The 58,900-nt window shown below is 38.9% G+C and overlaps 1 protein-coding gene and 1 long non-coding RNA gene across 2 annotated transcripts; one reads left to right on the top strand and one right to left on the bottom strand.

Annotated features, from left to right (window-relative positions):
• Positions 1-16,314: 16,314 nt before the first annotated feature.
• On the bottom strand, positions 16,315-58,174 carry LOC136048928 (uncharacterized). The gene is made up of 4 exons (XR_010622243.1): positions 58,146-58,174; positions 22,322-22,392; positions 18,265-18,321; positions 16,315-16,377 (listed from the first exon to the last, which is right to left on the bottom strand). It is a non-coding gene; the product is annotated as an uncharacterized LOC136048928 (long non-coding RNA).
• IL21 (interleukin 21) lies at positions 16,853-23,077 on the top strand. The gene is made up of 5 exons (XM_065736852.1): positions 16,853-17,028; positions 17,148-17,183; positions 20,842-20,979; positions 21,425-21,505; positions 21,610-23,077. The coding sequence occupies exons 1-5, from the start codon at positions 16,894-16,896 to the stop codon at positions 21,649-21,651; spliced, it is 432 nt and encodes a 143-aa protein (XP_065592924.1). The 5' UTR covers positions 16,853-16,893; the 3' UTR covers positions 21,652-23,077.
• Positions 58,175-58,900: the final 726 nt, after the last annotated feature.

The raw sequence follows: 58,900 nt of genomic DNA on the forward strand, positions 1-58,900 counted from the left end.
CTATACGCCCTCACAATTTTCCATTTACATGGAATTCCACCAGTTTAATCAAAATGAAACATAAGGTACTGTTATGGTCCTTGAACCTTCAGATTTCCTTGCTGATAACCCACATACTATCCGTTAACCCATTGCATCATTCAGAAGAATAAACAACTTGGGCTCATTATACAGGAAGTTGAACAAAAAGGAAATAGAAAATATTAGCTTTCAAATATATATTTTGGCCTTTGCACAGTTTATACTAACGTATTTTTATAGACCAAGGCTATTCTTCAGAACAACCTGCTAACTTTACTAAAGACAGAAAAAGCATTTCCTGTTTTTGCTTTGCCAGTTTGAGCCTTTTCAAGTAAACTATTTTGTTACACTAATTCCACCCCTGAAGGATGGATCTAGTCATTGATAAAGGCTGTAACAGTCAAGAGTTTCTTTTTATTCTGGCATAAAAAGATACTGAAAATCACTGAGACTACACAAACATGAGTCTGCATTTTTCTAAGCATCCTCCTCCTGGTTTAGTAATATTACCACACGTATGTCAATATGTCCTCTTTTCATAGACTCACAGGGAAGTTAATTGCTTTAACACTGCTGAGTTAATTGTGAAAGCACTGTATCAGCTTACAAGGCTGAAATAAACTGAATACGAATTGGCTTTGCAGGAAATAGGAAAGCATACTGGTATCATAAAGTACATGAAGGGCAACTGTCTTCACCCATAGCTTCTTTCTTTTGAGTCTTTAAGGTTTGGGATGCTTTCGTCTCCTATATCTGATATCAGCTTTTGGTGGGTGGGAGTGTCTGCATTTCACAGATGGCATGGGCTCCACGGAAGAGGGACAGCCATATCATGAAGGCTGGCAGGACGAACCTTGTGGTCTTCTGAACATTAGCTCTCATGGAGAAGTGGCCTAAGAGATATTCCATAATTTATAACGTCATGTTCCCTGATGAAATCCACAGTATTTTGTCTTCCAGGATTGCTTAGAACTGGCTGGCTCCTCCTTGCAGGAATTACCACTTGTAGGGGATGAAAGAGATCATCGGGTCCAACCCCTTGCAAGAGCAGGTTCCCCACAATATGACTCAGAGTAAAGTGTCCAGGCAGGAATATCTCCAGAATATCTCTAAATATCTCTAAATATCTCCAGAGCTAAAGGAGACTCTACAACCTCTCTGGGCAGCCTCTTCCAGTGCACTGTCACCCCCATAGTAAAGAATTACTTTTTCATCCTCATATGGAGCTTCTTGTATTCTAGTTGTCGTCCCTTGTCCCATTGCTGGGCATCATGAAAAAGAACCTGGCCCTGAGCTCTTGACTCCTGCCCATTAGGTTCTTATAAGCATTGATATGATCCCCCCTCAACCTCTTCTCCAGGCTGAACAGACCCAGGTTACTCAGCCTTTCCTCATAAAAGAGATGCTCTAGGACCCTCATCATATTTGTGTCTCTCCATTGGGCTCTCTGTAGGAGACCCCCATCTTTGAATCAAGGAGCCCAGAACTGGACACAATACTCCAGATGTGACTTCACCAGAGTAGAGAGGAGAGGCAAACCTCCCTCAGATCTATTTGCTAGGGAAGGGGCAAGATTGCCTTTACTTCCTTTCCCCCCCCCCCCCCCCCCCTTTCATTCACTTAGTAAGCATTGTCTTCTGACATGAGCTATTTGCTTTTGTTCCTCCTGCATCCAGCTGCAGGAGGGAGTGAATCTCTTCATGGGTGTTTAGCTGGTGGCTGGGGTCTTCTCATAGAAAGAGCTTGGCTCTCTGAAAGAGGCTGGAGGCAATTGTGCACATTCTGGGTGTCTGCCAAACCCACAGAACCACGCTTCATACAACTCTGTAGTGCTGCTGTAAGAATCATAGATGGCTTAGGTTGGAAAGGATCTTAAAGGTCATCCAGTTCCAACAACCAGATCAGGCTGCCCAGGGCCCCATCCAACCTGGCCTTGGATGGAATATAGTGGCACTGTTCCCTTGTTATGGTCAGTAATGAAAAAAAAACCCATTCTAGATAGAAACTTTAACAGCACCAGCCAAAGTGCAATTCTATCCAGATCACCCAGTCATCATTCAAGCACCTTTTTTCTGGGCAACAGTCCACTGAGAAGGATGCAACACATTATTTGCTCCCCAGTTTATTGCAAGGCTGCTTGTGTACTTGACACTGATTTTTGCTTACACTATTGCAATAAAAAAATTTAACCCATAGATTTATACTGAAATTCTTCTAGAGTTTACCCATCGGGATAAGACTAATTCTGGGGGCATATGGTGGATGTAGGAGAATTCCTTGACTTAAAGCAGAGAGCTACAAAAGCACTGAGTCAGTAAAGCAGCTGCAGAGGTGTAGAGCAGAAACACAACATTGCCTGGGTGTGTAGGCAGGCTGAGAGCTGTGCTGTACCACACACAGCCCAGATCTTGCTGGGTAAAGGTCTTCTGCATGCATTCACTCATGCCTGTGCATACTGATGCATTTGATTTTGATCAGTAGATTTTCTTGAGTCTCAGTGAACCTCACTTTCTCAAAAGGCAAAATCCACTAAGTGCTAGGAATTTTTTTTTCTCTGCTTTCTTTCTGTAAAACATGAGCAATAAGCCCTTGTACTAAGTACATCTTCTCACCTTTTCTCTTAAGTTTTCCTTAGCTCTAGGATATTTGCTGTTCTTGTCTGATGCTTAGAGGAAGCACTGGCACCTGCTAATAAGACAATGACACATACTTAACAACATCCTGCTCACCACAACACTGGAGATTAGATACCTGTTTTTGAGTTGCTGTAGCATTCTGCCACTTCACTGCAATCATGGTGTAAGTCTGCTACAGAAAGATCTGAGAGACAGCAAGAAAATGAAGCAGGAGCTGAACTCGTGTAGGAAGATTTCATTACTTTCTGTCTCTCACCAGAAACATCTACATAATTGTCTTCTGGAGATGCTAACTGTATTTACATTGCTGACACTATCCACAAGTCCACTAGAGAGCAGCTATGCCTCACATTTTCTGAGCTTTTTTTTTAATTAGTTTCTCTGACATTTATTGCACTTAACACAAATGACTAATCAGACCTGAAAAGCTTTCTCAGTACTAGACTGAAGAACAACACAGGGGTGGACCCAGTGCTCTGATTCAAACCAGTGTAACCTCTCTCTTACCTCTGATCTGGCCTTATTCATGCCAAATAGCAGTATCAATTTTACAAAAATCCAGTACCTGAAGTGGGCCTGCAGGAAAGCTGGAGAGGAACTTTTTATGAGGGCATGTAGTGATAGGACAAGGGGAAATGGTTTTAAACTGGAAGAGAGTAGATTTAGACTAGGTATCAGGAGGAAATTCTTTACTGTGAGGGTGGTGAGACACTGGATCAGGTTGCCCAGTGAGGTTGTGAATGCCCCTCAATGGAAGCATTCAAGGCCAGGCTGGCTGAGGCTTTGAGCGAACTGGTCCAGAGGGAGGTGTCTCTGCCTATAGCAGGGGCTTGGAACTAGATGTCCTTAAAGGTCCCTTCCAACCCAAACTATTCTATGAAATCTTCATTCATATTCTGGTTTGGGACGTTTCATTTAAACTGAAGAAAGAGGGACACGGTTTAGAGAGAACTACTGGTAATTGGTGGACAGTTGGACTGGATGATCCTGTAGATCTTTTCCAACCTTGATGCTTCCATGATTCTATGAAATGCAGAGCTTGGTTTAGAGGCTTTCCCACAAGCAAACCTTGAGTAACCCATGTTGTGAACTCCACTGAATACCTTCAAGAAGGGCAGGAGCAGATTTTTTTTAAGGAGTCCATAGCAAGAATCAGTCATAGTACTCATTGTGCTTCCAGTGCCTTGCTTGGTCTTCCCAGTCAACGGATAAAACAGGAATTGAAAAACAGATAAAGTTCTTATATGTCATGTCCCATAAGCGCAGCCAAGTCTGTGCAGGTCCATAGAACTAGTATGGCATAGCAGTCCATATCAACCAGTATAAAGCCATCTTCTACTTAACTTATGGAAGGTGTTAAACAATACCAAAGAATATTTTACATAAATAAAAAGGTACAAAGATTTTACTGTATAAAATATTGGCTTCTCCTGATTATTATCTTAATGTTTGAAAGTAAAAAGTTAAATTGTCCCTTTTGTAAACATCAATCAACAGGTTAAATATAAAGGCGCCCTCCAAATTCCAGAAGTCATACTATTTAACTTTGTAGAGGAAAAAAAGGAAACAACAACAAAGGAAATGACTGCTTGTCTCAATAGCTGGTAAATCAGATTCTTCAGCCTGCTCTGTTAAGGAACAAAGGAACTGACTCAGGCCCTGTAAGAAGCAGAAAAGCATTACCGAGGTAGAACATCAGCCTTTCTCCAGTCCCCAGACTAAAGCCGGATATACACTTGCTAGGTTTTCCCTAAGCCACATAAGCCTTTTACAAATTTTCCACAGGTTTTCCAGGTTTTTCCAAAAGAATGACTGGCAAAGGTTGCACTCATTGCCTAAAATAAGATGAGGGTGTGAAATTTTCATTTGCTGGAAGACATATGCAGTGGCACAAAACACACTGCAGTTACTGAGATGACAAAGCAAAGGAAACTCACTTAATATTCTGCATGAGGCCATTAAAAAAAAATATTTCCCAGCTCTTAACAACTCTTACAAAGAAAACAAATCTTCAGACTGAAATACTGTAAGCAGAAAACTGAAATGCTGATGTGGAAGTGTCAGCATGAAATATTTTGATATTTCAAGTTATTAGTTTTGACAGAAATTGGACAAAATTGATACTTTCAAATAGGAATTGATGAAGAGGAAAAAGGCAAAAAATGTTTAGTTCGATTCTTAAAGGCACTGAACTACATCTAGCAAGTGAAGTAAATAGTGGCTTTTATCTCAGGAAAAAACTCAGCGCGACCAACACAGAAATGTGGAAGGCAGAGACAAGAGAACAAGAGGAAAAGCTACAGTGTCCATTGCTTTCTTCAACATGCAGCATTTTTTATGGCACCTTCCAAAACAGAGTAATGTTCATCTCTTCCTGCAGATCCTCCACAACAGCAATCTGAAAGAAAATCAGCCTCCTTTGATCTCCCCATATTGTTTTGGAAATTGCATATTCATCTCCTTTGTTCCTTCAGGCCGTTTCTGACAAAAGCATTCTAACAAAAGCTGTTTTCCAGTTCTCATCTTCAGTGTTTCCACTTCCCTTCATGTTGTCACCCTTTGCACAGCAACATCAAATATAATTATTTGGCAGACTCTAGAGTCCAATCGGCATCTTCTTCCTGTATGGTGCATGCCATGGACACACAGCTACAGAAGATCAAGGTGGTAAGGCTAAAAGAACTGCTGTCCATGCACTCTTTGACCAGTCCAAAGGGCAAGTAAAATGCAAGCTTTCTACTCATTTCATCTCCTAACATTTTCTTTTGCTTGTGGTTGTGCTACAAGTACCTACACAGTTGCCAGAAATGGTTCTGCTGATGGCAATAGTGGGTGAAGTTCTGAGATGAAGGTCAAGGCTGGATAGGTCATATCCACCCTACCAGGGCATGCCATATTTTTGCCTGGGTGAGTGACCAAACTCTTTCCCTGAAAGGCACACACAAAGCTAGTGAATGGCTGGTAATGGAAAGAAGGTCCTTTTGAACTGGGCCCTCAACACTGGGAGATTAAGCTGGTTGAATGGGAGATGTAAGCTGCTGCTTCTGCTCCATGTCACCACAGCCCTGAGAGGGTAGGGGTGCCTGGTGCTAGTGTGCAGTAATTGTGCATCACTGCCTATCTTCAGCCAGCAACGGGGACATCAGATGGGAGGAAGGCAGTCCCAAAAAGACAAGCATAAATATAGTGGCTTAGAAACCACTTAAAAATGCTGCCAACAAGGCTTCTGAAGAACTGTAGTTACAGAGCAAAGGAGAAAAAACAAGGAACAGATAGTTTTTCACAGGGTTCAGTAACAGTACAGGTGTGTAATCTCTGTGATAACTATCAGAAGATGTGGACTGAAAATTCTGATATACAGAGAGAAAAACAAAACCTCAAGATATTGCTTACAAGTATATTTTAGACGCTCAAAAAGACAGTACTTTCTTGGTTATCTACATTTTCCATGCTTGCAATGATTATGGAGGGAAAAAAAGGTTATTTTCAAAAGCCTCCATTGATTTCGACTAGCACCCACAGTGGATCCTCATTTTTCCCTCAGCTTCCCATGGTCAGTTCAGGGAAAGCAGCACAAAGAACCTGGTGTCAAGTGGTAAGTCTGCAACAAGCACATAAATAACAGGCAGTAAAAATGTCATTGTCCAGAAAACTAACTTAAGATAGCAATTTTACCATTTTCTTATACACTAACTTGCAGTTTCAGTTGTAATGATTATCAACTTGTGGGACAAAACATCTTCATTTTCCAGTCAATCGTACAACAACAGAGTAACACTTCTTTTTTTCCTTTTTTAAAAGAAACAAGTCTCCTGTCAGTACCAATGAGGCAGTAGGAAGGAACTAAAGTCAATGGTTTTCTGTTTAAGTTTTTACATGGAAATGAAATTATTGAAAATTATAAACATGAAACTTGCCAGTCCTCCCTCAATAGTAGGCAATGACACTTTCAACCTTTGCTCACAAAGAAGTATTATATAAACTTTGACAGAAGCTTTCACAGATTTTTGTACTCCCACAAATGCACTGAGTAGTTGCGTTTCACCCAAGGTCATTTTATTTACACTGGGAGTTGCAACTAGATTATCTTACAAGTCCCTTCCAACCAAGCCATTCTATGATGCTATGACCCTGTATTTTAGCAAGAAACGTTGTTTCATACCTCAAATGTTCTTTTTCTTCTCCTTTGTATTCTATTCAAAGGTCTTTGATCATTTTTAGTACTTACCATGTTTAACCACCAGGAGTGGCGCACAGGCTTCAGGGAATTTACTTCTTGGAGGCAGTACTTCCTGTTGGTAGTCACTGCAGTTCTGCAGCTTGTGAAAGAAAAGAATATAAGTAGTCATTATTAGTGGTTCAGATATCTATTATTGCCACAGCTCATCTTTCTGGGGATTTACATGATCATAGGCACTAACCAGAGCAGAAGGCAGAAGTGCAAATGAGGAAGATAAGAGTCCATGGTGGGTCCCGGGTCCAGTTTGGCAATGCAAGTGCAGACGTGTTTCTTCTGAAGATACACAGCATGGACAAGACAAGAAATTTACTTCCTCCTCCTTCTAGTTTGTGCATACCTGCTATGATGTTGGTCCTTTGCACCAACATTAGCATACTTCACTCGTCACGGAACTGGATTATTTCACCGAACTTAGCAAAAAACTAAAGAAAAGGAAAGAAAAAAATGCATTAACTGACCAAGTGATGGCTTAAACTGTTTTGCCTGTTTGTTGTTGATTTCAACTGTTTCAGCTGCACACACGTCTTCCATTTACCCTGCATGTAACCTTACCAGTTTGCAGACCATCTGAAAGACAACAGATACCACATTTTTTTCTAAACTACCTTACCTTGTGTTGCTTCTATTTTTTATTTTTTGGTAATCTCATATTCTCACTTGGGAGATTTTTATTTCATAATACCTACGTGACTTCTCACAGTCCATTTCTCCCTTTGTTTCATCACTTGAGAAACACTTTTATATACTTTCTTCCCACCTGCAACTCCAAGTATTTAATTTTAATTTCCTTCTTAGAACTTAATCAAAATCAAGCATATTTTGATTATTCTCCATTTAAGGTCAAAACAGGTTCACAGTACATCTTAAAACATTTCCATTGTTGTTTCCACTGAATGCAGGGAAAATATAATGTTGACTTCATTAAAAAAAAAAAGAATAAAATCACACCAGAGATGATTTTCATAAATTAGATGTACAGATTTCACCGTTTAGAAACAAGGATGTCAAATGTGTCCAGCTTATGCAACCTCCTACACAGAACCACAAGGTTTCAATGATAAGTTAGTGAAACCACAGCATTCAGCTTTTTGTCCAAGACTACCAAACGAGAGCTGCTGCTTCAGTGCAATGACTGATCACACAGTAGTTTTTCCAGGGTTTGCTAAAGGTGCTGACCTGTGAAAAGAAATGAAACTCATTATGCAAAGCAACTGTGCCATGCACCTTTTAAAATGTGTATGACTGCACATACAAAAGATGTATCTGTGGATGAAGGTGTACACATCCACATCTGTTACATGCATCTGGTTGCATATGAAGGCAGACTAAACGATTTCTGAAAAAATTTACCGAGTAAAGCTTTTTGTTTTTCAGAGATACTGCATTTACGTTTTATCTGTTAAGAACAGTATTAGGCAGCCACCTCTGAGCATTCCCTGATCTGCTGTAAACAATGAAATAGTACATTTACTGAAGTATCAAGTCATAACAAAGTGCATTATATTCAAAGACTATGGGAAACGGGACAGTTAGTATCTCTAAGGTAATTCTATAATGGTATAGTTGCAATCACATCAGAGACATTATTGATATAACTGCCTGGGAAAACAAAATAAACAAAACAAACAAACAAACCTCAACAAAACAGTGCCATAATTATATCTGAAAGTTTTAAATGTAGACCAAACTGCTGAGTTAAGACTTTACTCAATTCTCTTCCTTAAAGTGATTGTGTCAGAAACTGTATTTCAGTCACAGTGAAAGGGCTTAATTCTATTTGCACTTGTAACCTATTACTGCTCCTGGCATGCTGTTGCTCAGTGATACCCAGTGGCCCCCTCAGCCCTGTGTGCTAGGAGGTACTTATTGCATAGGCGATCCATGGTTTTGATGTGCAGCAGAGCCAGCAGGAGTTTCTGACTTCTAGCAATGCATTGCTGGTTGTAAATCTGTCAGTTGTGCTATGGAGAAAGCAGAGTTGGTAATGAAGTGATTCTAATAAAAATGAAGTAAAACAAACAAGCAAACTCTCAAGCTGTTTGCAAGAAGGATTTTAAACTTGGATCATTTCACTGATACCAGCAGCTGTAACAGAGCTCCTGAAAGACCAATACATTGTGATGCAGAGACACAAGAGAATGGTGGTGACATGGAGTAGTAAGTTCTTTAAATTCTTCACTGCAGAAGAAGACACTTGCATTACTGCAACCTGAGGTTTGCAGAGGTGGCTCCTGCCTCAGCCTGCCCACTGGTTACACAGCTTGACAATAGAGCCTCTTCTCTGCTGCAGGAGCTGAAGCACGTGCATTTGATGGCTGGTACAGCGGTTTGCAGCATTCACTGTAGTAGCGCACAATAGAAGCTGAGGAGCTGGTCTGCAAGCAGATATGTGGAGTCACTTCAAGGGGAGGCAGACCACATCCTCCTGTGTATTCTCACACTGCTCCACTGCCTTCACCATTTCTCACTGTGCCACAGAAGTGTCCCAGCATGGTATGGCATGACACAGTTCCTTGACCTGGGAAACAAAAGCCACGGTAGGAGAACAACATCAGTGACTTTACTGATCTTTAAACCAGAAGTATCATTAAATAATTCTAATAAAAACTGTGTATGGACACACAGACATTTAGACAATCTAAAGACTGCAATATTTTGGTAATACACGAGAATCAGAAAGCTGAACAATTTTAAAATAAAAGTTGTATTCGGTCATTTGCTTCTACCAAGACATGGTACCAAGTAAAACATAATAAAAAGCGAAAAAACATGTTTGATTTGAAAGATAAATTGATTTAGAAGGTGTTTGTAAGGAAGGTAAAATCAGTGCATATTTGCTGGAGAGAGGAAAGAGAGGCCCTGTCCAACATCTGCATACATCTCATCTGACTTTTCTTTCTGAACATTTTGAATGAACAAGACATTTATGTTTGGGTTTCAGTACCACCACATCACGGTTTCTCACACCACAGGCCATACTGTCCCCTAATGGAATTATTCCATAACATGTTACATGTAGAGAATTCTCCTGTGGTAGAAAGACTGCATACCCATTGGCTGTGTTCCTTAGGAAGATCTGAAGAGCCACAGTGAAATGCCACCATAAAGCAGAGCTGCAGGAAACTTCAATGCTGCAACACAGAAAAGCAGCACTGACTTTTCTTGCTTATAGCCCTCACATCCCTGTACACTTTCAGCTGAAGAACTACTTTTTGTCCTCAAATTGCTGTCTTGGTATCCTGACAGCTGCTGCCTTGTCTTCTGAAGGTGGCTGTCCTTTAGTAGTGGGGAAAGATGCGCTGTAAATGAAAATAAAGATACCCTACAAAAGCTGGAACACAGCACAAGCACAGAAAAAGCTCTGAGCTCTTATCGTGACCAAGATTGAACTGATAATGACTTATGCAGGAGAGCACAGCTAAGACATGAAAGAGATGAGATGAAGTGGATGCCTGCAATGGCAGAAGACTAGATTCAGTGACCTAGCAAGGCTCCTTCCATCCTACATGCAGAGAAAGGTGCTATCCAGGAAGCGGGTGGCTGCTCCAACATTAAAAAAAAGACTTGAAGGGATATGGCCTCAGAAGAACAGTTCTGAGTATCTTGTGCTGTGCATGGCTGGTCCAGCTTTGTCTCAGGCTCTGGGTGCCTCAATACAGGTATTTTCTCAAAACAGTTTGTTATTATTTGTTGATGAGGCTGCAAATGCACCAACCACATTTCATGCATAACAAACATCTTTGGGATGACTGAGGAGCAAGATGTGCCTAGTATTTAACAAATATACATTTACTGCTCATGTCAAATTATTCTGCTTTGCAGTCATAGCCACTCCTTCCAAAAAAAGAAAACGAAATAATAAAAAGAAGCACTAAGACAGTAATGCCCGGTACAAAGCAAATGAGGCAGTACAGCAACATTTGCAAATAGCTTTGCATTACTCATGCATCTTCACTAGCTGAAGCTGTTTCCAAAGCTTAGACAAAAACATGAACAGCATTGTACTAGATTCAGAAAGTCTTTGCCTGTTCTTGAAAGCTGGTTCTATTTTCCATCCAAGTCTCTTTCATTCTTACATCATTTCTCTTTCTGTTACGTGGTGGCACTGCATCTCAGCCCTAACTGCAATCACAAACTAGAAGTTATAATGTAGCTGATATTCACTTCTCAGTGCGTAAAATAATGATTTTTAAACCTCATAATAGCCAGAGGCTGAACACAGGCATACCCACAGCACCTAGGTACCAGTTCAGCCCCCCCTCCCCCTCCCCCGCTAAAAACCACAGATAATGGGGTTCTTTGACATGGAAGTTCTCTGCAGACAAAAGAAATCTGTCCAGTGATTCCTCTGTACTATGTACCAGGTCTTACTTTTCTCTTCTCAATGGCCTTTGGATTTGAAAAACGGGTGGGACAGATACGATGCTTTGTCAGCTCCAGGACTGTGAGCTAGTTTTGCTCCACGTGTCCATCATTTTATACTAGTTAAAAGACACAAGTACTCGGGCTTGTATAGTCACATATTTAGTCTTCACATGGAAGACATTCTACATGTTTGGGGATTTTCTTGCTCATAACTTAGGTCTGGTTGGGCAAATATGATAATGAAAGTTTTACTGTATCACAGAGAGAATAGGAGGATGATTCTGTTCCTTCAGTGTCCAGAAGCATGGAAGATGGGAGTACAACAGAAAGCTTAATTTGACTTGCCAGTAATGAACTTACAAGATTGTACTTTATAACTCAACCAGATTAGCACTTGTACTCTTCCTTGCTTACCTGGAGTTCCCTGGACAACTTCAACTGAAAGTTGTCTTAAATATTCAGCTCAGTGTAAGAGCCCTTACATGAGCTAAGAAGAATCTTCTGTAATAAAAGGCCTTACTTGGCATCCCTTTTATTGTCAGTACATTATTTAAGGACAGAAATACACAATCTCCTGTCACAGCTGCTCTCTTTGTTCTTCCAATTCCTTCATCTACTGCATAGAATCTTTTCATTTGCCAGTGTTAGATTAGAAATTGTCTATAACATAACACTGTGGAGGAACATTATAGAAAACGTCAATCATTTTATCATACTGTATTGTATGCAGTCTATTAATGTGCCTTTTCACCACACTGAGAGTTGTATTTATTCTGACTTTCATAGTAAATACAACTTACAGCTGAGAAGATGGTTTTTTTCCCTCCTTTTGGTAGTTCATTTTCCTTTTTTTTAAGCAAGGTCAGATGACAGAAGAATTATACAAAGTTAACAAGAAGAAAATAATATTCAGAGAGAGCTGTCAGAAATATTTTTAAAACCAGTTTTCCTAGATTTGTTTTACAAAGGTTCCTCTTCCTAGGATCCCATTTTCCAGCTTTCTTTCACTTTCCCTGTGATGCAGTTGGCATATATGTGAAATGTCACGTACGTAAGTTATAAGAATTCTTTGAAAGCAGATCCATGCATTACAAGCTTCTCATTTTTTTTTTCTTTTTGGCTGAGCCATAGCAATGACTAAGCTATGGGAAAAGCCTCCATTCAGCTACACTGTAAAGGAAAATGTGGGTGGGGAAACCAGGCTTTCGGGGTCGAAGTCATTCAGTACTCGGGTGTTGAGTGGCAATGTCGCAAAAAGGAAAGAGGAGGACTCAGCTTAATGGGCCAGGGATGGGAGGTTTTTCAGATTTCCACTCTGCAGCTGTCCCTCCAAGGCCAGGCAGGCGACAGTGTGAGAGTGAGTATCATTATTTGACTCAGCATGTTCCTAAGCCACAAAAGAGAAGTGACGTATATAAAAACTGTGTTGCTCACTCTTATCTGATGAGAGGGATATCAAGGAGTTTTCTCCACTGCCTAGACATAAAGGAAGTTCTTTGTCCTTATATTTCACTTTCTCTGTCAAACGATTATTGTGCTCTTAGAGCCTCTAACAGAAAACAGAAGACTATACAGCTTTAGAGAAACAATATGTAATCACTTGCTATCACAGTACCAAATAACTGTTGTTTAGTTTCCCATTGTAATTGCTCCATCAACTTCATAGCTGACCTACAAAATAACTGATTTAATTTAGGAATATTTTGGATAGAGCCAGCTCATCGGAATGCCTCCATTAATCCCATGAATTATCCTGCTGGACCAGTAAATAGATGAGGTCTGCCATATTTCTGTGATGCTTCTGGGAAGAAAGTGACAATGCTTCAGTAAATATCTGCTGCCCAAGTGCTCTCTGGTACTGTTGTACAGGCATTCTTTCACACAGCAGGTTTCACCGTAAAATACACAGTGATTTTCACTACCACCTAGCTTTCACATTAAAAAAAAAGTCTCCTCAAATATCATAAACTGCCTTTTACAGTTAATAGTCATGTAAGAAGGGTTTTTAGGACTACATGCAGCATGCCAGCCATCAGCAGAGTTCTCCCTCAGCTTGCAGGGCCATTACACATTCCTGAAAATGAAGGGAAAACCAGTCTAACAAAACACTTCTTTTTAAAAATGAAGCTTGCAACAACAAAACCTCCTCTAAACAAAGAGAGGATTTTAAAACACTTCTCATCATGCTTGAGCTTGGTTCAATGAACTTAAAGCTGCCATTATCTGCCACTGTCATTACTTTTTTTCCTAAAATGACAGAATCCATGCTATGGATTCTACCATCCATGCTAGAAACACAGCTGCCCATTGTTTTACATCTCTAGAAATTGCAGTATTTTAAACTCTGATCACTGCATTAGAGCCTTAATTATTACAACTTTAGGGAAAAAAAAAGATGAAAATTAAAATGTCTGTTAGCTACTCAGGTATGGTTCTTCTACATAGCTGTAGGACCTGGTCAAGTGTGAGTCTATAGTCTGGGGTATCTGGAAATGACTCCCAGAAACACAGTAATATCCAGAGTGCAGACATATAAATGATCAAGGAGCAACAATAAAGCAACTTCAGTCAGTAATAAGTGAAGCATTTCCAGATGGTTCAATAAAATATTATAGCTACAGTACAATCAGATGTTGGGACTTCATCGAGAATACTACCTACTATTCCAATGAAGAAAAATTATGGCATTTTGTCATGGCAGGGGATAGGATCTGATGCCCTCTGTGTTGCCCATTCAAGCCCTGAGTTCCTGAAAATACATGGACAGCACTAACTGAAGAAGATCTCTAGTGGTCCTGAAGTTGTCTCGTCAAACAGAGGCATATTTGCATGAGTAACTGCCAACAAGCTAATGAGGATACAGCTAACAGAGTCAACCTCAGATCCAAATGGAAACCTTCCAACCTATCAACCAAATAAAGCTGCTTAAAATAAAAGCCAGCAGAGCTACCATGTTCACCTACAACACCTGGGCTCAAAGGAACTTCTCAAAAGAATTCAAATTTGAAATGCTAACAAAAAATGCAGAAACATACATTATCACCAGTCTGCTCCTTAACTATTAACACTTTCAAAGGCATTATCAAAAACTGGATTGAGAATATGATGTATGTTCATCTAAATTACTAGTCAATAACCTACAGAGAAGATGAAGATTCAATTAGGGTGAAGAGGAGCAGACTGAAGTATCAGCTTCACATAAGGAATACCACAATAATCATCTCTTCATCCCTCAGCAGCTTCACAGAGGTGTTAAAACAACGGAGTTTAAAAAAAAAACAAACTGTACAAAACTTTACAAGAATAAGATGAGAGAAGGGATAAAAATAAGTATTTGTTATGGTTTCTCAAACAAAATGCCTCTACTGCTACTGATTTTCATTTATGAACGTTAGCTGTAAATTAACATAACTTCTGAATAAAACCTGAGATTCCCTCCACTTCAGTCCTTCTAGGCTGCTCATCTAAAATGAATACAAAACATGCCCCTCAAAATAAATGAAAAAAAAAAAAAAAAGACTGCATTTCCTTTTATTGATACAATTACATTTTAGATTGTGTGCTAGAAGAAAATATTTTTCTATTTTATTTCCATTTTCATTTTTCAGGATTTCTGTTCTAACAGGTATGATTAGCTGCCCCTCTTGCCAGGAGACATTTTGTGTGTGCACACATGACAGCATGAGTGCATTTGAATAGACAAAGATACACACACCTTTAAAATCTATTCCTCTAAGTTATCCAGTCGCTGAAAGATTATAAATGCCCTGAGCACAGAAACCATTTGTATAGAGAAAAAAACCCACACCAGCTAAAATGGTAAGAGATTTTGAAATGGACAGAAATCAGGCATCCCATCTGACTGTTCGATTGACCCACCTGACAGATAAACACTGAAGCATTTTTCACAGCACCAGCTTATTACATAGACCAGCCCGAGTAAAGGTAACATCACCTCATATTTTGCAAAGCAACCTCAAAGCTATCTAAAATCTTCAAACTTCAAGAGGCCAAGATTTAAGACACTTAAGTACCTTTTTATTTATCACAGTGAAGTTGCACAACTGCTTTTATTTGTGCTCCACCAGTTCTACACACAGCAACCTTTTAATGGTCATACAACAAAGTTGATAACCATATATTACTGATAATACATAATAGTCAATTAAAGACATTTTACCTCCTTGTGATGAAATATTAGGAACAGTTGTTTTGAAAAGATTCCTAAAGGTGGCAGCACGTTAAGTCCCTAGTGTTCACACAGGGCTGTTCAGTGCAAGTGAGTGAGAGCAGTGAAAATGAGGCTTGGGCTGGAGGCTACTGATAATAAATAATTAAGTAAACAAATAAACAAAAGGAATCTATTTGGGAATATCTATAATACCACTGCAAGCATTTAGAAACAAAGCAACTGTGGCAATCCGCATAAGAGAATATTCCTTCCTGGCATTTGCATCTTTCAAGTAATAATCTCAAATGTACTTCCTCAAAAGTAGCATACAGACTTCATTGCAGTAGGCAACAATTTTGAAGGAAATCACAGGAATCTGATTTCTTTCTTAATTCAGACTATTCTGCTGTTTTTATTCTCCCTTTAAATTTTGTTAAGTGCACAATTAAGCTACTTCACACTGCACAAAGGCACTTATGTGTTCTCAAGATAATTCTCTGGTATCAGTATCACACCTCCATTGAAGGGGTTGCATAGAGATGCAAAGCTAACCTCAAGCCTAACTATGGCAAAACATAACTGAACATGTTTAGCTGCTATATCGACTCCATCACAGACTCAATGTGATAATGTTTTGGAGGACTGACGACAACTTAGTCCCTGACCCTCCAGCACTGCGACCATCTGGGGAATGGGCATAGGATAGGAACCCACTTCTCCCATGGCAAAACAGATCCCTGAGCCCAGACCACTGCAAATGCACTTTCACCCTCCAAAGGACATGCTCTCTAGCATGTTGTTAAAATATCTGAAATCATTTTGAGGTAAAAAGTAGACTTCAGTTGGCTTAAATGTTAAAATGACCTCTTGCTCACAGCTGTTGCATGACTATAAAAGTGGCAGTTCACGGACGTCAGCTGGAACAAGCTACATATCCTCTGGAGCTATAGAGAAAATTAGGATAAATGCATAAAGTTCTGAAAGGAAGTCCTGCCATATTTTATCAGCATGATATGGATGAAATTTCAAATGGATTGGAGAGATTCACTGCTGCAAGAAACAGAAAAGAAAAAAAAAAGAAAAAAAAGCAGAATCTTTGTTTACCTGGGCCTGTGGTTTCTAAGCATCTACTTTTTACTACGTTCATTCTTTGACTCAAAGCGAAAATGGGAATTCACCCTTTTCTCTTTTTTTCCTGTCCAATGTGCAGATGGGGCATATTTTAATTCACTCCATCAATCCCTGCCCCCTACGCACAAACTCACCTAGCCAATGGAAAAGAAAAAAGGGTTACTCATTAATCCATTCTTCAAAGCTTTCCAAACTGAAATGGGTGGGTTTTACATCTGCATCAAAGAGCAATATATAGGTAGGTATGTGGCATACCTGAGCACAGCTCAAACTGAAGTGTTCATCTTGGATAGCACAACTTTGCTCCTAACACAACTAAACTCATCAGTATGGAGAAGATGATTTTTTACTGTATGCTCTTCTTCTGTTCCAGTATGGTGCTGACTGCAGCTTCACCAAAAGCAATGAAATACAAACAGCTGGCAAAGACAATTGACCAACTAAAAGGTGTAGTGAAAGATAAGGTAAGCAAAGTGTTTGTCCTAATTCTGAAATTATTTTCAAGTATTATGTTTTGAATATATCTTTTGACGGACATCACTCAAATGTTAAACTTTTCTAACTTTGATTTGTTTTATTGTAGGATGTCGAATTGCTGCATACGCCAGACAACCCTGGGGTGAGACTGATTTAACATTTCTTTCTAACTATATAAAATGTATTTTGTATTGGTTGTTTCCACCGACAAATGGCAGATGCTTTCTTCAGTTCTTTGATCTAGAACTCTTAGTGCAAGCTAGTTTGAAAGTGCTTTGACAGAAGTTCCTTATTCCTGGATTTTTCATGCCAGAAGTGTTTTTATTATGCAAACTTAATAATTAGGTTAGCAATAGGTTAGGTTAGGTCAACCACTCCAGCACACCCACAGATTCAAATATGTAAGTATTCCCTTCACTCAGTGCCATGAGTACAAAACCTACATGACTACCAATGTTCCAGGGGATGAAGATTTTGGGCGAGGAAGCGCTCCAGCTACTGTGAGCTCCAAGCACATTGCTAACATTGCTGAACTGAGCCTAAGGGGATCTCCTTTCCCTCCCAGTGGAGGTAAATGTCAAGACTGGCACAGCAAGGCTATATTACACAGCACTTCCTTTCATGCAGTCACATTGTTTTTTGTGAGACCTACTTGTGAGCAAAGCTTGTCTGACCACACAGACCAGGAGAAAAAGTTGCATTATGCTGCAAGTGTTCTCTTAACATTATAACTTGTTAAAATAATCACAGCAGGTCTCTGCAATCCTCTTTTTATACCAATATTAATTTATACATTTTTAAAATGATTATATTTTGTATTATTCAAAGTCAGGAACTTCTCGTTAGTAGTAAGTTACATTGGAGTTACAGAAAGTGTGTGTATACCTACATGCTGGCAGGATGCAGGATGCACAGCATAATGAAAGGCTAAAAATAACAGCATGTCTTAAAAGTTTAGAAACCTGGTGTGTTCTGCATTCTTTTGATAACTCCTAACATGTAATGAAGATCTTGTTATCAGTTATCTTAAATTTATCCGTCATGTTTGTTTGTGGGTGTGGACACCTACTTCAGACAGTAAGCAATTTAAGCAACACGTAAAAATAATCATCACGCGTGTTTAAAAAACAAAACAAAACAAAACTTGTAGAGTATAAAGCTGTTTACGCAGGACTGTAAACTTTTTTTGCAAACAGCAAGAAGAAAGGAAAAAAAAAACTCACCTCTTTTCACAAAGCAGTTAGCCTCCTCCTAAGATTTACAGTTGGGTGCATTTTTAACTTGCAAAAAAAAACACAGAGAAGCATGATCAAAATAGATACATTCCATTCCATGGCACTGCTAGAAACAATTGCAACGCAAAAAGTAATGCTCCCAATATAACTGTTGGGTTTTTTTCATTAGCACTCTTTCTAACTTGTACCGTCAAAGTGAAAAGAGTCAGATGATTAGCTGTCATTTTACTGCAGTTTACTGCTACCTCCGAAACAAGCAAATACAGCCAGTGACTAATCGCTTCATCAGGTTGTTGCTTTTTTTTTTTTCTCTTGAAAAACACAATCACCTCAGGAAGGAAGACAACAGTTCATTTGCCACGCAAGGCTTTACGGGTTGACTTTGGGACGTCCTGAGTACTTGTGCCAAAACGTATAGGAGATAAGAAATTTAGGCATTTAGAAGGTACTAAGACTGATACAGGTTTGATCCCTGATGAAAAGCTAACAGTAATTATTAACAATAACTGTTAACGGTGATTATTACCAGCAATCACATGGATAAGGTTTTCATTCTGCGGTTTAAATTTACATTAACTGAATTGTCCACATATTATATATTATAAATATTATTATTTTATTATATCTATTATGTACCCTTCCAGTATCTGAAGGGAGGCTATAAGACAGAAGGGGACAGACTCTTCAGCAGGGGCTGCTGTGATAGGACAAGGGGAAACTGTTTTGCACTGTAAGAGGAAAGATTTAGATTGGATGTAAGGAAGAAGTTTTTTACAATAAGGGTGTTGAGGCACTGGCACAGGTTGCCCAGATACGTGGTGGATGCCCCGTCCTTGGAGACATTCAAGGTCAGGCTGGATGGTGCTCTGAGCACCTCACATAGCTGCAGGTGTTCCTGTTTACTGCAGGGGAGTTGGACTTTATGACCTTTAAGGGTCCTTTCTAACACAAACTATTCTATGATTCTATGTGAATTACAGTGTGCCAAAGTTGTAGTTACCTTAATAACAGGTATTTCAGATAACTGTACTTTGAAAATCACAGGATTATTTATGATAACTTGCTTATGTCAGATTTGAATTGGCCTCAAATATGTAAGAAGACTATTTTTCATAACATCAAAAATTCAGTGGTTTATCGATATTGGTTTTGACTGATTTGATTTGAGGGTCCTGTGAATGGACTGAGTGTTAGCCCCATGGCAATCCCACATGACTTCACTGTACACTCATTTGTGATTTAAAAAATGAAAGAAAAACAAACAAGTGAGAGGTTAAAGATATCAGAGGACACCAACTCAAAAGATGCTGAAGCTGAGGAAGACTTCAATACTGAGTTGATTCAAGACTGCAAGACTGGAGGGAAAATAGCATCTACTGCCGGTGATAGACCTTGTGGCTGAAGCCAACAGCACAACGCCCATTTACATCACATCAGCATCTAACCCTGATGTTTGCTAGTTCAGGAAGTAAAGGTTTTTCAGGGTCATCTGCAAATTTAAGAGTCAGGTGCAGAAAGTTTCTCTCAGGCACAGCCATTTTACATATTTACTTAGTGCCCCTCAGACTTCACCAGCGGCACACACTTTCTAATGCCTTTTCATCAAAATGCTGAACCCATCACAACATACAAAAATGCAATCCTTGTGGCCTTCTGACTGTTGGCCTGCCTACAACTAACTGTTAACTCAGCAAAATAAAAAAAGAAAAAGCAGCATATATGAGAAGTGCTAGTTTCTCAGCTCATCACGGATGAGGCAGAAAACGTTTTCAGTTTCAGCTGGAAAATTGAAATCTCTTGAAAAAAAAGAGTGCTTTTTTCCAGTAAGCAAGTCTGGTTACGGTAAAAAGCTTGAAACAAACACAAAGGGTGGTTTTTAATGAAAATAAAATGTATCTAGCCAATATAAGACGTTTCTATTAACATTTGTATAGACAGCATACAGCAAGGTTGCCTTGTCCTTGCAAATCAGCACACTGTGGTGGCATCTAATAAACCAGACGAGACTTAGCTTTGGTAGCTGTTGGTATGCAAAACAAAGATGACGTCTTTGGAGCCATTCTAATATGCATAATCAGCATTTCTAAGTGTTTCTTTCTTTGGAAAATGGAAAACATGTTAGAAATGGGCTTCAGTAAACACTGCTTTTCATTTTCGGTCGACAATAGGCTGCCTTTGGTGGTATTTTCCACAGCTGTATGCCTAGTGAGGAAAACCACTACCACACAGGAAAGGAGATTCAGGAGAGTTTGCAGCTTGTTAGCATAATAAAAATTAATGTGCAAGTGCACCACAAAAGAGTAAAGCCAGGTTACTGTCATGATTAATATCCAAAGGGAGACTTTGTTAGACACTTATCTGATAAGGAAATATTTAAGCAATTATCAAAGAATGGGAAAACCAAAGGATTCTTCGCATATCTAAAACAATATACATATAAAAAATATGAGATCTTCTAAATATGTATCTTGGATATGTAATTTTGAACAAAAATCACAACCTAACATGTGGGAAAAAAGTGCTGTGACATTCCTTTTAAAATTGTTCCTTCTGTTCCTGCCCTAGGATGGATGCCTGTTCACAGCTGTAACCTGCTTCCAGAATGGCACACTGAAATTACAGCCAAAAAACAGCCAAGTAAACGCCACGTTCACCAAAACAGTTAAGATCTTGAGAAGACCCATTCTCCCAGGCCCTGGAGAGGTAGGATTTCCTGCCAGTGCTCACAGTCTTGATCACTGCTCCTTATATTCTGCAACAGACACCGCCTCTAACAGCAGAATTGTAAGAACCAAACTTGTTAGAAAACCAGATCAATCTTTCATTACTTCAGAAATAAAAAAAAATCAATTTTTCTGCACTTCCAAGAGACATTCACTCTGAAACTGTCAGACAATTGTATGTATGAACTTTAGTGATGACAACCATATGATGCATAGGACAAAAGAACAGTGAATACTACAAAAATTGTGAATGAAAAGTGTAGTTACTATTTTCCGTCCCTTTCTGAAATAGCCCATGCCTTGGCTTTACCACTCCTAAAAGACTTTGATTGCAATCAGCTAGATTTTTTCAGCAAGAAGTCTTTAAGTATTTTTATGATTATGATGAACTCTTTCAAAGTGGCATGCTTTGCTTTATCTTTCAGCACTGTGAGTCTTCATGTGAATCATATGAGAGAAAAAAACCCCAAGAGTTTCTAAACAGCTTTTCAAAACTGATGCAAAAGGTAATCAATTAGATTTGGATCTTCCTGTCAGGTTTCTGACATTTTGTAAATAAGCACTGATACCTGTATCTTCTGTTATTCCTAACAACACATTTCTTCCACAGTTATTCAAGAATGCAGGACACACCAGAGCTGAAGGCTACTGAGAATCTACTATTTAAAGCAGACACTATGTTATTTAAGACAATGTGAAAAATGTAAATATTTCCTATTGCTACTATGCTGTGCTGTGTGCGTGGCAAGTGAAAGCTTCTCCCCAGAATATTAAGAAGGCTTATTTGGATGGCTAAGCATAAGACCGATGCTGATCTGAGAGTACTGCTAGCCTCATCTCACAGTGGAATTCAAATAGTAATTTTATAAAACCAGGCTCACTTATGGGACTTTACTATCACCTTATGCTGAACTAGAAATACGTGAGATGGCTGCTAGTCTATTTTTGCATTCATTTCAAATGAATCTCACACATAAGTGTCTGAAAGATTTTAAAGAAAACAAACAAAAAATTATCGGTATGATTGAAGACTCAGGTTTCCACCTGGACTGAGTTACTTATCTACGAGAATAATAGCACACACACAATTTTATTTATAAGTTCTTAGATTGTATCTTAGCTCACTATGAAAAAAATCTCCTGCATGTTAACGATCACAGAACTAGTGGAAAAACATTTACAGATCACTGTTTGGTATGGGTCTGACATGCTTCCATGTTGAAGTTAATGGCACATTTGCTGCTAGTTTCAACAGGCAGAGGGTTAACTCAAATGCTTGAAGTGGAGATGTAGAATTCTTTGGGGAAAAAAAAAAAACTTACCTTGGTAGAGAGAATTCCACCTGGACTCCTTCAAGCTAACATGGTAAATTCATGCGTGATACCACTGGTCACTGCAAAGAGATCCAACAAATACAGTAACTAATGATTATTCAGAGCGAAGCATATAAAAAACATTTCCTTCCTCAGAGTATTTTACTTTTACATCCATGTACCATAACACTATTCCTTCCGTTCACTCTTGATTGACCAGAATTCTTTAAATTGCATTTTTTTCTCTAAAACCTGTCAAGTTCTTGTTATGTGGAAACTTCACTGTGCAGCTTCTGCACCTTGTACATTTTTGTAAAACTTTGGCCAGAGGTAGCACTGGCTTTTTATTTTTATTTTTTTTTAATAAAAGTATCACATCACTTAGAACTAGTTTTTAGCAACTTCATTATGTACGACAGTATTCTGCTTGCCATGACCCTGTACCTCAAGACTTCCAGCTGTAATTCAGCTGTTAAAATTTATCCTCCAAAGAGATATTAGCCCCACAAAACACTGCTCTTTGAAGGGAGTGTAAAGACTTCCAGTAAAAATTAACCTTCCATCTAACCTTTTCTTTACTTAGTAGAAATGCAGAATAGAAAGGAAACTGGAAAACTACACTGATTGTTACAATGGAAAAAGATAAGCTTAGTTACCTCCCAAAATAGTGAGAGGTATTATTACAAGTATTTCCTTTCTTACAATTGTCAGCCTATTGGAAAACTAATTGAAAACGCTTTTTTTGCTTCCACAATTTTACCGTCCCAAAATGTGAACTTCTCTAAAACATATGTTAAGAGGAGGAAGGAATATCCTCAGGGCAACAGTGAACGAAGTTTCCAAAGTGAGTTCTCTTTTGCTTTCCATCTCCTTATTTCTTGCTGCTGACAATTTTGCTTCCGATCGCCTTTCTTTTCATTTTTGTTTGCCTTTGTTTCAAAAACTGTTTTTCATCTGAGTAATGTTCCACTATATCTCAATGTTTCTGCATTACTGCACAAAAATTAACATCCTAAAAATGAACTGTCTCTTTCAAAGAGCTTTACTTTGTACAAAATATAAGGTAGGCAATTATTTTTTAATTTATAAATCTCTTTTTCAATAATACAGTGTATGCATTCAAATCAGTATTTTACAAAACTGTTAAAATTACTGATGCAGAGATTAAATGTGATTAGCATGCTTTGTTTAAGAGAACACTGTACAATATATATTTACTAGCAATCATTATAAAACATTGAGAAGCAGCTTTTAATGCAAAATGGATATCTTAAGATGAAAAAATGCCATTTCCTTACCAGAATATCATAAGCTAACTGGTTATTCCTGTCTACACTGAAACAGGTCATTGTTTGTTTGTTTGTTTTGTACACAAGGTGTCATGTAACAAAGTAATATAGCTATTTCTGTTTAGTGACTTGCCCCATTGTTTTCAATTTATGAATCATATTACAGCAAGTGTAGTGGCTAAAGGTTGGTTGGTAGGTTTTTTGAAACTCAATATACTCATTTGTAAAGTAAGATCATTTCTTGTATCTGCAAAACAACTTTAATCAAAATGCTGAAGTCATGTGATTGAAAAAAAACCAACAGCAAGAAGCTGTAACAAATCTAACTTAGATGGTTAATTGTCCCTAGATCCTGGAGAAAACTGTATTTACTGGATAATCTGGTTCAGACACGTATGGGAAAAATTAATCACAACATTGTTGCAGTTGATCTTTGTTAATGCCACTGTTCTGGGTAGTGTCAGCACAGTCACTCTGGAACTCTCTGTACATTTAAAATACATTTAAGACTCACACAATGCTGAGGCCTCTTATTAAGTTTTTGATTTGTGACAATTATGAAAGATTGAGTGTATTATTCAAGGATGTACTATTTTAACTCCAAATGAAGAACAAGAAAGCAATGAAGGACAGATCAGTCTTCAAGACGATATAATCTTGTCCTTCAACACTATTCTCAAGGAGAATAAAATGAAGATGACCCAACTTGTGATGTTGGGAGGACTAGTTACCACAATTCCAGACATGAAACAATCTTGATGTACATTTATTTGTAAGGTGAACTCTCTCTGTACTAACTCCATTGTTAGAAGAAGAATGATTCTTTAGCTGAGTACATAGAGTAAGCCATAAAAACTAATTACCTCCCAAGGAGGTTTAAAAGTGTATTTATGATTTTGGTCATAAGTGTCCACTGTGGGCATTTCAATATGTGTCTTCGCACGGTATATACAATTCTGTATAATATTTACTTTTCTTGAGAAGTTTCTTTATTATTATACCAATTGTCTCATTTAATTTAATTATTTATTGTATTTTGTAAATTGAATGTTTATACTGAGGACTTTGTGGTTTGATTTATTTATATACCTATGATATTAAATAATTTTAGCTAATATGATTTTCAATTGTTCTTTACTCAAAAAGCTTCCAGCCATTTCAACCCTCACTGTGGCTTGTAAGAATCTTCATGTGAACTTATTAGCCCACACTATTACAGATGTTGTCAGATCAGACCAAAGATACAGTACACAAAGTACACTGTTCCTCTGTAAACAATGACCACATGGTGCTCCACGAGAAAGACAAGGCATTCTTACAGTCATGTGAAGCCTCCATCACTACAGGACACCTTCTAAGGGAACACAGTGTTCAACACACAGCAGTTTGCACAGGCCACATAGCTTAATACCATCATGTTCAGATTGCACACAATACCGTCAGAACCCTTTCAGGCTGTTCTTTGGCCTCTTGTCCCCTGGTCTGTACAGACAATCAGGGTTGCCCTGTCCCCAGGTGCAGAATCCAGCACTTAATTCTTTTTAAACTTCATTAGATTGGTGACTGACAGAGAGATCTTGTGATAACATCAGCTGGCTCTCTGAGTACTATAGGTTGAATCCCACTGGCCATTCAGCTGAAGCAGAAAATACTGCATAAGTTCAGTCTATAGTGTGTAAATAAAAACACTGACACTGCACTGTGACAAGCAAATAGATCCTGAAGTGCTGTGATCAGGCTACTTTATCTTCCTAAGAATGTCGTTAATTTGTGGTCTCTTAACTCAAATTATAATGGTCTAGTCATCACAGAACGTGAAATAGATTCCATAGATTGAATATAAGGCTTTAGGCTTCCAGTATGTTCAGAAGTATTTGCTAGAGCAAAGGATACACTCTGTGCATTATACAGGCATCTGCTCAGCAGTGCAGAACAACAAGAGCCTGTGGAACCAGAGGACTGTGCCATCACTAATAATAGTAACTCAACTACTTAATCCCACTGAGAAGTTTAGGCAACATTTTGCCCATATCAATCCAGACATCTGTGTATAGATGCTGCTGCACAGATGTACCACAAACCTCTTTCAGATTTAGAACATCTCAAAAATGTTAGTCTGTTTTGCACAGATAAACTGTGTTCTTTTTCCCTCTGCTGTTTACATCTTCACGGGTGTGCTGTCCCAACAGCTGTGGGTTGTAAACTGCTCTTGCTTTTCACTTTTACTGATGATCCATATTGTAAAAGGTTTGAAAGCAAACCTTTCCTACTCAAACATCCTCCTCCAACGTAATGATCAGAATTGCTGTACTGCCACCTGCTGATCACTGTAAGGAAATCCAAAACAGTTGCACATAAACAGATGAACCGAATCATCCTCATGACAATATGTTTTGCTATACATTGGAAGTAATACTTATTTGCTTCTCATTTAATTTTCCATTTCTTCTGCTTATACAGCTGAAGGCTTCCCATTATCCTTTTCTTGTCCAATTGCATTACCGTTGTAAGACCATACAGAGTATGTTTAAAAAACCGAGTGAACACAACAAAAAAAAATACTCCAAAAGGACTCTATTTTCTAGATTTCAGAGATGTTAAAAACACCAAATATGGGGCATTGTTCCACTCACACTGGATAATCTATTTACTTCTTATGAAAATATTGTTTCTCTGTTCTGAAGTGAGACATATCTCACTTGGATGTTTCTCGCATATCTACTGTGCAATTCTTGAACAATAAGCAGTGACAGCTTACAAAGGATGAAAGGCTTACAAGGGTAGATACAAATTCTGAAGGAATGAGAGCATGAATACTGGTGGTAAGGGAATATGGAGTCACTTAGAAAACTGAAACTTGGAACCTGAGACAAACTACCTGAACCACACACAATACTGCCAATATACTATGTTTTGAGGCTAGGTTAAGGTCTGTACTATTTTGGATACGAGCATCTACAATGGGTTTACTACATTTTAGCTTGTGTACATGAATTTCACATCATCAGCTGGCTTCTTTTTCCAATGAAATGGAACTAAATCAAGCCTGGCTCAAAGGTAAACACTTGGTGTTTGTCCTGACATTGGCTTGCATACTCAAGAAGTAAAGAATTTAGCAGTGAAGCTGTTAAGACTGCAGCTACTTGTAGTGTGTGGTTGGTCCTTGGGCAGTAATATGCCAGGTAACCCACGTATGTCAGAGACAATAATCTTTAATGAGTATCCTCAAAACTTTTTCTGGAGCAAAGCTGATTACAATAAACATTTATATGCTGCAGAAAGAGAATACAGATTAAGTTCTCAAAACTCACTGCTGATACCAACTTGCCAACAGATTACAGTCAACTAAGATAACTGACAACAACTCTCTCTCCTTATTATCTGTACAATGAGCTTAAAACTGTCCTTATAATTAGGAACTTAACAGCAGTGAATATGCTTGCTGTTCTTATCTCTGTCATTAGAAGAGAGTCAGATTGCTATTTCTGAATAGCCTTGACTGTGATTCACAGTCACAGCCATGCAAGGGAGAAGTCAGGGGTACAAAACCTGGAAACCTGTTTCACCAACAAACAATTTGCGAATACTGTTACAGGAAAGGTAAGTCATCACTTTAACCAATCCCTCGTGCTCACACCACCATCAGGAGACAACTCAGTAACACTGCAAATCTTCACTATTTCCAGTGGGTGGCAGTAAGTAACTGCCAGCACCAAACTGATTGAGTTTGGTGAAGACCCATAGCACTGCAGCTTCCAGATACAGACAACCATTTGTTTGCGCAGCTAAAAGCTTCCTCAAGTCAGTCATCTGGCAAACAATGAGCAACGTGGTAAAGCACTACTCAAGGTATCTAAACCTGCATCATACCACATCCAGACACCAAAAGTTATATCTGATTACCTGACATGCAGACCAGTGAACGTCAGGTTGAGGAAATATTTGAAGATGTCAAAAGCAAGCATGGGTTTCAATTCACAAGGAGAATAACACCGACATTTTAAATGATCTTACAACAAAGCGACATGCCACATTTTTTCTCTTAATATTTTTCATGTTCACAGTGCTAAGTAACAAGATTGAAGAAAAACTACTGTGCGTAGTCTGTGCAATGATACACTATTCCCAGCACAGATTTGCATGGTATTAAAGCTCCTTCTGGGCTGAAGCATTTTTAACAGCTTCCATCAGCTTGGTGTGGGACCCTCTCCTCTCCACTTAGTACACGAGCTGACCATGTGTTTCTTGTAACATAGGGCCTAAGGCCCTCACTGTATATGGCAGTATCTCATGTCACTTTTTCAGCAATAACTCTATTCGTGCCAATAAAAGGTGTTCTGTGGCAGCTGGAGATGACAGGCAGGGAGTTGCTCCTACACAGAGATCTCCACCATCAAGCAGTAGATGGCCCTGCTATGATACCAGTGACTTCTCTTCAGCTGTTAGCCTGATGAATTGGAGTCCAGGACTTCTGAGTAGTCATGGAGGCAGACAGGACTTCAACACTAACTTTCCTTTTGGAGAGAAAATATGGGTCATTAATCAGCTTTGACCCACACTCTAACACTGCTTCAACACCTTGTGATTGCAGTGCATGACGCTTGTCAGCTTCCAGAAGACAAGTTTTGGACTTCGTTTGATCATGACTGCACCAAGGCTCTGCTAAGATCTCAAATATCCCTCTGGAGAGGGGATGTGCAATGACCAGTTAGCACAAAAGCCGTGTTTCTCTCTTACATCTCTAAGTCCTGCAGAGACCCTTACACCTGTCACACTTATAAACTGTTCTGCGAAGAGTAAAGTGATGCTGATTCGTTATTGCCATTAGCTTGCCATGTAATGATTGTCCTTTCAAGCTTATCATGCATAGCATTGTTACCTTTCAGAGAGGGACTTTTGTTCATTATAGAAATCCAAGAGACTATAGCAGACAAAATACCTTTATGCATATAGATGTTAATTCCATGAAAGATTTTTGATGTTATTTTCTAAGGTACTGCTCTTTCTTCCAAAGACCAAAGTTACTCTTCTTAAGCAGATTACATTTACTCAGGTATCCACCAATTAATTTTTTTTTCATAATATCTATGTGTTTTCCCAGTTTCTAAGATTCCTTGTGGAGGCCTTTTTGGCTTCTCATTTTTCCCTATTCAGTTCTCACATAGTGTGGCAGCTAAAAAGAGAGAGGTCACACCTGCTAGTTAGCGATTCAAATATTTTAGAACTGGCTGAATGCTGTCAGCAGCCTGCAACTGTTTGTTCTAAGCTTTCCATCCTCCCCTAAAACCTTAAACCAAATATCGAATCACAGAATTGCAGGGGTTGGAAGAGATTTCTGGAGGTTATCAAGCCCAAGCTCCCTGCTAAAGCACGTTCCCTACAGTAGGCTACAAAGGAAAGCATCCAGGTGGCTTTTGAATACCTCCAGGGAAGGAGACTCCACAGCCTCCCTGGGCAGCCTGTTTCAGTGCCTCAACACCCTCACAGCAAAGAAGACAATGAATGGAAAAGCGAGAATGCAGGTGCTTTATCCTAAGACAGGGGCTGAATAGGGGTCAGTATCAGCAAGGAGTGAAGCACAGAATAATATGTGAGGTTAGTACATCAAATCTAGCATTTCACCTAATCAGGCGGCAACTGACTTTTTATGTAAACAGGCCAATGTAACGACCACATAACAGCACAAGAGGGCATCAGACAACTGAAAACAGGAAACAGACCTCCCCACCTCAGTTTTTTAAAGAATTAATCTCCCTAATCCCTAAAAGTAGGGAATTAATGTTCAGGAAGATTACTGGAAAGAGCAATAGTGCTCCCATTCCTCAGAAATAATTAATGATCAAAAGTTATGAAGTTGTCTTTTTCAATATAAACTAAGATAATTTAGGATACAATTACCTCTTAGGATGTAAATTCAACATTTACCTGCATCGGCCTTAACTCAGTGGAACAGACTTTTTCAGCCCTGAATTTAATTATATTAGATTAAGATAATAATGTCTGATTACACTGACAGTATTAATTGCAATAGGTTAAAAATAAGGATTAGGAAGATTATTAGAATAAATAAGTAAATCTCAGTTTATGCATCAGGCATTTCTAAAGCATACTACCATTCTGCTTGAGGACTTAATATACTTCACCTAATCACTACTATTATTATTTCCTTCTTTACAAACAGATAAATAAGTCAGGCACAAAGTCATTAGACAGTTTTACCAAAACTACATATGAACTCTATCAGAGGCATACAGTAACACAAATCAAACCTAATGTATTCAACCTAGTCACCTTTGTCAGATAGGACAAGCATGACACAGAGTATCTACGTTCTTCCTAGTGATACACATAGGATTTATGAATGCTTTCCTCAAAAGGATGACACCACAGTCAGACAACACGCACCTGTTAATGTCAAAGCCATTTTTAAATTCAGGTGCAATACACAATATTTGCAAAGAAGTAAGCTGGAATTTTCTACAAAGTTTTGCTCCCTACCATACTCATTATCTCTCTTTCCAACACTGCTCAGTAAATGGAATATATAAAAACACAAGTAAATCAAGTCAACACAGCAAGAAACATCTGGCTTACCTCCTAATACCACAATGAAGTTTTAAGAGAGTCTGTTGCTGTTTCCCTCGTGTTCTCATTTCCAGAGCTATTTTTTCAGTTCAAATATTATTTATTATTCAAATATTATCTTGTTTCCTCTTCCTACATTAAAATCTTTCCCAACCCTAATTTGCCCTCCCTCCCTTAACACTTTCAGCCTTTCTTTCATCTATCCTTCTTCTCTCCCTTAGATAAAGCAGTTTAATGGTGCATAACTTCCACAACTATTTTGGATTAACACAAGGTAAGACAAAGTATTGGTAAATCTTGCCGTACCATATAATAGGTCATTTATTTCCAGTCCACAGTGCACTTCGCTTTCATAGAAAGTGAAAATAGCACATTACCTCTACATCAAAGCTTTGCTGTTGGGGTATGGAACCATGATCAGATTCTAACAGCTTCTAATACAATTTCTCTATGACAGCAATCATAAAAGCCTGCAAAGAGTGGTCAGGCACTGGAATGGCCTGCCTAGGAAGGTGGTTGAGGCACCATCCCTAGCGCTGTTCAAGAAGTGTTTAGATGAGGCGCTAAGATTTAGCAGTTCAGTGGGTAGGGATGGTGATAGGAGGATGGTTGGACTAGATGATCTTGTAGGTCCTTTCCAACCTAATGTACCTATGAACCTATGAAATCAAGTGCCAGTTTTGTCAAGAAAGCACAGCCAGTCCAGTCAGCACACAGCAAGGATGGCAAAAAGAGCAATAGGGCAGGAAGTGGTGGAGGGCCCAATGGTCAGCGTACCATCATGGCAGCACCAAACCCACGCAGGAGGTGCCTTCCCATGGTACAGCATGGCTGCTCTCCAGGTGTGGAGCAGGCAGCCCTTACTTACCATTCCTTATGGACTTGCTGCCTCCCTTCTTGATGGATAACACATTTTTCCCTGAATTCTCATTTCTTCTCACATGATATGTTCTGACAGACAGCTGCTACATTCTTTCCACACCCCCTCCAGTTCTTCAGTCCCTACCTTTAAAGGAATATTTTTAGACAAATGCACATTATACAAAGTTTTTGTTTGGAGAGACTAGAATCAGAAATTCTCGTTTCTTTCCCTATGTCCATCCACTCTGAATGCCACTGAATCCCAGTCTTCACTGCTGTCTCAGCTAGGAAGTGTATCTGCACACCTGCTCTTAAAACCTGAAATGAGTCAGGTTAAAACAGCCCTCACCACTCTGGCAAAACAATAGGGAGTATTTTGGAGGATATTAGTATCATTGATCCTTAATGGCGCTACCTATAGCTGAATAAGTACTGCGTACTAATGCAATTTAGTAGTAGCTATATTTTATGGCACTGAAGAACAAACTACCAGGCACTTACTGCTTCAGGCTCCTTTTTCACCTGTCTTTCACTGGAGCAGGGCTGGCTTAATCCAATCCCAGTCCTGCTACCATCAGCAGTCCTCAAACTGCTGCATTTTAGGGAGGAAGCATGGGTGAAGAGGCAAGTTATATTTGATCTGCATTAGTTCTCTGACCCAGACAGCTGCACAACCACAAAAAACAATGCAATGGCACAGGCCATCAGAGGATGTGAACAAATCAAACATCAAGATGAGGGTAAGCCGAGTTAGCTCAAGGAGCACAATCTCATTCTCCTTAAGCATGAATGTTCTGCACGACAGTAAGACTTTCCTTAAAAACATTTTTTACAGGGCAAACTCAGAAGCAGAACAGGCTGGGAACATTTCAGTGAAATGTTTTTCTACTGGAGGATAAGAAATTTCTTGAAACTGAAATATTTCAACTTTCACTGAAATGATTTTACAAATCTTTCAGAAATAACCATTTCCAAGATCCAGAACTGAATTTTGGTTAAAAAAAAAACACACACACAAAAACACAAGACAATGTGCACCACTGGAACAGACTACCGGTTTCTGGTGTGGGCATTTGACAGGAAAGTGAGTGCTGGAGCTGCGTCCCATCCCTGCTCTGCTTGGTTTGACTTTTTCATTTGGACATGCTCCATCAGTATCCAAGAGGAGGTAACAGGCTATTGACAGATGTGGATCATTCTATTTTCCTTTTCTTTAAATTAAAATTGTTGAAAGTTTTCAACTTCATTTCAGTGTGACATTAGGGAAAAAAAGTCAGTACTGAAAAAATGACTTTTCTGTGAGATGGGAAAATATTTTTCAGCTTTTTCTACCTGATTCTCATAAGCTTTCTCTCAGGGTTCAGACAATGCTCTGGCAAATTTCCCAGTCTGATGCATGCACCTTATTTACCCTTTAAGCAAAATCCAGTGGGCGGCATAATGATGAATGTCAGATGAAGTACAGCAGAGGTACACTGCACAAACAGTAAATATCTTTATGGAATAAAGGAAACTGTAGGCTGAAAAGTCAATAGGAGAACCAAAATGGATAATAATCTCATTAAAACCTCTCCCTCTACAAAAGTTTCCATATGAGTATCAATCAATCAATAACCCATTTCAAAATCAAAAGCACCCAAGGTGTTTTCCCAGCCTCCACATATGTCCTTATTTTCCACCAAGATGAAGCATCAACGCAACTAATTCACTTCAGTGAAACTGCTCTGCATCAAGTTAGGTAACAGCAGCCACATGACACTGGATAACTCACACTCAATTTTCAAGTTAAAGAATGACGATGTATGCCTTGAAATAAAACTTAAACTACTTTGAACTTTGGACAAATATTCAGCTTCTTTCTGTTGTTCTTTTTCAGTATTGCCAATGTATAAAAAATGATCCAGACATATATAACCTGCAAAACACCGCATGGTTCACATATATGCAGCATAAACGCGCCCCAACTAACCTTGGAGATAGATAATCAAACAATTATGTGAACGTGCCATATTTCACTTGTCATAGGCATGCTCTTTTACTGACTATACAACAAGCAACACTGAATAATTAGAGAGCGTCTCAAAGAGCTAGGACAATAATATTCAATAAACAGAAGAAATAAAATCAATGTCATATAGAGAAAAATAAAATTGATGAAGTTGGCAGTATGTTACTCATTGTGTAGTTACTGTCATTTCCTCACCAGCATTTTTCTTATGAGCACTGTCATCAGTGGAAAAGGATTATAAAAGATCAGAAGCATAGTAAACCTCTGTCACTGAAAGCACAGGGAAGTGACCCAAATGAGAATCGCAGGTGCTCTGTGCCACAAAGGGATTGCAGAGATTAAACTCTGCACATAACACATACCCATCAGTAGACAGATGAGGAGGTACCAGCAGGTGGTGCCCCAGAACAGGTACCATACGAAACCCCAAGAGGTTTGCTAAGCTCCACGCAAGGGCACAACCTTGGCAAAAATGGCTTCCTCTGCAGAAGCTTCTGCAAAGTGCTCTTAGCAGCTCATGTCCCTGAAAATCAGGAGGCGATCATTTCAGTTTCCATAATTATCAATTTCCAAAGTACCCATTCCCTTAATGAAAAAACCCAAACTTTTATTTAAAAAATTAATCACAGGAAAAACTTACAAAGAGCAACAATCCTTTACAAGAAATCCTTCAGAGAATATGACTAATGTACCTGTACTTATAAAATATTATAAAACATTGAGTCAAAGCCTACTCATTTTCTGATTATTTCATTTGTTGTTTTCTCTTTACAAACTTTCAATCATTTTCTGGATGGAAAAAATATAAGACTAGTTTCTGAATACAAGTGAAAGTCCTTTCACTTCTACTTAGAATTCAGGATTCTCAAAAGCGCTGTGGTATGAGAGGCCCCACACACCCCTTTCGCCCTCAATAGGAAAAGAAATGCATTTCAGCACACTGCGTGGTACAACTCATGCTCTCCCAAATCCAGTGAGTTTGATCTTGCTCTCAATGAGCTTGAGCTTTTCTCTCCACTTCTACCAGTGTGCAAACATTCAGGTGCATATAGATATAAACAAAATGCCTTTGCATGTATATATTGTGCCAAAAGAGGCAAACTGTTTTTAGTGTCAGCCACTGCTTGTGCGTATGCAAAAGAATTGGTTGCTCTTCCTCAGCTCTTCACTAACACACCCCATTACCTGTCCCAGCCTGCTCTCCTCCATACTAGAGCTAGCTTATGTTCTCTTCTTCATCTCCGTTAAACACAAACGCTACAAGTAGCATTTGAATACCTTGCTTTTCAATTCACCGGCCTCCAATAAAACGGAATCTAATTTTTTCTTGACACTAAACCATCTCTGGAGATAGAGGTACTGGAAAGGACAGTAGTTTAGGTCAGTTGTATTAGGTTAAACCGTAACTCAATGGCAAAAGAGGCAATAGAATACAATCATTGAGATGTAACTATATTACCAAATCTTCAATTCCAAATTCCCATGTCTGCTGCCATGCTGTTCTAATTCTGTTCACATAAAAATAATTAGTCTATTCTTCCAGTTTAAAACTTAGTACATAGGAATTTCCCTGTGTATTAGGGAATTTCAACAACTTCCTATATAAGCTATAAGAATCTAACTGTATAACACAAGCAGATCATATAATATTAAAGTTGAGCTACATGGCAGTAAACATACTTCCTCTAAAAAAATTTTTTTTAGGTACAATGCTACAGCCTTAGTGAGCTAGTTGATTTTTCCCCTCACCATCATCCATTTGGTTACCACACAGAATAAACTACCTCTTTTCACTTTTGCAGTCCCCAGTTTTAATATTGAATTATACAGCCTAAGCTTCCCATAACTGAAAGAATAACCTCTGGATAGAGGTGGGTGCAAAATTTAACACATCTACAACTTTAATAATATTAATTATGATTTTGCTAACATTTGTGTTGCATCTTTACGTTTCCTGTTTAACACTGGAAATTTATCTCCCCCAGAATTTGGTTTGACTCTTATTTTTTTCCTTAGTCATTTAAATAGAATCTTTTGACATTTTTCTTTAGCCACATGCTAAGGTATTTGGAGGCACAGTAATAAAACTGCTCTATGAGAAAAATGGTAAAACATACCATAGCTCATAAAATATCCCTCCAGTTCCTCTGAATGCGGAATTTGAACATACAGATTTTCATAGATTTCAGATTTCATTATAGTTTAAGCAGTAACTGGAGCATTAAGTCTCAAAGGCAAATTTAGCAAAGGGATTTTCCCTTTCTTTCCATAGGCAGTAACCACATTTACAATAGATGCTGGCAATCAATTACACACTCACTGTGCTCTATAATTCCAACTCTCAGTAAATCTCAGGATTTGAAGAAAAGAAAAACAAGATCAAAAACAACCCAGACTCCTTTGCAAGGAAGATTCATAGGTTTCCTTGCAAGGACCAGGATCTGACTTGTGAGTTGTTTTTTTCTCTCCTCTTTTATATCTCCCACATAACAAATCAAGAAAAACAGGCTAAGTTCAGTAGTTATTAGTGAGTTATTTATTACCACACAAGAACACAGAGACCTCTAGTAAGAATTTACATGGGAAAAATAACAGTGTTAAGAAAAACATTACAACAGAAAGTGCACCGAAAGTAATGTCATTAACAGAAAACCTAGGGTGGGAAGGTATCTGTAGTGCCTCCCTAGCCAATATTCCCTGGATGAGCTACTGCTATGTTGGTCTGAAAAAGTCTGCCAATGGGCTGAAGATACATTCATACATTTGGTTGAAAAGGCATAGTAATAAGCAATCTCAGCACATGAAAGAAACTTACAGCACTCCCAGCAGTGTTATTCTGCATACATGTAAAATCATGCAAGTGTTCCTAGTAGTAAAAAAACAGACTCACAATCAAGACAGTGCTGCTCTGAAAGAAGTTTGGTAGCCAGGCTAGAAAACCCACCTTGTTCTCTCTACCTTCTCTGCAAGTCTCTTGGCATTTCCATGACAAAGGCTTCATAGCAGACCCTCAAAGCCTCTAACGATTTGACAGAAGCTGCAAAGAAGTCTCAGGTTTAAGGTGTCACTTAAAAGACTTTTTTTGAGACACCATACTTCTTTCACTCTGCATACATCACAACAGGCTTCATTAAAACATCGCATACACTCTCTTCTTCTTGGACTACGAACAACTACTTCACAGAGGTGTTTTACAGAATTAGGAAAACATTTAAACATTAGCATGGAGTAAGATCACTTCCATGTTGCCAGAGCTGTAAGCTGCAAACAGGATAATCAGCTACATTCGAGACGTGGTTTGCAGTCAAGGGGGTAAAGGTAATGAAGTACTAAGATTTCCTTGGGAACAAAGGGAGACTTCATCTGCAGCATGAGATTTTTTCAGAACTACTTACTACCACTGTTAAAGCCAAGTGCACTATTTTATCATCAATTCCAGTGGAGGGGGGAATTAGAGTCAAAATTAGGATATATTTATAAGGTAATTATAAGATTATACTCCAGAATGAATCAAAATACCAATTCAAAGCACTTCTTTGTTCCAATGAGATCAGGATTATGACTGAAGGTTTTCAGAAGGGGGCATGAAGTTCCCACAAAACATAGTGGTGAAATTTCATTTTCATTTACTCATGAGGAACATTAAAGAAGGGCTCAGCAACTTCCCCAGGTAACAGGGAAGGTAATGTCATTGCAAGAATGACAACATGGGAGTTTCTAAACCACATCCCTGCTTAAAGTCACAGTTCACCTCACCAGGCAATCCTACAAAAACCTGTCAGGATTGGACAGAAAGGAAGAAATTACTGTATAGTCATCTAGGAGAAGAAGAAGTGTTAGCCTACATGCCTAACTGAACAGGCATGAGAGGAAAAACCCTGAATTACCACAGGCAGGGATATACCATAGACTAGGGGGAAACCCCTGTGTTCTATATATGAATTGCTTTTGTTAATAATGAAAATATAACCTAAACCACAAAGAGTATTCTGTGCTCATTCTGACAAACTTTTTTAATTAAAAAGTTAGAAAACGAGGGCTCACACTGGTTAATTTTCTTGCACTCTAAGATAATTGTATCTCAATTACAGAGTTGGCACATCAGATTTGTAAGGCACTTGCAGATCTGTTTTTAGCATGGAAAGACAATAACCATATCTGAAATAAGCATTCTAAACCAAACAGTATTTTTGACTGTTTTCTTTGTGTTTAACTCAAGCAAGAAAGAAAAACAACCATCAAACAATAAAACAAACCTCAACATCCTTCAGGGTACTATCTACCTCTATTACTTGAATCAGAAGCCCCTGGTCCTTCCCTCATTCATTCTTTTCTTGTCTCACATTTGGTTGTGAAGCCACAAGAATCGCCACACTTCATAAAAGTCCTGGAACACAGGGTCCTCACTGTGGTCTCTATAGGACACCATAATTTAAGTTGTAAGGTATGAACAACATGAAGGAGAGTAGCTTAAGAATTATTATTATTTTTTGAAATAGTGCTCATTAACATAGCTGCAGGAAAAAAACTACATGTTATGGTGCTTAATATGAATCAAAAGCATTGATTGTATCTTTGGAAAATGTAGCCTCTAAGATGAAACAAACCTGCCTCCACTGTCTTCTTTACAACATCTCACTTGCATACTGCACGCCATACTCCAAATGAATCATGAAATTACGGTCATTAAATAGAATCACTGAATCCTTGGAGTTGGAAGGGACCTTTGAGAATCATCTAGTCCAACTCCCCTGCAATGAACAGGGACACCACAGCTACATCAGGCTGCCCAGGGCCTTATCCAGCCATACCTTGAAAGTCTCCAGGGACAGGCACCAACCGCATCCCTGGCCAATCTGTTCTAGTGCCTCACCGCCCTCACTGTAAAATACCTTTTCCTTATATCCAGCCCAAATCTACCCTCTTTAAGCTCGAGGCCATTTCCCCTTGTTCTGTCACCACAGACTCTGCTAAAGAGTCTGTCCCCTTCTTTCCTATATCTCCTCCTTAGATATTAAAAGGCTGCTATCAGGACACCACCTCACAGCCTTCTCTTCTCCAGGCTGAACAGCTCCATCTCTTTCAGCCTGTCGAGATAGAAGGAAATATGCAGCAATGTTTTATTTCACAAGCAAATGCATGTAATTTTAAGCACTGAAAGATTCAAGGAATCTCTACCTGAAATTTGATTCAAATTTTCTTTTAAATGTTATTTCTATGTTACTATTATCTCATATGGAATCAACATGAATTTGCCAAAATAACAGGTTTTCTCCATGAATCTAGCAGCACAGTTGAAATTTTGGTTTAAAAAGTGAAAGGACAGCAGACTTATCATAAAGTTTGAAATGCTGAAGCCTCATCTGATATTTTCAAAGAAGTGCTATTTTTCATTTGTGAAAAACTGCAATACAAACCAATCAACTACCATGAACACTGATTCTACTGAGTCCCTTCCAACTAGAAATAGTCTACAATTTTATCTGAGCACTTCCAACTCGGGATATTCTATGATTCTGAAATCTTCTGTATACGTGTCACAGCATTTCAAAAAACACACAGTGGAGACTATATAGCCCTCTGTTACTCAGTATTTTCTGCAGAAGTTGAGTCGCATTTATTAAATCATCTTCCACATGAAGTAGAATCACAATTGCTCTGACATGACAGTTACTTCTAACGCTTTTGGCAGCTACTGAAGTAAGAACTTTGGCATAAGATCTACAAAAATGGAAGAAAAGAGATGCAGTATCAAGATACTCACAGAAGTGAAAAGCTCTTTTTCATACCTCCTACAAAACCAGAGAATGGGTTCCTGTGTTTGAAAAACTCAGAGAATCCCCCTGCCTTTCTCAAGGTATTGCTGTTCTAACAAATGAAAACTCCCCTGGAACTCCTTTTCTTCCTTCCCTTACTTCTATAATTTGTTTTAGATATCAGTTGGTCAGTCTGATTCCTCATAAGCTTCTTTATTTTCTTGAATGCTTAGTATTTTTATTTTACTTTTTATATTTTACAGATTTTAATATCTAATATTACCTGGTAAAATACCCTTTATTTAAAGGGTAAAATTTGTCTCCGCTATGAAGGGATGCCATTTTCAGCCATTAGTTGTTTTAGTAACTCAAAACCTCTCAGCAGAAAGGGAAAAGAATTGACCATGAGCAAATGCAATTGTAACAGCTTTGCTTTTCATATGCTCGTGCAATAGAGAGGTCTCACACTCTGGATCAGGAAGAACTATCAGCAGTGAATCCCTTTTTCAAATAGCTGTAATTTGAAGCTAATTTCATGCCAAAATGTGTTTTGGAAGAAAAGCACAAAACTAAACAAATGTACCACACATAGTCACAAAGCCTTCGAAATAGAAGATGTTTCACAGAGATAACATTGAAAAAAAAACCTTTTGAAGAGCTATGTACAACAAAAAATACTATATAGATTTGTCACTCAAATAATAGCAAACATCTTTCAAGAGTCTAATGACAATGTTACATTTCTCTTCCTATAGCCTCAGCCTTAAACAAAGGCACTGAATAGATAAATTATGGTAACAGTTTTACCCACTCTGCATCTACCATGTAATTATCCTATCTGAAATCCTGAAGTGTCTGAAAGAAATGCATTCTACTTCTATTTATGGTATTAATATTTTGCATCAGATAGCAGTCTTCTGCTTCACCATTTTCTATAGGTGTAAGGTGCGTTTACACTACCACCATCCTACTTTTCTTTTCCCCCATTCCACTCTCCTATCCCAGGTTCATATCTGCTGCTTGCAGGAAGCATCACCCTAACATCTAGATGTAAATGTCAGGTCCATTCCATCAGGATGTCAACTCATCCCATAGAGAAAACCATGATCAGGTGATTACAGTTCAGTAAGCTCTAGTCATCATCATACTTGTTGCAGTAACTGGTATTCTCTGCAGATAAAAACTGAACTTTATTTCACAGATGCCAAGCTATAATGGGTGTTGTGCACTACTAACACTTTAGAGCAAATCTAAAAGACATTTTTCTTAAAAGTTTTAAAACTCAACAGGCACAAAATGACATGTTCAAGGGCCTCTCTGCTCCTACTCACTTATATGAAAGCCTTTGTATTAACAGAACATTAACTTGGGTCTGAACGGGGTGAGAGAGCGCAATGCTTACACTCTCAAGCATTTGGTTACGGAATCTATGACTGAAATTGCTATGATGCATTTGACACCAACAAATCACTGTCAATCTTTCCCTCAGCAAGACATGGAAAGTAAAAAGTACAGTAATTTGAATAATGTGGGAAGACCAATACCCAACCAAATTTCTCCATCTCTATTGATTCCACTGCCTAATTTGTCAATAAGAAATTCCAGAAAGCAAGTGAGAACTCAGCACTAGAATTTTACCTTTGCTTTCTGCAATAGTCTTTTGACTTTTGCATTTAGCTACTGAAGAGAGGAATCATCCAGAATAAGTCTAGATCATTGCAAAACTTGTGTGCAATTTAAACTCTTTGTGGTTAATAGATTTCTCACATTCTAGCAAGATTACAAAAATAAAGTGAGACTAGAATAAAGTGTAATCAGATCACTGTGGTCCTTTCAGAAACCTCTAATGACATGTTCACAGTTTCAGTTTCCTGAAATTTTTATTACTGATCTGCAAACATATATGCTCATATAGAGATGTAATGAAGCTACGGAGCAAATGATTTTACAGTATTTGGATATCATAGCCTGCATTGATCAGATTCCATCTGCTGCTTTCAAGGGTGCAACTTTTATTGTGGAAATCACAGTCCTTCTGCTGTGGTGCTCTTCAGTCTTATCTCTCTGAAAACTGCTTCCAGAGACACAGAAATGTAAAGATACCCTTCTCAAAGTCCAGCAAACTTAGAGGTGAAACACCATCCAAACCCTACTGAACACAGTTTTTCTAGGGATTACTTAAGAGCACTTTCCATGTAATAAAAGAGCACTTTCTCTCCTTTGGTGTTCATAAAGTAAATAAAATTGATTTGGATTTCACTTGTCATGCCTGAGTATTGCTTTAACATGAAAAACAACGTAATGGTGCATGCATTTAACCAGTAAGAATGTTCTGAGTCTGAATCAGGTATACCCAGAACAGAGCTAGAGCATTAACTCTTTAACTCCCAATACTCCACATGATGTTATGATGTGGAATATTAATAATACAACAAAAATCATAGAACCATAACAATGTTTCATGACCCTTATGTCATTTTGTCAAGCAAGTACTCTCTACTGGTTTGAAATCTAATATTCCCATCTCCAAAATGGCTTAGTTCTACAGAGAATTACTCTTCCCATTCCAACAGAAATCTTGGAAAAACTTTTTTTTATGAAGATCCACCAATTTCTCAGGGCATTTCATGATGTTCTTCAGGCATTAAAGAATTAGGGTACAGCTTCTGATTTTGGCATTTAGACTAAGTGATGGCTGGGAGCTGATATGGTAGCTATACTAATCAACCAGATCACAACCTAGCTAGAATGCACAGCATCTCCTTTCCAGCCCACGCAACTGCATTTCCTTTCTGAGAAAACCAAAGTACAGGAGGAAAAGTGACGCACATAAAGGTCTTGCACGGTACGAGGTCATGATGTGGCTAGGGCACACATGCAGGTCCAGAGGCATGCATTCTTTTAAAGCTACCACAGGACTGCATATGTGATGTATAATCACTGTATAACTTTCTACTGTAGTAGTTGACTGTTTTGTTTTTTTTTTTAATAATTTCTACTTTCCCCAGAAGTACCTGCAAAACATATCCTAGATACTGCTGTCCTGCATAGATGAATTGCTCAGTAGCAGTCATCTTTAAGTCTTGTGTAGCTACGAGGACACATCCTAGCCTTCTGCTCCAGCTCAGCACCAAAACTCTCCTCTTTGTTTGTGTAAAGGTTGCAAGGAACACTACACAGAGCTAACTAACCCAACTACTTCTCATTTGTCTGTGCTCTAGATTTTTGACATGATAATCTTATTTCAATCCCACAAACACCTGCTCCGGCTCCGATGCTACACTGGTCTTCATTAGTACTCAGGTTAAGAGTGAGACAGATCCCTTTTACTATCCCTGTTCTTAGCAAAAGGCTTCCTCAGCCCAGGAAGCAAGGGAAGCTGGGTCATACAGTAGCTGTGAAAGAGCTCAACAGTGAACAAAGGAAGAAAAAAAAATCATAGGAAAACACACTGTATTGCCTTCCAGAAAAGGAGTAGGCCATGACTTCCACACAACTGTGGAAATGTCCTGTGTGAATCAATGAACTTTTCTAATGACATGGGAGCAAATACCCTTACCTCCCCACAACTGCATGCTAACAACTAGCCAAATAGATAACAGATCAAACCCAGCACAGAGGCTGTTTCATACAGCACCTCTGCGCTGAAGTTGCTGCTACCCTAAGGGCTTTTCAAACAGAGTAAAATGACTACTCGTAACCTCAGAGCACACTGGAAATCATATTAAAAAAGCTAAAGGACAAGTAATGGGAAATAACTCTGGCAGACCTTTTCTATCCCAAGTCAAAAAAATATCCAAGAAGGATCAAAAGAAATGATCGTAAGTGTATGAGCACATCTACGGCTAGAAAGGATCACAGTGAAATCAAACTGCTGAAATAAAGTTACAAACAGAGATTCTGATGCTAAAATCTTATGCCTACAACATACTTGTCCTTTTGGACTTCTAAATACCAACTACAGTTCTGCAAAGTGGGGCTGCAGAGCAGGACCTACCAGAAAGGCCTCCTCAAATTCAGACTTCTCTTTTTCATGTCTATGTTGTCATGACTGTCCACTCATTACAAAAATGGAGAGGTCAGTTCCAGTAGTATTTATTCTTCAATGCAATATATATAAAATAGGTTTGTTGTTTTTTTCTTTTTTAAGGCTATGTTATTTATAAGTGTTTTAAAACTGACACTAGCACACAAAGGTAAGGTAAGATGAAATGAAATGAGAAGAGCAGACATTAGATGCTTTAGATTTGGACTCTGGATATCCAAGGTTAGCCTAAATCGTTTTTCATACTACACAGTAAGGGACTGTCTAACAGACCCAAGACATCTGGAAAGAAAAACTTCGGTGACATTTAAAGCATACAAAGCTGTGAATTTGAAAATGATGATAAACACATTTTCTGATTTGCATTAACTATTCTGTAAGTAAAGATACACAACATTTATTCCAGATTAAATTTGATATGCCTTCAGTATCTGCCCAAAATTTCACACAGAGAGGTACAGGTGAGCAAAAATTTGATGAAAGGACTCTGCCTAAAAGTGTGTCCACTTCCATCAGCTTGCCTAATAGAAAACACCACTTCCCATCCTTTTTTTTTTTTTTTGGCAAAAATGATCCCAGCTAGAAAATAATTATATTTTATCTGGTGTTTGATCTATCAAGACTTGGGGTTATACCAACTCCCAGCACTAGTATGATACAAACAGCCCCATGACATTGAAAATGACTGAACAAAGACAATCTAATATTAGTTAATTCAATGGAATCTTTATGAGGAAGATGTAATTTGCACCATATCAGAAATGCACAGTGAGGTGCTCCCACTCAGTCAGCATAACAGAAGTACTCCTGAATGTAAGTCATACAAAGAACAGATAAGAAAAATTAGCTTTTGCCAGCTCTTCAAAAACAGCTGGATGACATTTCAGCTTCTATATCATCTCAATATAAAAAGATGTTAATCTTGAAGAGCTTAAAACATACCCAACAACAACTAAAAAAGAAACATTAACCATTATGGGACAAGTAGAATGTCTCAGAAATAACTCCCTGAAGATATACTGCTTCATATTGCAATTGTGTCAAGTGTCAATACTGTTAACTAAACAAAGCTCAGTGCTAACACTTTTACTAATTGAGACCCTGAGCAGTGCAAAAATTTTGCCCTCATCTTTGTCCTGATTTGGTGATTTTTCTACAAAGAAGCAAAACACTTGTGACACAGCTGATTTTAAGCAAATCATACACTGAATTACAGTGCCTCAACAGGATTAAAAGTGGGGAAGAAAAGATTCATAAAAACAGTGATCTATATAGAAGAAAAAAATAAGAGTAACAAAACATTGTAAATGCATGACATTCAGCAAATTACAGCATTTGATTTAGGACCAAAGCTAGTTTTGCCACATCTATTAGTAATGAGTGAATTTTCAACATGAGTGGAAGGGAAAGAACCAGGAATATTCTTTACCTCTGAATCAGCCACTAAAACCCACTGAGGATTTTCCTAATAATATCTTTTTCCTCTTGTTTTTTGTTCAAATTTAAGTCACGCCAGGCAAGTAGTATGGAAATTTGCATTAAATATTACTTAAAACTTCCCCTCTGAAGACTGAAACAAATTGCACATTTCATTTATTTTTCAAAATTGGTAAGTGGATTTATCTATGATAAGATTAAAGAACTATCACAAACCTTTTGTGACACTTTCATTCTGTAGCTCCTTCCTATCCCACTGCACCAGTAACAGTTAACATGCAGTGACAACATTCAACAACAGTGCTACAATCAGATTTCCTTTCTTTGTAACACCACACGTTTGGCTTTTCTCCATCTTAAAAAGAGAACTAATATGGGTCCAAAACACACAATCCTGCTGGAAATCACAAAGAACAAGGACATGAAGGACCTCTACAGTTCTTCATCCATGTGCCCAAAAAATCAGTGAGCAAATTCACAGAACTGTCTAATCAGCAGTGTGTTTGTATCAGTCTCTGTAGATTTTCACTTGAAAAGATGTGTGAAACAAAACTAGTAGAGGTTAACACTTGTATTGTTTTGTGGGTGTATTGGGAACACTTTCAGAAGGTTTGGGGTAAATTCAACTAAGAGGAGATCGATGACTTAAGTTTTATTATTGGCAACGCTCACCATGAAGACTGTTCTTACAAACACATTTGGCTCCAAAAGAAAAAAACAAACAAGACTGATCATTATTGTGAATGTATGCTAGACTTATTGAAGATAGATTATACTTCCATTTAAGTTCACACAGAAGTCTTGGAGAAATTAAACAATTTCCTCTGCAGATACAGCATACCATCTTAACCTGCATTAGGTGCAGTTCCAATCTTTACCCTTTGTTGAACTAAAAGAGGGGAGATTTAAGTTGAACATAAGGAGGAAGTTTTTTACAATAAGGACGGTGAGGCACTTATAGGTTCATAGGTTCATAAGGTTGGAAAGGACCTACAAGATCATCTAGTCCAACCATCCTCCTATCACTATCCCTACCCAACTACTAAATCCCTTAGCACCTCATCTAAACGCTTCTTGAACAGCGCGAGGGACGGTGCCTCAACCACCTCCCTAGGAAGGCCATTCCAGTGCCTGACCACTCTTTCAGAGAAAAAATGTTTCCTCAGGTCTAATCTAAATCTTCCCCAGCGCAACTTGTGGCCATTCCCTCTCGTCCTGTCATTATTTATCAGGGAGAAGAGGCCCAGCCCCTCCTCACCACAGCCTCCCTTCAGGAAGTGGTAGAGTGCAATAAGGTCTCCTCTGAGCCTCCTCTTCTCCAGACTAAACAATCCCAGCTCCCTCAGCCGCTCCTCGTAAGACTTGTGCTCCAGACCCCTCCCCAGTTTTGTGGCCCTTCTCTGAACACGCTCCAGGGCCTCAATGTCCTTCTTGTAGTGAGGGGCCCAAAATTGAACACAGTACTCGAGGTGCAGCCGTACCAGAGCTGAGTACAGGGGGATGATCACCTCCCTGCTCCTGCTGGCTACGCTATTTCTAATACAGGCCAGGATGCCGTTGGCCTTCTTGGCCACCTGGGCACACTGCCAGCTCATGTTGAGCCGAGCATCAACCAACACCCCCAGGTCCTTTTCCTCTCTACATTCTTCAAGCCGTTCTGCCCCAAGCCTATAGCATTGCATGGGGTTATTATGGCCAAAGTGCAGGACCCGGCACTTGGTCTTATTGAACCTCATCCCATTGAGCTCAGCCCAGCTGTTCAGCCTATCCAAATCCCTCTGAAGGGCCTCCCTACCCTCAGGCAGTTTGACACATCCTCCCAACTTGGTGTCATCTGCAAACTTACTGAGGGTACACTCAATTCCCTCATCTAGGTCATCAATAAAGATATTAAACAAGATGGGCCCCAAAACTGACCCTTGGGGGACACCACTCATAACAGGACGCCAGCTGGACTTAACTTCATTAACTGCTACCCTCTGGGCACGGCCCTACTGGCGTAGGTTGCCCAGATATGTGGTGGACATCCCAACCCTGGAGACATTCAAGGTCAGACTGGATGAGGCTCTGAGCAACCTGATCTAGCTGAAGGTCCCCTGTTCATTGCAGGAGAGTTGGACTGGCTAACTTTAAATAGTCCCTTCCATGATCTCACAACCCCCACAAATAACCATCTATATTAACACCTAGATAACCATATGATTCCTGTGCAAAATCACTTCCTTTGAGCATCTTTCCATTGTGAGTCCAGAATTCCTCTGCCTGTAACCCATGATCGTTCCTGCTATCTTTTTGTTGCATGTCCCCAAGAAGAGTCCCACTCCATTCTCTCTATAATCTCCTTTTGGAGACTGAGAGAATTACTTCCCTTCAATCTCAGAAACTTCAGTTCGCTCACACTGGTCCCCATACATCATGGGTTCTTAACCATCATAGTGGTACCTCTGAGCCACCAGACTCTGTACAGTCTGCCAGTGTTTGTTCTGCACTGGGAGCCCAGAACACATGACTTGAGATGCAGCCACAGAATAATGTGGAGCACAGGACGGTCACTTCCCTTGGTTTCCTGAACAAGTTCTTTAATGCAGTCCAATGTGCTGTTAACCTTCACTACAAAATGATTGAGGCTGGAAGTGATTTTGTGAGGCCATGCGGTTCAAATGCGCTGCTCAAGCAGTGTCACTCAGAGGCCGCCTGATGGTCTTCAAACATATCTGAGAAGGGAGACCCCGCACAGCAACTCCAGACACCATACAAACGCAGTGCTGACTTGTTCAACCCGTCCGCAAGAACTCCCAGCTTGCTTACAGCAAAGCAGCTCCCTAACCAGTCAGTCCACAGCCAGTATTGTTGCATTAAATTATTCTATTCCAAGTGCAAGACTCCACTTCTATTCAGCTTCACATATTTCCCAACAGCTCAAGGACTGTGGAGACAGAGACCAGACTCTAACTCTTCATCATTTGTTTTTGTTGTTGCTCTCGCTTTTTCTTAGTCATTGGAGATCCTCAATCACCATCAGCTTTGTTTGTCTGCATTTCATATACCAATAGAAATGAATGATCAGAACATACTGCTACTCACAATAAATCTGTTAATTTACTTTCTCAAATGAAAGGCTAGTTTATACCTATTAGAACTGTTCCCCATCCATCCTGATGTTGATCTTTTCAATGAAAAATTACTTCAAAACAGGTTTTGTGGAAACATTTCCAATTTCCAATTATTTTCAGATCTGTTAGGTTAAATTTGTAAAGCCAAAAGCTTTTTTTGTTGTCGTTAAACTTATATTCTTGCAGGTAACCTTATTTCACTTTTTCTTGAAGAAATATTCACTTTGAGTATTTTTCTTTGCACCTGATACAGTGGGTAATTGCCCTAATCAGGAATAATATTAATCTAGCTAAAACCACTGTTCCAATCCAATATGGCAACTTCTGGCTTCCTATTTTCACTCGTTGCTTCATTTGTCCCTGTTCTACAAGCCATCCAAAGGACACTTTCCCACATCCTTTATATCCCAGTGAAGATGTTTTCACATGCACTGATAAATCAGAAAACTGTAATCCTACAAGAATAAAAAAATACAATAAAGTCATTTCATGGTTTGTCCTGTGTTTTCTTATCTTTCCTTATAAACACAGCCATCGACTCACTCCCGTATTTAATTATTAACATATTCTGGAATCCCTTGTATTCATCTGAAAATTGTTCTACTCCCAGTACCTACTAAAAACAGGCTGCAACACAAACAGACAGATTACTGGTTGTAACCGATGCTGTTACAGTTCTTGCTCAACAGGAAATACAGCAGCCACCTCTCTAACAGCTTAGAGATTTGGAGTGTTAGGATCACAGGAACTCCAGAAGGAAGTGCTCCATTCTACAAGGTGTACTAAAATACACTTCAGTTCTATTATTTTTTAAGCTTCTATTCTTTCGTTATTGACTGATCTCCTTTATAGAATTAGTTCTCCATTTCTTAAATGGAGGTCGAGTCATGAAGCTCTACTGTGGCTTGACTGAGGAGAAAAACTGAGAAAAGGCTGTAAAAGGAAAGAAGGTGCTCTTTTTGTTTGTTTAAAATCAAAAGAACACTTACCACTCCACTCCTTATCCAGATCTTTACTTCAACACATTTACATGAGTTTCCCTAATGAACAGAATATTAAAGGCATTCTCCTAGGGGTTATTGCTTAGAATGATGAGATCTGTAAACATGAATATAATCTCAACTACTCAAAATTCTTTTAAAAGGGCCAGGAAAACATTTAGAGAGTTAAGTCAACAACCATCTGTGATCGTAAGTTGTTAGCTAACACCTTCGCAACAGATACAAACTTCACTGCCGTTCCTATGACTCTCATTGACAGTAACTTGTGAAAGCATGCTACTGAAGTAGGAGTCTGAAAAACTCCTGCACATGAACTAAAATATACCAAAGATGTTGTATATGACGACTCTAGCTGAATGCCACTTTGTTCTGGTGATGGAGAAAGAAGGCAAGCACTCTGATGAACAGAATGTCTAATACCTCAGTGAAACCAAAACTTCTCTCCAAAATCCACCTGTCATCAAGTTTGCAAAGGAAAAAAAAAAAAGCAAGTTTTCACTTTAGAGATACACAAAAATATAAGAGCCAAAACTGAGAAGTGTCAGATCCTATGTAAAAACTTTTCCAGACTTTGAAGGCATGCACAATGCATACCAGAGGTTTAGTCAGTGCAATCATTATTTCATTTACTTTAATTTCCAGAAGAGAAAATTAGCCCTTCTTTATATTAGGCACAAGTCCTACAGAAAGTATACAGATACGCTACTACAAACAAAATAAAAACATTCTTCTCTCTTGATCCTGGGGAGCAACTTCTAATCAATGCTAAATACATTGCTAATCCTGTTGAAACCCTCTAATGTCCGTCTAGGAAGCAGTGGGGGAAAACTTCAGATTTCTTTCTGAGGTTTGAGGGAGGGCCCCTCTCGAAAGGCAGTGTTCCAGAAAGCCCAGCTGAAGTACCTTTACACCAATGCACACAGCATGGGAAATAAGCAGGAGGAGCTGGAAACTGTGATGTGCTTGGAAAATTATGATATAATTGCTATTATGAAAACATGGTGGGACAAATCTCACGACTGGCAGAGTGCAACTGAGGGCTACAGGCTGTTCAGAAGGGATAGGCAGGGTAGGAAGGAGGGGGAGTTGCCCTTTACATGAGCTCTGTCTTGTTAACAACCATGTCCAGGTTGAGAACTTACGGGTTAAAACCAGGAATCAGTCCAGTAAAGGACATCTAGTGGTTGGGGTCTGCTACAGGCCACCTGATCAGGAGGAGCCTGCTGACAAGGCCTTCTTGCTTCAACTGCAGGAGGTGTTGCACTTGCCGGCTCTTGTCCTGACAGGGGATTTCAACCCTCCAGATATCTGCTGGGATAGCAGCACAGCGGGTTACAGACAATTCAAGAGATTCCTGGAGTCTGTTGAGGATAACCTCCTGGTCCAGGTACTAGGCGGACTGACCCAAGGTGAAGTCTTACTGGACCTGGTGCTCATTAGTGCAGAGGAGAGCATTAGAGAGGTTAAGATTGAAGGCAGCCTGGGCTGTAGTGATAATGTCCTAGTGGAGTTTGTGATCTGGAGGAATGCCAGCCTGGCGAAAAGTAGAGTCAGGACCCTGAACTTCAGGAGTGCAAACTTCTGGCTGCTCAAGGAAATGCTGAAGGGAAATTCCTGGAAAACTGTCCTTAATGGTGTAGGAACACAACAGAGCTGTCAGCTCTTTAACAACACCTTTCTGCGAGCACAAGAACTCCCCGTCCCCTGGCAGAAGAAATCAAGCAGAAGAGGCAGGTGACCAGTGTGGTTGAGTGAAAACTTGGAAGCTTAAAATGAGGAAAAAGAGAGAGATGTATAGGAAGTGGAAGCAGGGCCCTTCTAGGAAGAATACAGGGACGCTGTCTGTGTTGTGTAGAGATAAGATCAGGAAAGCCAAGTCATGGATGGAGCTGAATTTGGCAAGGGATGTGAAAAATAACAAGAAGGACTTCTACAGGTACATAGACAGGAAAAGACAAACCAAGGAGAGCGTTCCTCCTCGGATTAATGAGGATGGAGAACAGGCTTCCTCAGACATGGAAAAAGATGAGGTGCTCAAAAAGTGCTCTGCCTTGGTCTTCACTGGTGGCCAAGCTCCCTGTGTCTGGCAGGACCCTGATCCTCTAGGTGTGGGTGAGAGGAGAGGATTCTGCTCCACTGTAGCAGTGGAACAAGTCCAAGACCTCCTCATGAAACTGAATGTACATAAGTCCACAGGGCTGGATGATATGCATCCAAGGGTTCTGCGAGAGATGGCTGACATGGCTGCTGAGCTGTTCTCCATTGTATCTGAAAAATCATCACTGCCGGGTGAAATCTCCGGTGACTGGAAAAAGGGAAACATTATTCCTATTTTCAAGAAAGGGAGAGGGAATTACCTGGAAAACTACAGGCTGGTGAGCCTCACCTCTGTGCCTGGGAAGATCATGGAGCAGATCCTCCAGGGTACCATGTTAAGGCACATACGAGATGAAGAGATGATCCAGGACAGTCAGAATGGCTTCACCAAGGACAGATCTCACCTTACTTATCTGGTGGCCCTCTATGATGGAGAGACAGCACAAGTAGACAGGGGAAGAGTGGCAGATGTAATCTATCTGTATTTCTGCAAAGTCTTTGACACGGTTCCTCACCATATCCTTCTCTCTAAATTGGAGAGGTATGGATTTGAAAGGTGGACTGTTTGATGAATTAAGAACTGGCTGGCTGGTCACTGCCAAAGGCTTGTGATCAATGATTCTATGTCTGCGTGGAGGCCAGAGACGAGTGGTGTCCCCTAAGGATCAGTCTTGGGACCGGTGCTCTTCAGCATCTTCATCAGTGACACAGATGATGGAATCAAGTGCACCCTCAGCAAGTTTGTAGATGACACAAAGCTGAGCAGTGCAGTTGGTACACTGGAGGGAAGGGAAACCATCCAGGACCTGGACAGGCTGGAGAAGTGGGCCCATGTGAATCTAATGACGTTCAACAAGGCCAAGTGCAAGGTGTTGCACTTGGACTGGGGCAATCCCTGGTATTCATACAGACTGGGGGGTAGAATTCCTGGAGAGCAGCCCTGTGGAGGACTTCAGGAAGCTGGACATGAGCCAGCAGTGTGCACTTGCAGCCTGGAAGGCCAACTATATCCTGGGCTGCATTAAAAAAGGGTGGCCAGCAGGGAGAGGGAGGCGACTGTCCCCCACTACTCAGCTCTTGTGAGCACTGTGTCCAGGCCTGGGGCCCCCAGCACAAGAAAGACACAAAGCTCTTGGAATGGGTCCAGAGGAGGGCCACTAAGATGATCAGAGGGCTGGAGCACCTCTCCTATGAGGATACGCTGAGGGAACTGGGCGTGTTTAGCTTCAAGAAGAGAAGACTGCGGGGAGACCCCACTGTAGCCTTCCAGTACTTGAAAGGAGCGTATCAACATGGGTTGATAGTGATAGAGCAAGGGGGAATGGTTTTAAACTAAGACGGGAGATTTAGGCTGGATGATAGGAGCAAGTTTTTCACTCAGAGAGTGGTGAAGCACTGGAACAGGTTGCCCAGGGAGGTTGTGAATGCCTCATCCCTGGAGGCATTCAAGGCAAGGCTGGACATGGCTCTGGGCAGCCTGCTGTAGTGGCTGGTGACCCTGCTCATGGCAGTTGGGTTGAAACTAGATGATCTTTGAGGTCTTTTTTAACCCAGGCCATTGTATGAATCTATGATTCTAAAAACTACTTCAGAGAAGCTTCAGATTCAGAATCTCTAATTCACTGCTTCCAAGTGAAATTCCAGGGATTACTTTAAAAGCAGGTGAGAAGTCTCTGTAATATTCTGTCTTTGTTGTTCTGTAATAAGATCGGAAGTAATGAGCAGTAATTCCAATTACATTATCAATAAAAACATGTTTTGTGCTCAGTATTGAGCTTTTACAAAGTATGTTAAATCAACTCTTTGTGCAAAATATGTTAAATTCAAAAATTAAAATCTTTGAATAAAATGACTGAACTGTACAAGCACCCTTAAAGAGAAAAAGTAACCTATTAATTTTAACCTATTGCTCAGCAGCTCACCTCTGCAGCTGTAACTCCTGTCTGAAACCAACTGCTGTCAGGAATAAAAAGAAGAGACAAAAGATACAGTGCAGGAAAAGGTTGCAAACTGGACCTCTACTATGTATTGCAAGCTACAGTAGCTACTAAGACTTCTATATGACTGTACACATTAAATGTTTGTGCTTATTTCAAAACTAGGAAATAAAAACTCAGTTCTTCAGGTACTGGGATCACACTGCTGATTCGGACAGTTACACAGACACTAATAAAAACAATTACAGTAATGGACTTGTTCTAACCCAAGCAAAAGCATATTCTGAGGTTGGACAGAACTGTTCTTCTGTCCCCCTCGTACACGTGTATTATACTGTCAGGATCTACAAAACAGATTTCCACATCTAGTTTCCACACACATTAATGGATGATGAAGCAGTCACCTGCCCAGACTTTCTCATTCTGAATGCTACAAAACGTTGACACACAACAGTGTACAGAACCTGAATTTATTTTGTGTGGCTTAAGCAGAAAAACGCAGTGAACAGAACACAGAGATTTCTGGGCAGCAGGGGGAGTACGTGGCTCAGAACCATGCACAAAGTGAAGAAAATGTGATTTTTAAACACTGCTCGTAGCATTCCCAAGATTATCAGCGAACAGACCTTTGAACCAGGAAAGATAAACAATTCAGCAATATTAAGCAAGAGTCCAAGGTCGAATGGCTGCTGGCTCTCAACTTTAGTACTGCAATATACACCACAAAATGCAGTGGTTTGGCTATCAGTACAAAAATCTGTAAATATTTTTAAAAGCAGTGCATTTGCTCTTTAAGCTGGAGAGAAGAGAAAGGTATGCATAAGGAAAAATGAAAGGCATTATTATGACATAACACTAACAGAAAACTTGGTTAAACATCCCAAAACAAAGAATCCTGATGTTTTGTTATACACACTTTAAAGCTGATCGTATAAAAGACTGACCTATGCACCTAAGCTCCTTTTAACTGTCTTTGCAAACGATCACAGGTAAAACCACCTTCAGACAGGAAGCCAACTTTCTTCCTGTTGTTTAAACAACAATTAGTAAAGTGAGAGGTATTTCTTTCTTCTGTGTTTAAATGATGCCACAGGATTTGTAGAAGGATAAACATACACCAGTAGACATAGTGGTTAACTTAAATACCTTTAGAACATTTTGTGTGGCAGCAGTACCCTGTATGGCATATTCTATGAGGGAGTGGGACAGCCCAAGAGGGAAAAAGTGTTTCATGCAAAAAGCACACGAAGTGCCAGAAGTGAGTGTGGGCTCCTCTTACACCAGTGAATGTAGGTAAAATCCCTCTTGCAGTAAAAAAAATTCCAAAGTGTCATCGGGGAGGAAAAACAAAAGTAATGATTCTTGCCATACAGGTAAAACATATGAAAAAATGTGTAATAAAAACCTTCTTTACATGACGCCCCCCTCTTTTTCCCCCCAGAAAGAAGAGTATAAATACTAAACAGTTTAATGACAACTTATCACTTCACACTGTACATCACAATTTGAATACTAGCATACAGATAATCAGGACACTGACAAGATGTGCAAAGTACTGATCTTCAGCTGTATTTCAGTAGCAATGCTTATGACTACAGCTTACGGAGCATCTCTGTCATCAAAAAACCTTCATGGTCTTCAAACATTAATAGATGATTTAGAAATATTGGAAAAAAGCAAGAATGTAAGTGGATGGTTTTCCTGTATTAGTTACTTTCTGTTAACATTTTCTACTTATTTTTTCTATGCATTTTGTCCTCAAAAATTAATGTTTTCTTCCTCTTCTCTACAGAAGATTCATCTTGACCTCTACACACCAAATGGGAAACAGGTGAGTTTAAGCCTCCTGTTTTCAGTATTTCTATGACACGGCTACTTCAAAATGATGCATTATAGATTTAGACCAAAATAATTCACTTATCCGAAGGGACAAGATAGAAAGCAAATTTAAACTGTCTGAATTCAGTGTGAGGGTAAAATGGTTTCCTAAAATACACTTCTGCCTTTAATTTGTATTCTTAAACATTAACAGGGTAACGAATGGTATTATTTCTTGGTCTCTGCAATATAAAACATAAAACGAATCCTTTGTATTCATTTTGGTTACTACACAGTTCAATTTACAAAAAAAAAAAGTTCTTTTTATCAATTAAATGTTGTGTAATATTTGCAGAAAGCAATACTGTTGTATCAACACTAATATAAGAACAATTCTGAGAATGACAGAAAAGTTAGAAATGATTTAAAAACAGCAATATCCGTGCTAAAACACCTGTATTTTGTAAAAAAAAAAAAAAATGCAGAGACAGTAGTTGGTTCTTTCTAACAAGTTACAAATCTCCCATATCCCATCAACAATGAAACTCAGTTATGCTCTAACTCCAGAAGTAAAATTTAATCAACTCAACCTAGAAATATTTAGCTGTAAGTTCTTACTTTGTGGTGTTCAGTAAGCATGTAGGACTTAGTTCCATGGCAATACTGTCACTGTGGTTTTCTTTTTTCTTTCTTTTTTTTTTTTTTTTTTTAAGTCCAGGAGCATTATCAGACTCTGATAATGCTCTTAAGCTGAGCTTTATTTCCAGTTGATGGGTTGCTGATCTGTACAAATTTTCTAATTTAGTGTGCAAGCAACTAAAAAGAATATCAATTTGTTGTCATTGGGAAGTAGTTAAGATACTCATGCAAGTTAATTACTTGGAGCCTACAATGAAGTTTTTATTCCAATAGATTGTCATTTAAGAGTAATTTTGTTTGAGTAAAGATTTAAAACCAGATTCTGCAACCACTTCCTTATCTGAGTCATTTTTCTTACATGCTGGCAAGATCAAGATGTAACTATCTCAGAGCTCCAGTGCTCAAATGTAGCTGTGTAAGACTGATTAAGTAGCATATTATTACCAAGTGCCTGAAAGGGCTTGTAAGAATGATGCGTAAAGCTATATACCTATTCTCAAATTCAGACAGGATGCGGCCCTGGGCAGCTTGATCTAGTGGGCGGCAGCCCTGCCAAGGGCAGAGTTGGAACCAGATGGTCCTTAGGTACCCTTCCAACCCAAGCCATTCTGTGACTCTATGACATTCAACTGCAAGATCAGATAAAGGCATTAGATAAAGGAACTGAAGTATGCTAACTGAAGACTGTCACTGTAAAATAGAGGTTTTACTAGTAACCCTTTTCCTAAGACAGGATTTCCACGCAACAACTGGAAATAAAGCTCAGCTTAAGAGCTAATACAGCAGCTTCAGGTTCCCAAGAGATATCTCACCATTGAAAATGTCCTGTAAAAATCATCTACATTTTGAAAGCTACAAGAAATTAACACAGAACTAAGGCCATGCATAGAATCTTATAATGTGACTTTGAGGGAAAAAAAACCACTATACATTGTATAAAAGGAAGCCTAATTCCTTTCTCATACAAGGATAAAAAGAATGGACAATTAAGAGAAAAAAAAATTCTATGTTCTTCAGCAAACATTTTATATAAATATTCTCTCTATATATATATGTATTGACTTTGATTACTGTATTAGGAGTGCAGCCGACAAACTCTGCAGTGTTACCTGGACGAAATGGATACTCTGGAGAAAGAAATTGAAGATGAGGCTGAAATTGAAGAAGCTGCTGCAATTGCTCTTCGAAATACCAAAAAGAATCTCCGGATACTCATGGTAGGTAATCTTTATGGTCAGTTAGTTAAAAACAAACGTGTTTCAGCAATAATGAAAAAGAACATCAGTTGTTGTTTTTTTTAACCTTAAGGTCTTTGTGTTATGGTTGCTTGAGAATACAGCTTTTTGTACAAAAATAATGTAATGTCAAACTACTTGTCTATTTGCTGAAAATCCAAAACTTAAAAGCAGTTCTGAGCCACAGTAACTATGTAAGTCAAAATTTTAAGAAGTATGAGATCTGTTCTCTTTGCTAAATCATGTAAGTCACCTTATACTGTAGAAGGGTAACAATTATTTACGTGAGCAGTAGTTCAGAAAACTGTGCCATAAACTCTAATTGACCCAACAGTAAAACAAGTAATACCAAAGTGCACTCTGATAAACTACATAAACAAATTCCTTGGTTTAGAGATCCCTTTATAATTTTAGAACTTCTCCTCAGGCTAGAAAGTAAGATTTTCCTCAGCTGCAGTACTCATCATAGAAAGTGAATGCATTTAGCTTGCAGTATTTTTCCTTTTACAGAAGTTCCCTGAATAAGCAGCCTCCTTCACTGTACCATCCATTAACATCTACCAACTGAAAAAAAAACAACCCCAGACATCTGAAATATTAAGGAATCTTTTCTTTAACAGACATGCTAACACTACGTGGCAAGAGAACTACCACCAACTAACAAAATTTACTGTATTGCAGGATCAAAGTCCCATAGGAAGTGAATGTAATATCTGTGAAGCTAACGACAAGAAGAATTTTCCTGAATTTCTCCAAGAACTGACCAACTTTCTGAGATCTATGCAAAAATAAGCAACAGATCATTTTTATTTTTACTGCTATATTATTTATTTATTTAATTACAAATAATTTATATATTTTATCCTGTGGCTAACTAATCTGCCGTCCATTTTGGGACTACTGTATGCTTTTAGTCCAGGTGATAAGACATGTGATCTAAGATCATATTTGATCCTTTCTGTAAGCCCTACGGGCTCAAAATGTACATTGGGAAAGTCATTGACTCTCACTTTGTCAGTAAAGTGACAACTATTTACTGAAATAATTTTTGAAGTCACTTCTAGATGACATTTAATAAATTTCAGTAACATGAAAATCATATTTAAAGTCTTCCTTTTTAAATGATACTTTCACTGGTGACTCATTAACCTCCTTAAAAATATACTTAATTAAAAAGCCAACAACATTTGCCAGTATAGAAGTGTTCAAGTACCATACTCCAACCAAGACACTTGCAGACAATGTAGGGCTTTCCAGCTTTTCAAAACTGAGATAAAATAACAGATTATGCTGGCATACAGCAGAAGGTATACCATGGAAAAATAAATGCAAGAGTACCAAATTGTTTGCCCCTCCAAAAAATACCCAAAGCAATCCCAAACCACCAAACTTTTTTGTGACCTGTTCTGCTTAGCTACATACCCTCATATACTTTTTGCAGGACGTATTTTTCTCCGTGCTACAAGCAAAATATGAGGTTCTCAAAAATGTACAGAGACAATTAGAACAATTAAGCACTTGAAATAATAAATATACAAGTAACTTAGGTATCAACATTCCAGAACACTTACATAGCCAGTTCTTTCCAGCAGTGACTGACAAAAAATTGATAATTAATGTTTAAATCCCAGCAAATATGCACTGCGTTAAGCATTCACAAAAGTCTTTTCGTGGAACCTCGGAAATGTGCTTCAAATGAAGATGGAGTCAGTCATGTGACATTCTAAGATTTATGCAGAAGGAAACAACTAAGAAGAGCATTTTTTACAACCCCAAAACCACCACTAAATGCTAGCAATGCAAATTGTAATTGATGAAAGTAAGTTGTACTACAACAGTTATCATTTTATCATTTCGTCTTTGATGTGTTTTGCTGGTGGGTGTGGTATGGAGTATTTCAAGTCATACTTAAAAACAGACTAACAATGGAAAACACAGCAGTTTTCTTGAATGCTGAGAAAAGAAAATTAGCCCTCATGATAGCTTTTTGCCAAAACTGAGAAAATACTTACAGCACTGGTATCTGTTGCTCTACATCTCTTCCCGCAGCAAAGTGCCTTGCCCCCACCCACAATGACTCTGAAAAGTAAAATACTGTCAATCATGTTAGCCACAAAGAGATCAGCCCCTCCCTCTTCTCAATCAGATGCTTTCCAAGTGACAGTATGTACTAAGACCTAAATACAGTGAGATTAGAAGCCAGAAAATATTGTTACAAATTTCCTTCTCCTTTGTCAGTATTTACAGAATGCTACATTTTTGTACACACTCTCCTTTTTACATGATAAACTTAAAAGCAGCAAGAAAAAAAAAAGGAAAAATAATCTCCTTTAAAACAAGGTCAAACAATAAGCACTAAACCTATAAGACAGCATCAAAGAGAGGCTAGTCTTAAAAGCATCTGGGAGTGTGGGAGTGAGTGATCTAACAGTACTAACCAATTACTGAGTACTACCAGTTGTAGAGAAACTTCAGTGTGCAGAATCTTGCTAGACCACCTATGTCTAAGTGACCACAGCAATTAAACCAAATAAAGCTGAATATCAGCTAGCAGTGACATTAACCAGAAGAGCCAAATCCAGAGAACACCCTGAACATCTGATGGACTTTCCATCAGGTCTGTGTCCAAAAATCTTAGTGTGGGAAGTTGGGGGGGGGGGGGAGGAGCTACCTGCAACCTGAGTATTAGGAAAAGAACAGATGTTACAGCTCAGTGGCAAATATATAAGTTTACATAATTTAAAACAAATTATTTTACAGTTGTAAG

This window comes from Cyrtonyx montezumae, unplaced genomic scaffold (genome assembly GCF_038088225.1).
Source record: "Cyrtonyx montezumae isolate F1298 unplaced genomic scaffold, pur_monq_1.0 scaffold_2, whole genome shotgun sequence".
In the NCBI taxonomy this organism is placed as follows: domain Eukaryota; kingdom Metazoa; phylum Chordata; class Aves; order Galliformes; family Odontophoridae; genus Cyrtonyx; species Cyrtonyx montezumae.

What these genes read in the sequence shown, in the direction of transcription:
- IL21 (XM_065736852.1), top strand. Translation starts at nt 16,894, where the DNA reads ATGGAGAAGATGATTTTTTACTGTATGCTCTTCTTCTGTTCCAGTATG. An exon ending in AAGGTGTAGTGAAAGATAAG is followed by an intron (nt 17,029 to 17,147) that starts GTAAGCAAAGTG and finishes GTTTTATTGTAG; the next exon opens with GATGTCGAATTGCTGCATAC. An exon ending in TTTCAAAACTGATGCAAAAG is followed by an intron (nt 21,506 to 21,609) that starts GTAATCAATTAG and finishes TTTCTTCCACAG; the next exon opens with TTATTCAAGAATGCAGGACA.